Source organism: Mercenaria mercenaria, unplaced genomic scaffold (assembly GCF_021730395.1).
Source record: "Mercenaria mercenaria strain notata unplaced genomic scaffold, MADL_Memer_1 contig_1022, whole genome shotgun sequence".
In the NCBI taxonomy this organism is placed as follows: domain Eukaryota; kingdom Metazoa; phylum Mollusca; class Bivalvia; order Venerida; family Veneridae; genus Mercenaria; species Mercenaria mercenaria.
In genome coordinates this window covers 4,514-66,663 of record NW_026458992.1, presented here as the reverse complement: position 1 = coordinate 66,663, position 62,150 = coordinate 4,514, and the positions used below count along the sequence as shown (strand labels likewise).

The 62,150-nt window shown below is 35.6% G+C and overlaps 1 protein-coding gene across 1 annotated transcript; it reads right to left on the bottom strand.

Moving 5' to 3' along the window:
- Window positions 1-5,633: 5,633 nt before the first annotated feature.
- On the bottom strand, window positions 5,634-14,461 carry LOC128551366 (uncharacterized). Its single transcript, XM_053532215.1, has 4 exons — window positions 14,291-14,461; window positions 7,194-8,309; window positions 6,291-6,338; window positions 5,634-5,689 (listed from the first exon to the last, which is right to left on the bottom strand). Exons 1-4 carry the CDS (start codon window positions 14,373-14,375, stop codon window positions 5,634-5,636), a joined length of 1,305 nt encoding a protein of 434 aa, XP_053388190.1. The 5' UTR covers window positions 14,376-14,461.
- Between the last annotated feature and the right edge of the window lie 47,689 nt (window positions 14,462-62,150).

Here is a 62,150-nt window from a genome sequence, read left to right as displayed (position 1 = left end):
AATCAGGCATTACTAAGTAACCGAAACCAAACTTTGCATCTTGATTTTTACCTTATGAATAGATGAATTACAAGAAAGAGACAATGTTAAACACCAGCTTCTTTGATATTAAATGTCTACTTAAACTTTTCAGATACAAAAGTGGAAACATCATCAGTTCGTTACATTGAAGCTTTGTGCAATAACGCCTTCCCTATGTCTTTTAAAATATTTTATATCAACGCTTTCAAGGATGCATACAGCCTTGCAACTCTTTTTTCCGTTCCCAAACTTGTCCACCGAACTGCGCAGCCATTGCTAGTTGACATTGTATCAATTTTTATTACCTCCAAATATAAAACGGGAAGGAGATATAGAAGTCCAGTCCGTCAGGTAATGCTATCCATAAGAACCATAATTACGCCTTAAATACTTTTAGAAACTTAAAACCAAAGGGGGCACCTCAGTGCATTATTACTTGCTTAGGCGGGCTTCTAGACACCAAATTAAGTCAAACGCACGAATATAAAGTTGTATAATCCTAACCTTGTTTACACCATATTAACAACAAGTTATTCCCTTAGGTCATCTAATATAAATTCAATCTTGGACAGAGAATTCTGCTGATGGTATGTGTAAGTAGTATAGCCATCGGTTCGATTGCAGATGCGCGGCGGCTATAGTGGATTCTATAAATAGTAACTCATTTAAATATTAGAAAAGAAGACAAAACATGCGTGGCGGACATTTGAATTTTTTTTTTAGAATAACATCATATTTTTAGTTTTAAAATGACAAAAGATTAGACTGGCATAAGATATTTATTATGTTTATTTCTAGAATGTTCTATTCATAGAAAAAGTACCCTGAAATCCCGAAAATAAGCCGGTTTTGAAAATAAGCCGTTCTCGAAAATAAGCCACCATTTGACTACAGGCAAAAAGGGCTCATGATTAAGCCAATCTAAAAAATGAGCCGTCCAGTTTTTTTTCATCAGTAAAACTATCTATGACTTGGTAAGGACAACATATGAGATAACAAAGGTTACCAACGTATAAATAGCATATTTAATTCCACACGAAATAGCAATAAAACACTTTGGAATAAAAACACTTTAAAAATGCAAGTTGTGCTGATATTTATACCCCTGGACAAAGTAAAAGTTTAAAAGCAAAAAAAAAAAAAAAAAAAAAAAAAAAAAGTCAATTATACTAATTAACATTACCGGTCTTTAAATATATGTACTCAAAAAGTTCGCCGGACTAAAAAATAAGCCAGTCTCGATAATAAGCTACCAAATCCTTACCAAAATTTAAAATAAGCCGCGGCTTCTTTTCGGGATTTCAGGATACCCGGGAAGTAAACGGAGCTGACTTGTTTACCGATCTAGGGCATGGTCGCGAACATTAAGGGTCAGGTGATCAGCCATGGAGGGGGAAATTACATGAATTATAAGAAAAAACATATCACATACTTTTTAAATACCAAATGTATGTACGAAATCTTATTTTGGATACTATATAAAATAAGTATTATGTACGTGTTTCCTTCTTAGCCTCCAGTGACAAAACGACTCCAGTAGTAAATGTACTAGCCCTGAATGCGTATACTCAACTCTATTGTTAGAAAACATCACGCGTGCGTCATTCGTGATCGTCTATTTTTTAATTCCAACATTCACCTGTACCCTGTACCACCATATATTAAAATTGAATGGTTCTTTGTATTGAACAATAGATGTAAAGATTCTTTGTCTATTCAAAACTATTGACAAAGTACGGGCGCCAGTTTGTCTAGGCACACAATACATTGCGGAACTATTTCTGACAGAAGATGAAACGAATCCTTTGTCCCATCAAAATTGAATGATTCTTTGTACTGAAAAATTATAGATGTAAAGGTTCTTTGGTTTTTCAAAACTTTTGACCGTAGAGTACGGGTGCCGCTCTGTCTAGACACACAATGCCTAGCGGAACTATTTTGGAAAACAGATGAAAAGAATATTTCGTTCTATTGAAATTCAAGCGTCATTTTTTATATCGTGACCGAGAGCTGAACAACTTCGGACAATAGATGAAAAGAATTCCTTGTCCCATTGAAATTCAATGGCCCTTTTGTATCGTGACCGAGAGCTATTATTTTCTTTTCGTACAAAAGATAATATAATCCTTTGTCCCATTGAAATTGAAAAGACTTTTGTAGGGCGTTATAAAGTGACTTGATAACACAGTTACTGTTTCTTTATCTTTTTTGCAATCGTTTTTCACTGTTGCGTGTAATATACCTCAAAATGATCAGAACATTTCTATTTTTGATGCAGCTATATGTTTCATTCTAACGTACTGACAAAATAGAACTTAATTCCTCTAAACATTTTATAGCTCTGTGGCAACTTTTTACAATATCGAATTGAAAATGGTAACCCTCAATCGATAGAATAAGTCATAACACATAAAATAAATATAGGGTTCTCTATTCGACTTGCAATCGTTTTCGAGTTAAGGCCCTTGGTTTTTAAATCAAAATTTCAGAACTATTCTGTTTTGGGACCAGCACCATTTGAAAGGTCTCCTCGCCTCGCGTAGATAACACACACACACACACATACGCACCCCCACACACCCCCCCACACACACACACGCACACATATATGTAGTAGTAGTATAGTAGAGAAAATTTATACGAACTAAATCACTACCACAATATACCAGACCAATTACGGCAAAGCGCCTAGCAGTAACCCAATAAGATTAGTTTCGATGCTGCTTTATATACAAGCCCGAATTGTACTACACAATCGTACTGGTTCAATATTTGCATATAATTATATCTCTGTTTTCATGTATCACAAATCAGTAGTTTTAACTGATTGGGACCAGAGAAGCTATATTTTCTCTCTGTGAAAGTTAACTGGATCTCGAGGATACATTGAATATATACAGATAGTATGCATTAAAGGATATGATTATATTCAGAACAGTTGACTTAATCGAGATCAGCTAGGATACAAGTTCACATAATTTGGGTCCAAATTCGGCGTTACGTCATTCGAGAAAATCTCGACTAAAGTTACGTCACAGAAATTGATGGAATTCAACACGTGTTTTTCATTTAATTAAAGACTATTTATCTAGCAACCATTCTTTCTTATACAGTTTCACGAATAAGGGAAGATCATACTCATTTCGTCAATTCCGTGTATTACCATTTCGTTTACTTTCAATAAATAGAAGGTTTATCGCCCTTTTAATCTCTCTACAATTTGTGGACAGTGTGACGGTCGTATTACGTCGAGCAAGAAATTGTGTCATCAAAACATTATTTTTACGATTTATTTCGGTGGATAAGTGATTTGCAGTCCGTGATTTTGCAGGTGAGTACAAGATTTATTGACATGTGTGTTACGTATATATTTTTACAACAATAACGACTGTAATTGAGAGAAATTTAATCAAACAAACCCGGAAGTTTGAAGGTCGTAATTTTCTGTAAATGTCAAAATCTTGACAATGTAGCAGAAAAAAATTTACCGTACGATGATTTGAACACGATAATGGCTTCCCTTAGCCAAAGTAGTTTCAGCTCTAATATAACTAGAACCACTTTGCCAGAAAAGTTCTTGATCAAGATGATGACTTCCTAGATGAAATTGACCGAGTTAGTGATTTATACTTTGGGAACATTTAACCCCATACAATTCAAAATGAACATAATTCAAGTGCCGAGTCAAGTGATTGTAATGATTCTGATACAGATATACTTTCTCAAGGTCATGTAAATGATACTGAATTTGAAATAGATCAGAGAGATGTAGACTTGTTAGAACAGTCCGCTCAGTCAAAGTTAAGTACAGAAGGCTGTGGTTGCATCAGATTATATGGAAAGCCTTGTAGCACAATTCTAAATTGGGAAACACTTGTTGAATATCGAAACCAACGTTATGAAACTGAGAAAAAGGAACTAGACTTAATGATTAAGATACAAATTTTTCATCACAGAAAATCGAGTGATGAGACTTGCTCAAATAATCGTGTAAATAAAGAAAGAGTTAAGGCGACGCAAACTTACGTTTTTAATGGGAAAAATGTATGTAGAACCATGTTTGAATTTGCACATGGTGCTCAAAGGAAAACCATAGACCGAATAGCAAACTCTTTAGATAATGAAGGGTTGGTTGCTAGAAGATATGGTAATGTTGGCAAAACCCCTAAGCATGCCCTTACCGTTAGTGATGTGAACAAGTTCACCACTGTTCTCAATACTTACGCAAATAAATATGGCTTACCTCTACCTGGTCGACTTCCAAAATAAAGGGAAGGAAAAACTACATCATTGCCCTCAGACAAATCTAAAGCTGACATTCATAATCTCTATCTTAAAGCTGCAGAGGACATGCAATTTCGCAAAATATGTTTGTTTGAATTTCGCAAAGTTTGGTTGGAACAGTGTCTTAAAACTCTAGTAATAAAACCTGCAACAAATTTATGCCACAAGTGTCAAGGCTATGTCACAGATATTTCTAAGGGCGATAATCTCTCTGAGGAACAAAAAAAAACAGAGAAATTACAAACGTATCAGGATCATCTAGACAAAGTTAAAAAAACAGAGAGATCATTATAGAGAGCAATGTGAAAATGCTATCAGATGAAAGGTCAGAGGTAATGACATTGTTGGAGTTCTGTATCATTTCATTTGTTTCAAAACTGTCTAAAAACTGTACTCAGAAAATCCAAAGCACTGATCTATTGATTAATGTCATTGTTATAACCCTTGTAGTTATTGTTACAGTAGTATAAACCATTCAATAGAGATATAGTCGTACTCATTTCAGTCTGACATAAAATTTATTTTAAGGTATGTTCTTAACATACAACACTCAATATAAATTTATATTTTTTTTCAGGACAACCAGTATGTTCGAGTGATATTTGTCAACATTACAGTTTTGACTACGCTCAGCAAATCCATTATCTACATTATGCCCAACAAGTTGGACCGCTTTTCTTTAAAACACCAAGAAAATGTCAGTGCTTTGGTGTCTGTGCGGAAGGTTCAGGTAAGTTTTTACATACCTACGAAAGGTATGTTATTTTAAATAATTAAACAATATTAATATGTTTGCTTTTTATACAGCACTATAAACAGCACCAATCAGAACATTGTTTCGACTCTGTTTATTATAATTCTTCATGAAAATTCATTCACATCTATTTTGGATAGCAAAGCGTAAGGATCTGGTAAGCTTACTTTTGTGCATTTTACGCATGAAGGACCACACATTAATTTTATGTAAACAAGTCAATAGTAGTCGTCAAAAACTTTCATCTGATACCAAGCACGACTGTAAGCATGCCAAGAACAAGGGAGAAAAGTTAATTTTATGCATTTCACTTCCGGTTTACGAGGTGAGCAGCTGAAACACGTTGTCAAACCATTTAATAAGATAACAAACACAGGTATATTCAGATAAGCAGTAAAGAAAAAAATCACCGTTTCATGCATGAGTGATTCCATTTTCGGTTGGATGCTACCCATTGTTAGTTCTTGTCAAGCGCGCTTTTGTTTGACACCAAAGGTTTATTAATAAGGAAATTTAAGTCGTCGATTTTAAATTTAGCGTCAAATGATGACGTCACAAAAAGTTACCTACATTCTTAAAGTGTCTGTTTCGAAGTTTTGCTTAGTATACTTTTATCCGCAGTGGATAAATCTATAAAATAAGTTAATACTAATGCATTATTCAATCTGCTGTTTTCTTGTAATATATTTCGGCTTATACTTCATGTAATTTCCCCGTCTAGGGCTGAGCACCTGATCCTCAGTGTGCGCGGACACACCCTAGATCGGTATAAAAGTCAGCTCCGTATACTTCCGATCGACATTTTCTATAAATATAACAATCTAGAAATAAACTTCTGATATCGTTTTAAAATTAAACATTTGATGCCATTCTAATATCAGATTTAAAATGTCCGCCACGCATGCATACTGTCTATTGTTTCTTAAATGCAAATGAGTTACTATTTATAGAATACAATATGGCCACCGCTATCTGCTATGACGTCATTATCAGGCATGTCCTGGCACCAAACCGATCTTTATGCTACTAGTGTAAATGCATAAAAATAGAAAGGAACCCCCTCCTATGTATACTTAACATGCTGTACTAATTAACAGTCAACAATATAAGATAAATCTCTGTCGCGTTCATTAGTTAAGCTGTTGAATTATACAACACAGCGAGCAAGGGTATTGTTGCCTATGGTAACTTTTTTCAACGTATACGAAAGAAATAATCAAATATAAAATACCTGGCGAATCTATATTGGTACCTTCAGGTGGGATGTCTTCACCAGCAACTAAAAAAAACATAAAAAAAACATACATAATATTAGGATACATTTATATCAGGACTGTGTTATTGATTTTTATTTCTCACTGTTGATCGTTATTATTAATTTTCGTTTCGTAATTATTTACTTGTTTTCTGTTCCGGTCGATAGTGGAGAACTATTGAAAACATTTGCAGATACATTCTGTAACTATGTATATCTTCAGAAACAAAGTAAATTCTATTGTTAAAGGTACCTTTTATTAATACTCTCTTGTATGTTTGAACAATTGATCAAATAAGTTGAAAATAATTTAAAATAAATCCAAAGTCTGTCAAAACGTTTAAAGAAGGTGTTCACTTATTTCTTGTCCTATAAAACTTATTTTCAACTTTTTAAACTAACAAAGGAAAGGACGTGTTATCGTAGTCATCATAATGCTATATTTGCAGAATAAAATTCTTTTTCGTTTAATTTCGACAGTTTGCAAACGTTTTAAAAAGATTGGCACCAATGAATGTATTCAACTCTGCTAGCTAGCCTTTCAAAGTTTTGTAATTGAGCCAGCTAGATCATCTTAAAAGTTATGTACAGCTGTGCTGAAGGAAAATTAGCATGCTGGTTTCAACGTCCAATGACGAGGAGCATTATATTAAATGGTTTACAGAAATAATGAAAAAAAATGATATAAAAATATATACAACTTTTCCTAGGGTATGCTTTAACTTAACATTTTACTGACTTAGGCATCTTTTACTTGTCAAGTGCATGTATAATAGATTAACATGTTATTTTCTTTTTTGCTTGAGTTCTTTTATTTTAATATGCAAATTTATTACTTCAGAGAAAAACATGTATATTGAGTCATTATTATTTTCTTACCTCTCACAGCTGGAAAATCACTCGAATTCGGTAATCTGTTGCTTAACTGAAAAAGTGCGGCATCTATACCACATTGATCCATTTCGTTGGAACCACGTCGATAAATTACTTTTACCAAACGTCCAATCTTGTTATCGTCAGCGGCATCACCTTCGTTGGTTTCTACCTTAGATGGTTGATAAACATTACCCTGCCACGTATCACCATTTCGCCTAGCTGGAAAAGTAGATCTACTCCAATTTATTTCTTGACTGTCGTCTGCTAGCTGTACTAGTTCGTTCGGCCATAATAGAGCGTGGGAACAGGATATTCCACATAGACCATAGTCGGGATGGTTAACGAAACCACCGAGAGTTCCTTTCGGGCACTTTTCGCGTTCGTCAGTTTCGCCACTAATTAGACAGCCGGCCTTCACATTGTCGTGTCTTTCTTTTGCTGTGTAATTAAACAGAACAAAGATGTCTTCTCTGACATCGACCTGTACTCCGTCGTACTTGCGTTCAAACGGCTCTTCGTCAATAGGAATGTAGCCCTTGTATTGAACATTTAGAACAATGCATGGCGTTGGGACGGTTTCGGGATTATTTGTGTCAAATCCAACTGATCTAAAGGGGCAGCCAGATATAACACTTAGATATGTATGTTTCTGTAGTAAACGTTCAGCGTGTAGACTTATACAAGCTTTTATGCTATTTTGGTCGTCTTCTCTAAGTTTGTAACCCCCTTTCATCGTCAATTGTGTTTCTTCTAAGCTAAGGTGATCGCAGTCCCGTAATGGAAGCGTGTCGTAATGGGATTGTATGAAGTTTTCCAATTCCTTCCTGCTCTCTTCATTTAGGTTCTCTGTGATAACAACAAATCTAATTTCAAAAGTGTCTCCTGGTGTCAAAGTGACTGCGTTTCTTGCTGCCCAAACGTCGACGATGTTAGTACTTAAACTTTTAATGAAAAGACAAATTTTCTTGCATGTGTCTATCGCAACAGTGGACTTTCTTCCAAATCCGTCATCTTGACATAAGTCATTTAGTGATTTCATGTCAGGAAGCGTTTTCGACTCGAGTAGGTCATAAGCCATCTCTTCGTTTTTGGTTTTAATACAGGTACTCCAGCTCCAGCCTGTACAAAGAACAATTAGTATTAGGTAAGATGAGTGACTAAAAATCCTTTTATTGATGTTTATTCAGGTTAAAACGCGCATAATTATATATACAAGTTAAATATACGCACTATTACTATTAAAATAAAGATAATTGACATAAGGTAAGTTGATCATATTTTATCAGTTATACTGTTGCGGTATATATCTAGGAATTGTAAAGATATTCATGCACAAAATCTTCAATAATTACTTTGTTCTGAACACATTATATGAAGTTGAATTCACATCCTATCTGCATATCAGCAATGAAATACAAGTAAATTGCTTATATTAAAACTGGACGGTAATCATATGCACGAGTATTGAATTTTCTACTGTATACATTGACTTGTAGCCATTGAATATTGCCAATCTCGTGTGTTTATTTCAGAACGGTTGTTAGCAAAGTATATGATGTTTTACCTCAGAAATGGGCAAGACTAATTTCCTATATGGTAGGGGCTTTTTACTATTTTTAAGAACTGTGAAAATCGTACCCTGTTGTCAAACATATTTATCATTTAGTTCAATGTTGCTTTACACGGAATCCTGTTAGTGCCATGTGAAATTATCAGTGCATATTGGTATCTTAGAATATGTCTTATAACTATCAACTATCAACAGATTTTCATAATTAATAACGCTACAGAGACTAACGTATATACATATTTGCAGTTTGCGTTGAATAGCATAATAGCAAGCCCGTCATACAACATTCGTTTTCCAGATAAGAGAAACGTAATAAAGGAAAGTGTGAGAAGATTGCCGCACTGTTTACAATTTACTTGATGAACAAGGCTGACTCTTTTAAGTCAAAAAGATGTGTACTGATGCCTTAATTAAACATACTGATACCGGATAACATGACTGTTTGCTGTTAGAAATGGATGTGCAATATTCCTGGATGGTTTTCTGTATTCTGTGTTTACATTTTTGAAGTAATAGAGAATATGTATGTTTTATTACTCAAATGAGGGTTTCCAAAAGTTTGCTTTTTTTTGGTGGAGTGGGGAGGGGGGGGGGGGGGGGGGAGGTTTTTAAAGTTACGCCGATATAATTATAGGTCATATGGCGACTTTCCAGCTTTGACGGTTGTGGAAGACCCCATTTGCCCCTCAGTGCATTATTTCATCACGGGCGGGCACCTGGGTAGAACCACCGGCCTTCCGCAAGGTAGCATGATGGCTTCCATACATGAAGAATTCGACGTCCCGAGTGAGGTGGACGAACTTTAATCATTTATAGTGTCCTTTATATTACACCGTCTCTTAATTTTTACTTTACCTATTTAAAACATTTTCTTACACCTATAATATGAAATAATCCTATTCAAAGACATGAAATAAAATACAAGGGAACATTATGTCAAATTATAAACACATTCCTCCCACTTTAATTTTTAAATACCAAATAAAGATTCGTAGATTGCTCCAGTCTTTTTGTTTGTTTTGTGTTTAACGTCATTTTTTAATAGAATATCAGTTATGTAACTGCGGGCGGTTGACCCGATTCTGTACCATTACAAACTGTTTTCCGCAAGAGTATCTGCCAACTTTTTCACATGAATCAGAGGTGAAGGACGAATGATTTCAGACACAATGTCATCCCGCAAGAGTAAATGGCAACTTCTCCATATGAATCATGGGGTGATGTTTTGGTTGCCATTTAGCCAAGCGCGATACTGATTGTGTAAGTAATAATTTTATAACCAGTATATTAAAATACAGGATTGGAAGCATAATGCGCCAAAGAAATGCTGTCTAATTAAGCATCAATTCTTTCAAATTATCACATTTGCCTATAGAATTCTTTTCTATTTTTGAATTACGGTTAAAACAGTATTTTACAAAGGATGATACTAACAGAAAATGTATACTTTTCCCTTCTTAAAATGTACCAAAAAGTGGTAAATCATAATTTTCTATATGCTGACACAGTCGTGTTTACTATTTGGACACGATTGCGTAAAGCATTGACACGGTCATGTCCAGGTGTAAACTGCAATAAATAGCGGTAGAACTTGGTGAAAGAAGTTATGAATCATAAGAATGTTAATAAATACAGTAACTGCAAACATTTACACACCTCGGAAATTTCTGTCGTGGAAGACTACGCGTATTTTATCAGAACTGACAAATATTGTCTTTTTTTCTAGTTATGACGCAAGAAAGGTCACATCATCATTTTTTGTATCGGTCATCCAATCAGAAAGCAGGTTTCATCAACACTTAGTCGGCTGTCAACATGGAGAGAAATGCATGAACGTAGAGCGAGAAAGACAAAATACGACACCCATGTGCCCGCCCGTGCTGGAAAGTCGCCATATGACCTATCATTGCGTCGGTCAACCACATCCCCTCCCCCACATACACAAAATCTTCAAGAGATAATCACATGTGAAGCGTAAATGACCTACCGGGCAGCAGGAGAGAAAACTTCTTCTCTGAGAACAGATCTGTTACATTGATGCCATTCACCTAAAGAGGGTTTAACATTATTAATCCCCTATTTTCGGGGACTAAAAGATTGCGCTTTCCGTCCATTCGTTCGTCATTCCGTTATTTCTTCCGTCCTACCGCTATTTCGTGTCCGCAGCAGAACTCTGTCATTCATCAAGGGATTTTGTAATAGCTTGGTGCAAATGTTTTTGATGATAATTCGACGTGTCACGAGCAAAACCCCATCCCTTAGCTCAAAGTGCAAGGTCACACTTAGAGGTCAAATGTAAACATGGATTTTCTCTGAACGGTTTGTAACTTAATAATCCATTAAAATAGTTCAATTTTACTAGATAAAAAATGTAACCCATAACAGACTATGTGTCATGCATAACTTACAGACTCCTAGCTTAAAGGTCAAGGACACACTTTGCAGTCAAATGTTAACATGGCATGAACAGGATCTGCTTCCTGACCGGTCCAGAACTCTGTCATCCATTAAGGGATAAAATATTACTTGACGTAAATGTGTCCTATAATCAGACGACGTGTGTTGCGCATCACCAAGAACACTAGCTCAAAGTTTAAGTTAACACTTTGCGATCAAAGGTCATTAAGTTTATTTCTGTCTTGTCCATAACACTGTCATGCAAAACAGGATTAAACTAGAAATGTGTCCATGGGACACAGATGTCCCCACTATATGACAAAAGACACAATTTTTTCCTAGGTCAGGGCCCGTAACTCCTACAATACTGAATGAATCCGGATGCAAAACTCCAGGTGCACAACTGCACATGCTGACCAACATTCCTGTAAACTTTGGTGACTCTACGCGCAACACAACATTAAAATGACCATTTTTAACTTAATCAGGGGCAATAACTCCTACACGACTGAATGAATCCGGACGCGAAACCCCAGGTGCACAACTGCACAAGCTGACCAACATTTCTGTAAACTTTGGTGACTCTAGGTCAAATACATTTGGAGCTACCTGCGACATAATATTAAAATGACAAATATTTTACTAGGTCAAGGGCCATAACACCTACATGACGGAATGAATCCGGACGCAAAACCCCAGATGCACAACAACACATGCTGACCAACATTCCTGTAAAGTTTTGTGACTCTACCTCGAATACTTCTGGAGCTAGGCGCGACACAACACTAAAATGACCAATTTTTACAAAGTCAGGGCCCATAACTCATACATGACTGAATGAAACCGGACGTGAAACCCCAGGTGCACAACTACACATGCTGACCAACATTCCTGTAAAGTTTTGTGACTCTACGTCAAATACTTTTGAAGCTAGGCGCGACACAACATTCTCGGAAGGACGGACGGACGGAAGGAAGGACGGACGGACGGACGAACAAGGGCAAATCTATATGCCCACCCCCAAAGTGGGGGCATAAAAATTTGCAAAAAAAGATCCACTTGATCAGAGGACATATCTTGCGCAATCCCCAGATCCTTAGCACAAAGTTGAAGAACACACTTTGAGGTCAAAGGGTTACTTGGCACAAATGTAACCCATTATAAGACGACATGCCATGCGCAGCACCGGGACCCTAGCTAAATGGTCAAGGTCACCATTAGAGGTAAAAAACGTCAATTGGTTTTATCCTGCATAGGCAACAACTCATCCATAAACGGATTTCAATTTTACTTCGCATAAATGTTTCCCATAATGGGACGACGTGTCTTACGAAGCACATGTATCTCTATCTCAAAAGGTCGAAGCCACGGTCGTAGGTAAAAGGTTAATAAGCCTTCTTTGCTTTCTGGTCCATAATTCTGTCGTCCATCAATGGATTTCAATATACAAATTGACAAAACGTTTCCCGAAAAACTTGCGCACAACACAGACCCCTAGCACAGAGGTCAAGGTCGCACTTGAAGGTCAATATTCCCTTTTTCCTGCCAAGTCTCTAAAGTATTTCAATATAGCTCATGTGCGATATGGGCGCAACTAAAAAGAATTTTGGTATATTTTCTTCAGAATTTTTTCCCTTTTGATATGATGATTCCTTACATTTTTGTTTCATATTTTCACAACTTCAAGATCGAATAATTTTTTTTTTAATTTATAAATGTTATAATCAAATTGAATCATTAACTGGAAATGTTCGTATATGCAAATTCAATCCGAATGGTGTACTATGACTTACTGCATATATAGTACAATATTGTTTAGTTTACATTATTGACAGCTATCAGATCATTATATAATACAGCAGTAGAGAAAGAAAAATGCTTTCCAATAGGGGACTTTGCATTGCACGGCAACACTTCCTTTACTTGTTTAACGAAGCATTCTTCCATGACGATTGCTTTTTAGGAAATACGCATGTATTGTAATTCTGTTTTAACTCAGTGTATGATTATTTGAAAATTCATTGTGACAAAGACAGGGATTTCGTTTTTCCTATACTGTAGCCATTCTAAAAAATAATGACAATGGCGTGATTCCGTAAGAAAGAAATTCTTGTTTTATACGGATAATACAGGAATGACTCATATATAAATAACTCTGCAAAGTTATTGAAATCTATCGTACCGTTTTGGAGATATATTTAGATTCATTTATCATTTAAAGTCATATACACTAAGCAAAATACACGTAGCTTTGAAAAGCGAATAGATATCTTAGAGCGTACATTAAAATACTTTGTTCTTCATAAAAAAATACAATGCAGTTCCGCAAATGGTTAAAGGTGGGTACGTAAATTCTAAAATGGCCAGACAGTCCTTAAATACAGGCCCAAAACGGTAGTGACGTCAAAGAGCATTGCTGCTGTAAGACATCTGATTGATGAGGTAGTCCGAGATAGCGTATTTTTTAGCATTTTAACGGGGAGAAATTGGGTTTTAAGAAAGTGTTGTGCCTGATTGGTGCCACAGATGCTAACCGGGCAGCTAAAAGGCCAATGGGGTCAAATGTGCTAAATAAGCTGCAAAATTTCTGAAAGTTAGTTGATCGCACAATACCACAGCTTCTAACAGGAGATGAGACCTGGACATGCTTTTATGAGTAACATAGTCGCGTTGACAACAGGAAGTGGCGGCAAAAAAAGTAACCGTACACCAGTAATTGAAAAAAAAACCAACGAAAAACCCTAAACGTGTCAAAGCATTTTGTATTCAATTTTCTTTTACTCAAAGGGTACTGTTTCTGAGAAATTATAATGTGACACAAATCAATCATCCTGCTTACGAGCACCAGATCTTAGTGTTTGTAACGTTTTCCACTTTCCAAAGCTAAATATGATGCTGGCTATGTGCAAATATATCGAATAAAGCACTCGAGAGTGGTATTTTCCATTCACCATACCAATCATAGACTACTCAATGGCGTTCAATTCTTGGATTTCTCGAGAATAGAAGAGACTGGAAGTCAGTGGCGAATACCTTGAAGGGACTGGCTTTCACAAGCAATTTTTTATCATCCACAATATTGAAAAATTACAAGAAGGATTTAAGTTATTGTTATTTTATCCTGAGAACCTACCTTCGAATATATATGCCACATCTATGTTCGCTCTGCACACGGGACACCTACTTTCTCCAGCATTTGACCAAACCTCGAAACACATTCCACACAAAACAAAATGTAAACAAGGAATGGTTACGACATGTTTCTCTTTCTCGTTGCAAATAATGCAGTTATATGTTTCCGTTAAGTCCGTCCCTGAAATGATATTTTAATTATATATACGTTAAGCAAAATGCCCAACTTGAAAGGTTAAGTGCAAAATATATCATCTTATAAAACCGTTCGTGTTAATACCTTTATATTATTTCACACTGTGATCTAGATTTAATGCCTAGGTGACCAAGTGTCGCAATAGCTTTTTAAGAATAAGGTGGAAAATGTAACTTCTAGTGTAACAACACGTTTTCTAGACTGCTTCCATGTTTATTCTGTGATCTAACCTTTTGACCTAGTTCTTGACCACAGATAACTTACCTATGAATGTGCCATAGATTAAACCATTGTGGCCAGTTTCAAATACATTATCCTCATGCTCTAAGTAAACACCTTATAACACGTTCAAGAAATGGACTTTGGTTTACTCCCAGGACATGACCTTTGCAGTTTACAAATTCAACATCATGTAAGCATCTTTTTTAATAAAATAGTTGTAAACTATTGTCAGAAATACAGTTTACATTTCTACGGTTGATTTTACGTAATATGGTGTGAAATCAGATGTTAAAAACGTTATAATAAAAATTACCTTCTCTAGCAAATTCAATCAAAACAGAATTTCTACATATTTACTTACTAATAACCGACCAATATCAACAAAATGTGCGTGCCGTATTAGCAAGTCTGTAGTGTATTAACCGGAACGTTATAGCAGTAACAGCAGTATTACTGCTACTACTGCTGGAAGTTATAGCAGCAGCAGCAGTATTACTGCTATTACTGTTGTAAAGTTATAGCAGTAACAACAGTATTACTGCTGTTACTGTTGGCAGATTTAGCAACAACAACAATATTACTGATGCTACTATTGGAAGTTATAGCAGTAACAACAGTAGTTGGAAGTTGCGCAAAGTACAATATGAAATAAATTTTATCAATTTATGCATTATTGGCCATCGAAAAATTTTCAAAGCTGTTCTTTTTATAATGTTTCTTTCTTTTTATTTTTCAGGAAAGTGGCTTCAAGCCCTCTTGCTGCTGTTATTCACAACTTTTATGCAGGCTTTAGGATGCATTTTACGACATCGATATATTGTTGGTATGTTTGTTAAAAAAGTCCTACATATTAAATTGCCGGCGGATGTTCAGGATACCAATGGCATCATATCTTTTAAAAGTTTTTTTAATGCCCAAAATGGGCTCAGATCTTTATTACTGCTGTAATTCACAGCATCCAGTGGGATTTTGGGATGAAATAAAACATATTGATATACTGCTAGTATGTATGTAAAAGTAACAGTATATTTAACATAGTCGACGGATATTCAGCATGCCGACGTTTTTTCATACTCAGTTAATGCTTTATTCTGCACCGAAACGATGCCCTTAAGCCAATGTTTGGTCATCTTAGGTCATTGTTGGGGTCTTTATAAGATACAAAATGAAATCAGTTTCAGCACTTTATGCATAATGTTTCGACAAAAAATAGTGAAATGTCCGGAAAATCTGAATTTAAAGCATTTTATATAGGTGTACGGAAATGGGCTCGAATCATTGTTACTGCTGTTATTCTCAGCGTCCAAGAGGACTTGAGGATGAATCAAACCAGGTGGATATATTGCTGGTATGTATGTCCAAATAAAAGTATATATTTCATTGCCGACGGATATTAAAGCTCTGTTATTATACAAAATAAAATCAGTTTCAGCAGTTTTTGCTTTATATTACTGCGAAGAACGGTAAAATCTGTTGAAAATCGTAATTTTAAGCATTTTTCAGACGTCCAGAAATGGGCTCGAATCCTTATTACTGCTTTAATTCACAGCGTCCTGAAAGACTTGAGGATATATAAAACCATGTGGATATTTTGCTTGTGCATATGTTCAAAAGATAGTATATACAACATTGCCGGCGGATTTGAAGAATGCCGACGGCATACGTCTAAAGAAGACCTCCTCTGTAATCTGGAATATGTTTTGGTAGTCAGTTACTGCTGTATTTTGCGCCGAAACGATCCCCTCAATCAATTATTTAGTCATCTAATGTCATTGTTGAGGCCTTTCTGAGATACAAAATGAATTTAGTTTTAGCAATTTTATGCAATATGTGCCGACGAAGAACAATGAAATGTGTTGAAAATCGTAATTTCAAGCATTTTTCAGGTGTCCAAAAATGGATTCGAATTCTTGTTACTGCTGTAATCCACAGCGTCCGTGGATATATTGCTGGTATATATGTCCAAATAAAAGTACATATTGGATTGCCGACCGATTTTCAGGATGCCGACGGCATAAGTCGAAAACACGCCTCATCACAAAATTGAAATATATTTTGGTGCTTAGATGCTGCTGTATTCTACGCCGAAACGATGCCCATGACTCACGATTTGGTCTCCTAAGGTCATTGAAGAAATCTCTGTTATATACAAAATAAAATTAGTTTTAGCATTTAGCAGTTTATGCTTTATATTACTGCGAAGAACGGGAAAATCAGTTGAAAATCGTAATTCTGAGCATTTTTCAGATGTTCAAAAATGGGCTTGAATCCTTGTTACTGCTGTAATACACAGCGTCCTGAAAGACTTGAGGATAAATAAAACCATGTGGATATATTGCTTGTGCATATGTTCTAATGATAGTATATACAACATTTTCGGCGGATTTGAAGAATGCCGACGGCATACGTCTAAAGAAGAGCTCATCTGTAATCTGGAACATGTTTTGGTGGTCAGTTACTGCTCTATTTTGCGCCGAAACGATCCCCTCAAACCATTATTTAGTCATCTAATGTCATCGTTGAGACTTTCATAATATATGAAGTTAATTTAGTTACAGCAATTTATACAAAATGTGCCGACGAAGAACAGTGAAATGTATTGAAAATCTTGATTTTAAGCAATTTTTATGTGTCCGAAAATGGGCTCGAATCCATGTTACTGCTGTAATTCACAGCGTCCATGAGGACTTGAGGATAAATCAAACTATGTGGATATATTGCTGGTATGTATGTCCAAATTAAAGTACATATTGCATTGCCGGTGGATTTTAAGGATGCCGACGGCAGACGTCGAAACAATGCCTCGATCATCACAAAATTGAAACATATTTTGGTGCTTAGATGCTGCGCTATTCTGCGCCGAAACGATACACATAAGACACGATTTGGTCTCCTAAGGTCATTGATGAAGTCTGTTATATACAAAATAAAATTTGTTTTAGCAGTTTATGCTTTATGTTACTGCGAAGAACTGCAAAATCTGTTGAAAACCGTAATTTTAAACATTTTTCAGACGTCCAAAAATGGGCTCGAATCCTTGTTACTGCTGTAATTCACAGCGTCCTGAAGGACTTGATAAATAAAACCATGTGTATATATTGCTTGTGCATATGTTCAAATGATAGTATATACAACATTGTCGGCGGATTTGAAGAATACCGATGGCATACGTCTAAAGAAGACCTCATCTGTAATCTGGAACATGTTTTGGTGGTCAATTAGTGCTGTTTTTGGCGCCGAAACGATCCCCTCAAACCATTATTTAGTCATCTAATGTCATTGTTGAGGCCTTTATGAGATATAAAATGAATTTAGTTTTAGCAATTTGTGCAATATGTGCCGAAGAAGAACAATGAAATGTATTGAAAATGTTGATTTTAAGCAATTTTTAGGTGTCCGAAAATGGGCTCGAATCCTTGTTACTGCTGTAATCCACAGCGTCCATGAGGACTTGAGGATAAATCAAACTATGTGGATATATTGCTGGTATGTATGTTTAAATAAAAGTACATATTACATTGCCGGTGGATTTTTCAGGATGCCGACGGCATACGTCGAAAGAAACGCCTTATCACAAAATTGAAACATGTTTTTGTGCTTAGATTTGGTGTATTAGAACTGCACCGAAACGATGCACATGAGCCACGATTTGGTCTTCTTAGGTAATCGTTGAAGTCTTTATTATACACAAAATAAAATTAATTTTAGCAGTTTATGCTTTGTATTCCGGCGAAGAAGTGTTAAATGTGTTGAAAATCGTAATTTAAAGCATTTTTACAGATTTTCAAAAATAGGCTCGAATCCTCGTTATTGCTGTAATTCACAGCATCCTGAAGGAGGATAAATCATAGTAATGTATATAATGATAGTTCGTATCACATTATGAACTGCTAACATATAAATTTGACAACGTCTAGCTAGAGCTCCAGTAATAGTTAGGATGAATAATGAATACTTCTGAAAATGTTATTTGCAAAGTTCGTTTATTCATCAAAAACAGATTTCGCTTTCTTTCTTGTTCTAAATACAACTGTACATTGCAACTGACTAGAAACAAAATAGTATGATAAACCGTTCATGACTACAAAAACACTATCGCTAATTTAATTGATTATTAATACCAATTAGCTACTGTGCGTAGTAATGTAGGCCTAATCTTTCATCAATTTTCTGGGGGTTTCGTTTTGGGGAGGCTGCGTTTTTGGTGCGTGGCATTCCCTGTTTTTTTTTCTTTGTTTTTTTTGGCATGATCAAAGGATTAAAATAATAAACTTGTGCTTTTACTTTAATACTTAGACTGTTTTTGTGCTCATAAATTGCTGAATTCGTTGTACTGCTAAAGTAAGTAACAGTAACTTATGAAAATCGCCAAAATTATTTTATAATTTAATATTCAGAATATGTCCGAGCGAGAGCTGTTTACAAAAATATTTACAAAAAGTACTTAAAGGCAACTTCATGACAACAAATTATATCTTTCTTTGATCTTATACATTAATAACACAGTACATAACACTATAAGTATATCGGTTACCGGACCTCTAGACTCCGGGTCTGGTTACCGGACGCTAGTCACTACCTTTATATAACTGCGGTCTACTACGATATTTTTTAAAAAGGCATTCTCGTTCAATGCATCTTTTTGAGAAAGTGTGTTTGCGTATAAGATTATAATATTTGTATTAGTCAATCATATTGAGTACAATACATAGATGAAATTCAAGCATTTAACCTGAAAATCAGTCATATTTCAATTTATAATTCATCGCGTAAAAAGGACAGAACAGCGGAAAACAGTAAAATCCATTCCATGCCGTAATTTTCGGGTTCCATTTCGTTTTAACACGGGTGTGGTTAAAACATCCAAATTTATCAATTAATTAAATTCTACTACCTTAAAATGACATAAAAGGAGACAAATGTGCGTGTCGTATTATTGACATGTTTTAAGGGATGAATATACTAAAAAGTATTCATTCTACATGACATTAATACAATTGGAAGTACAAAACAGGACACGGTTTAAATGGCTGTACTTTACAGATTCTTGAAGAACATTTCAGAGCTAAATAAATATAAAGGAAAGTAAGATCTTGTTTCTTGATTATTCTTAATTCCTCCTTGAAGTTGTGAATTAAAGCAGTAACAAGGATTCGAGCTCATTTCGGACACCTGAAAAATGTATAAAATTACGATTTTTAACACGTTTCGTTGTTCTTCGTCGGCACATGAAGCATAAATTGTTTAAACTAAATTCATTTTATATCTCATAAAGGCCTCAAAAATAAGATGACCAAATATTGGTTTGAGGGCATCGTTTTTGGGTAGAAAACAGAAGTAACTAAGCACCAAAACATGTTCCAGCTTAGACATAAAGTCTTCTTTGGACGTATGCTGTCGGCTTTCTTCAGATCCGTCGGCAATATGAAATGTATTATTATTTGAACATAAGTACAAGCAATATATCCACAAGGTTTTATTTATCCTCAAGTGCTTCAGGACGCTGAGAATAACAGCAGTAACAAGGATTCGAGCCCATTTGCAGACAGTTGAAGAATGTTTTTAATTACGAATTTTACCTATTTATCCGTTCTTCACCGGAATATTAAGCATAAACTGCTATAACTAATTTTATTTTGTATATAATAAAGACTTCATCAATAACCTTAGGAGACCAAATCGTGGCTCATGTGCATCGTTTCGGCGCAGAATACAGCACTATCTAAGCACCATAATTGTTGTAATTTTTTGATGAGGCGTTTTTTTTCGACGTATGCCGTCGGCATCCTGAAAATCCGCCGGCAATGCAATACTGTACTTTTATTTGGACATACATACCAGCAATATATCTGGATGCTGTGGATTACAGCAGTAACAAGGATTCGAGCCCATTTTCGGACACCGAAAATTGCTTAAAATCAAGATTTTCAATACATTTCATTGTTCTTTGTCGGCATATGATTCATTTTAAAAATGCTAAAACTAAATTCATTTTACATCTCATAAAGGCCTCGTCAGTGACCTAAGATGACCAAATATTGGTTTCAGGGTATCAATTCGGCGCAAAATACAGCAGTAACTCACCATCAAAACATGTTCCGATTTCGATATGAAGTCTTTTTTGGACGTATGTCGTCGGCATTCTTAAAATACTTCGGCAATGTGGTCAGTATTTTTATTTGGACATATGCACATGCAATATATCCACATGGTTTTATTTATCCTCAAATCATTAAGAACGCTGTGAATATCAGCAGTAACAAGGATTCGAGCCCATCTTTTTGACACCTGACAAATGCTTAAAATTACGATTATCAAGCGATTTCACAGGAATATAAAGGATAAACCGATAAAAATAATTTCATATTGTATATAATTGATACTTCATCAATGACCTAAGGACACCAAATCGTGTCTCATGTACATTATTTCGGCGCAGACTACAGCAGTATCTAAGCAACAAAATATGTTACAATTTTACGATGAGGCGTGTTTTCGACGTATGGCGTCGGCATCCTGAAAATCAGCCGGTAATGCAATATGTACTTTTATTTAGACATACATACCAGCAATATATCCACATAGTTTGATTCATCCTCAAGTCCTCATGGACGTTGTGAATTACAGCAGTAACAAGGATTCGAGCCCATTTTCGGATACCTAAAAAATGCTTAAAATCAAGATTTTCAACACATTTCATTATTCTTCGTCGGCACATATTGCATAAATTGCTAAAACTAAATTCATTTTAGTAATAGAAAGAGCATTGAAACTCGAGAGTAAACGATTTGTACAAGGGGGCGTAGCCCCCGTGTATAAATCGTTTACCCGAGAGTTTTGATGTTCTTTCTGTTTTGTATCATAGCCAATAGTAGTTCAATAAGTGTTTATAATCCTTGCTTTACAAATGTGTAAACCCCAGGTAAATTAAACCAATACACGAGCAGAAAATTAATACGATACAGTTTGCTGTCTGATGGGTCAGACACACCGGCATTTAGAGTTATGCACTTGATCAGTAAAGGTGAATATTTACTTATGACAAAATGGAGCTATCTGACGACGGGCTCGATGCAATTTTGAGTCAGGTGGCAGAAACCGCGGAAAAAAAAACTACTATGAGTTACTAAATGAAAGTAGTGACAATTTATTTTTATCTCAAATACCTCTGGATTGTTACGATATTAAACAGGATAATAACATTGCTGAAGCTTCCTTTGATCTTGGATTAGACTTTCTGTTCGAGACTGAACAAAATGCAGTATCTGATGACAGCGCGTTGCTAAAATCACAGAGTTTGGAAATGAAATGCGGAAGTGATGACCGTTTCGGCAAACCGGTCACGGACAAGGAAATTGAAGAGCTTAAATCCTCGAAACGAAACAAAAACACCGCCAAAAACACTCGGTGGGCGTATAAAGTTTTCGAAACATGGCGACAACACCGTGATTCGAATAACATACCAGAATTTCATTCTATGGACAAATCAGTGTTGTCATATTGGTTAATACGTTTCGTAATGAAAATAAAAAACCAAAAAGGAGAGAATTACCCCCCGAAATCTTTGTATCTTGTCATGTGTGGACTTTTAAGGCATTTACGTGAACATGGAGTACCCGACATGAACTTTCTTGATAAAACCAATCCCGCATTTGCTGAATTTTATTCTGTACTGGATAGTAAAATGAAAAGTCTGTTAGATCAAGGCCTTGGCACTGACACAAAACAAGCCGATCCAATTTCTGGTGATGACGAAAACAAATTATGGGAGTCCGGTGTTTTTGACATGAAAGACTCTAAAACTTTGCTGCTGACTGTGTTTTTTATGCATGCAAGTTGTTTGGCTTAAGAGGTCGTGATGAACACCGTGGTCTTCAATGTGACCAGTTTGAAATTGGTGAAGATAGTGAAGGACGATTCATACGATTCATTGGCCGATGATCTAAAACCTACCATGGTGGACTAGGCCAGATGTCTATAAATAACAAAAATAAAAAACACTACTGTACACCAGGTATGCAAATTTTTATTGAGCTTTCTACAGTATTTAAACAATTTTACGCATTGCTTAAACACTCGGCTGAATTAATTTATGTTAATTTATTAAGTCAACCTACTTCTTGCATTACCGTTCAATTCCTTGTCATTTATGCACACTTAAAAGCATATTTGAGCCGCGCCATGAGAAAAACAACATAGTGGTTTTGCGACCATGATGGATCCAGACCAGCCTGCGCATACGCGGATCCATGCTGTTCGCTAACGTTTTCATTAATTGCAATAGGCTTTGAAAGTGAACAGTGTGGATCCTGGCCAGACTGCGCGGATGCGCAGGCTGGTCTGGATCCACGCTGGTCGAAAAACCACTATGTTGGTTTTCACATGGCGCGCTCATTTTACCATTTTAAGACCAAGGGATGTACATAACACTTCGACTTGGTGGGCAGGGGCGGATCCAGGAAAGTTCTCCTTGGGAAGGGCATTCCTACCAAATTCTACCTGCGTGGATCCCTCTGAACCCCGCTGGAACCGCCAGAGTCTGGAAGTTGGTTGTACTAGACTAGTAATAGGAATTTAATTATTGCAACCCCAGTAATTCATTGACCATAAAATGTCACTCTCTAGGCTAATTTTGTTTTTAATTCACAGGTCCACGCTGCATGGCCACACATTTAGAAACGTATATAAATGCCGTAGGTAACGACGGAGATTTTTACAAGAGGCCTCTTCCTGCTATGCCTGGAAACTCGATCCGGTATGGACATTAGCCAGTCGGTGCGAACACTCTCACTAAATTCATGAAAGAAATAAGTCAGAGGGGATCTTTGAAAGGTGTATATTCCAATCATAGTGGAAAACGAACATGTGCAACCAGCATGTACGAAGCTGGTATAGACGAGCAGGATATTATGAACAGGACAGGTCATAGATCTGTTACTGTTGTCAGAAAGTATAAACGCTTGAACGATAAAATCCGTAAAAAAGGTGTCCAATGTACTGGACCCAAATTCTGACGTCAGCTTATCCATGTCGGAAAGGAACGAGCAAAGTGACGATGACAAAGAAATTAATCTTAAAAACTCGCCGTGTCATAAGAAACTAAAAGTTCGAAATGCTCTGTCGGAAATTACAACGAAATCTGGAGTAGTTAATTTTAGTGGATGCACTTTCAATTTTTAACATGCTTGATGTGTTGAAATAAATTTTTAATCTTAAAAACTCGCCGTGTAATAAGAGACGGAATGTTCGAAATGCACTGTTTGAAATTACAACGAAATCTGGAGCAGTTAATTTTAGTGGATGCACTTTCAATTTTTAACATGCTTGATATGTTGAAATAAATTTTTAATCTTAAAAACCCGCCGTGCCATAAGAGACGGAATGTTCGAAATGCACTGTTTGAAATAACAACGAAATCTGGAGTAGTTAATTTCAGTGGATGCACTTTCAATTTTTAACATGCTTGATCTGTTGAAATAAATTTTTAATCTTAAAAACTCACCGTGGCATAAGATAAGAAAAGTTCGAAATGCACTGTTTGAAATTACAACGAAATCTGGAGTAGTTAATTTCAGTGGATGCACTTTCAATTTTTAACATGCTTGATCTGTTGAAATAAATTTTTAATCTTAAAAACTCACCGTGGCATAAGAGACGAAAAGTTCGAAATGTACTGTCTGAAATTACAACCAAATGTAGAGTAGTTAATTTTAGTGGATGCACTTTTTTAACATGTTAAAATCTGATACCCGCACTGTTAGTTACCGCACTCTATTCCATTGAAAACTGAAACCACGCCTCTTAGATAACCGTGCTTGAAATCGTATGATATTTTGGTATACGATTTAACCTCTGAAAGTTTTATAATGAAAAGTCCCTAATTTATGATACAATATCTTATAAAGGCCTCAACAATGACATTAGAAGACTAAATAATTGATTGAGGGGATCGTTTTGGAGCAAAATATAGCAGTAGCCCGGCTTATAAGTCATTCGATCTTGCACTTTTTAGTAGAGACAAGCCATAAACATAAAATGATTGAAGGTTATGTCAAGTAGAAATCTGGATATGGAACACCGACTTTTCGCACCTTCTTTTGTCAGGGGCAGACAACTCATATAAAGGATATTTTCAGCAAATTTCTTTTTAAATCGTCATACTTCGCTCAATTTTCAATAAAACTTTAATATTTTTGGGATTTCGGTGTTTTATGTTAATATCTTTCTATTTATAGTTTTAAAAGCAGGTTTACTCTCAAGTTTATTCATGCGCAACGACTTCCGTTATTTTGATAAAAATGCTCTTAGTAGTTATATCTTTTAATGAATCCTGATAAAATTGTTATATAAATTATCTTTATAGGAATGCAAAATTGAAATAATAAAAAAATATATATATTTCAGAAAAAGACAAAAATATTCACTGTGGTTTATAAACAGCTATCGGTCCTTCTTTTTTTATCAAAATTACCGTAAAATGTTTGCAATATGATATTTATTTTTCAATACAAAACACTTAAGAAAACTCTTTTTACACTTTTGTGACATTATCCGCAACCAAATGTATTATTTTCCTGAAAAAAAGTCAGTTAACGCAATTAAAAGGGAGGTAATAGGTTAATGGAAATACCTGTACGAAAAATGGACCCGTTTTACAGCTGTAAAAGACCTGTATTTTGAAATTACAACTGTAAAAGACCTGTAAGTGGAAAACTGATCAGAAATACAGTAAAAATTTTCAGGTGTAAAATATGAAGGTCTCAATTTACAGCTGTAAAATTCTACTGTTGAAAGTTACAGCTGTAAAATGGTCATGTCTTAAAATTACAGCTGTAACATTTTTGGAGGGAAACATGAGTATTGTCAGCCATCTTTAATGCATTTTGGCGGGATATAACTGAAATTCACACAGGCATCACATGTTGTAAAATTTTGGAATTTAAAGCGGTATAGAGTAAGTACAGATGTTTAATTATCTATTATAGTTGTAAAAGGACATGTATAAGTACATACATTACTATTTACTCTATACTGGAAGCCGATAAATTTAAAAGAAATAATTAAAAGATTGTCATATGTTTTCATGACTGACAAAGAAAGTTTTATAAACAAGATTTGCATATGTTCTACTTTGTATCCTACTCTTGAATTTTGCTGTTGCTATACTGTAATCATACCACATATACTTTACGTACTAGATCATTTATTTTGCCATTTTATTAGTAATTGCTACCTTATCTAGATATTTGCAATTCATCCTAAAACTTTTTGCACCTCTACTTTCGTCCCTTAAAATAATGCCCTCTTTTTCAATACCTATATTTCTACAGCTGTAACTTTTGGGCATTTTTACAGCTGTAACTTTTTTCATTTTTACAGCTGTAACTTTTTTACAGGTGTAGCTCATTTGCATATTTCGAACTGTTTTACAGTCGTTTGACAGCTGTAAATTGAAATCTACAGCTGTAAAATCAATATTGTTATATAAAATCTACAGGTGTAAATTTGGAATAAGCATGACTGTTATTTTGAACAAAAATACAGGTATTTTACAGCTGTAAAATTTCGTACAGGTAGATTGTGCATGTTTGTCGCATTACCGTGATTAATGTGTTATAATATTGGTTAGTTACAAGTATCCAGGCACTTATATATGTATTTAGATTAATAAAAGGTTTGTGGTCTCAAAAAGAATAATTGAGTTGAATCATTCATGGTGATTTACCCGATGATTAAATAAATTGCACATTCCTGTATGAAATTTTACAGCTGTAAACATGGTAAAAGACCTGTATTTCTGTTCAAAATAACAGTCATGATTATTTCAAATTTACACCTGTAGATTTCATCATCAACATTAATTTTACACCTGTAGATATTAAATTACAGCTGTCAAACGACTGTAAAACAGTTCGAATTATGCAAATGAGATACAGCTGTAAAAATGAAAAAGTTACAGCTGTAAAAATGAAATAGTTACAGCCATAAAAATGCCTCAAAGTTACAGCTGTAGAAATATTACAGGTGTTGAAAAAGAAGACATTGTTTTAAGGGACGAAAGCAGAGGTACAAAAAGTTTTAGGATGGATTGTAATTTTCTCGAAAAGGTAGCAATTACTACAAAAATGGCAAAATAAATGATCTTGTAAGTAAGAAAAACAGTAATAAAATATGTTTACAGTATAGCATTTGCAAAATTCAAGAGTAGGATAGTCAAAGTAGATACTGTGCATCACATCTTGTTTTCTTTCTTTGTCATGAAAACATATGACAGTTTTGTAATTATTTCACTTAAATTTATCAGCTTCAAATATAGTGTCAGTAGTTAATGCATGTACATATATATGTCCTTTTATAACTATAGTAAGTAATAATACAGTTGCACTTACTCTATTATAGTTAAAATTCCAATATTTTAGAAAATGTGGTTTCTTTGTGAACTTCAGTTATATCCCGCCAAATTTAATTAAAGATGGCTGACAGTACTCATGTTTCCCTCCAAAAAGTTACAGCTGTAATTTTGAGACATGAACATTTTACAACTGTAACTTTCAACTGTATTTTTTACAGCTGTATTTTTTGAGAACTGCATGTTTTACACATGTAAATTCCAATTGTATTTCTGGTCATTTTCCACTTACAGGTCTTTTACAGCTGTAATTTCAAAATACAGTTCATTTACAGACGTTTTACAGTTGTAAAACAGTTCATTTTTTCGTACAGGTTCTGACATTACTGGATTTAGTTGCAAGTTAAACAAAGATAAAAGTAGCAAGTCTCTGTATATTTAAGAAATAAGGATTAATATCACGGGGCGTAGTTCGAGTGATATAAAAATACGCATCAGAACGACAAAAAATGAAGAGCAAATCACTAAATCAGATTAATAATATCTGTCAATCGGATAGAAATATCCGTCCCGAGGGCACCTGCGCATTGGGCGGTAATGAGGATTGCCGAATTACCGCCCATGCGCAGATGGCCGAGGGACGGATATTTCTATTCGATTTGTAAATACATGACTGATATTTTTTCTTGCATACCGTATACATGTTAGCATTTTATTCTGGCAGATTATTTTTCTTGCATACCGTATTTTACAAAATAACAGGTAGAAATACTTTCTTTGTAACACTGTTTCTTTTAGTAGAGCGCGAGAAATTAAAGTTCGTAAGCAGAAGTGACGTCATGATATTTTGCGTTACGCACAATAACAAAGATCTACTTTAGTTTTATCGTTTGTAGCGTAACGTTATCTTCTTATGGTAAACTAGCGTATTTTGGATCGAGAAATATACTACAAGGAACGGAGAGAAACTATCAAGGTAACTGTTTTTTTTTTTTCGTATTTTTACATAAACAATATATTATCAGTGCACGAACCACTAGTTTTCATTAACAGCACGAGAGTCATCTGGCATGGGGGTGCCAGATGGGTTATGCCGGCATGGGTAAAATCACCGGAAACGCCAGTCCGGTGTGCAAGAAATATCATTTCGATTCTAACACGTTACGAAGGACTTTAAAGTACATCCTTGACGACATCCATCAAATGATAGTAGATCTATTTGCCTATTTTCTGTTGATTTCTTTTCCTGCGCGACTGTATGCCGTCTAACGCTTTGACGTAATAATTGTGATGTCAGGAAAATGTATTGATATAAAATAATACACCATAATCAGCTAGGAAAATTAATTCGGTTGTATTAGAAACTGCGATAATCAACGGTTGACGCGCGGACCGGTAAGACAGCATTATGAAGTCCATTATGACGTCAAAAATGGTGGCATGACGTCCGGTTTATAACTAGTTGGATAAATGAAGCCCAGAAAAATTTTATCATAACATTTCAATGACCATGTAAGAATAAAAATAAAGAAGGCCGTCGAGTGTTTGTTCAACTGATTTATCATGGTTCAGGGAATTGAACCAAAATGTTTTAATATATCTAATCAAAATGCGATACTTTTAACAACGTGATTTTTGAAGTGAAATGTTTCTATAAATCTAACAAAGCTGTTTTACTCTTTGTAACGGCATGATGTGTGTATCATTCTGTATATTTTTGCATACTAACGTAATAAAAGATATACTCAAATAAACAGTACGAAGTCGCGATTTATTTCTTACGTTAATCAAACTGTATTTATATCTGACATATGAATTTTTTTAGATTAAACGAAAATTGACATCAGAACACAATTTAATCACACAAAGCATGAAAAAGTCTTTCAGAGATATTATTGACCTATCATACAAAAGGTTTATGGCCATAGTGTAAAATAAAAATCAGCTCTGAAAAAAACAACATATTCGTGTTTTAAATGTAAAGTACATACCAAAATGGAAACCGCAAATTTGCTATTTATATCATATAAGTACATTTTTATTTGTCTTTCTTTAACAATTTGTTTACACTGATTCAGATTTGCAGTACTTAAACTGTTTTTACATATAAACTTTTCAACTTACGGCATATTTTTATACTAGCATGCATCATCATGAAAGTGTCTTATGACTTATGTCCAGTGTAAGCACAAAAGAATGACGACGCGACGTCTGAAAGCATCATCCAAAAGTTCTGATATTTGTAGCCCCGTTTTGGAAAGACAATTAACTTCGGTAGAACTATTTATTTCATTTCATTTCATCAAATGCAATTGTTTTAGAGTACTAAGTTGTGTAAAAAATGCTTATGTTCATCTTACATTTCCTTTCATTAAGAAATAGACTGTGGTTTAGTGGTTCACATCTGGGTATGAACCATATGGACGTGTTTAGTTTATAGAGGCCGGTAGTCTTCACACGCGCTTTAAATAAAACTCATACTTCATACCAAAATATAAATTTCTAAACCACGATAGTGATGTGTATCTTATAACTACTACTTGACATATTTAGTCAAATTTTATATATTTTGGGAGTTATATTTCTCGGGAACCCTACAGCAAATGTATTAATGTGGTGTCACAATGTAGTTTTCCCATTGGTCACATCCGATAACATACACATTTTCAATACCGCAATTGTTCCACCTTTACGTAAAGTCGTAGTAATGGTACATAGGTTCATCATTTATAATGCAGAAGCAATTTCAACATATACACTAATAAGGTAGCCTGTCCAAATTGTAATGTATTTCTTGACTTAGAAACATATGTAAAAGTACATTTATAAAAATGTTTGTCTACAGTCATACGACAGACTAGCACAGTGTATCATCTCACTGGAGAAATACAGTTTGATATAAATATGTTAGGTCAAAGTCGCCACACTATAAGAAAAACATTTAAGCAATTATACATTTGTTTTTCATTAATTTATATAATAGAATAATGTATCTCTGACATGTAAAAACACCTCAAAAATGAAATTTAGTAAGGAAATTGTTTCAAACATGCGGATGTGTTCAGTTTTATTCATCAATTAAAAAGTATATTCGGATGAGTACCCCCCTATCCCCCCCCCCCACCCACACACACATAACACACCTTCTTTCCGGATATTTTACCTTATCGGGATCAAGTTGCATTAGTTCATGTCAAAACATTATCACACATGCTACTTTTAAAAATGGAGTTCTAAAAACTGTTTTAAATGACTACAATAAACAATGAAATATGAGCTAGATACTTAAATAAATATATTATGTTTTTTATTGAGCCGCTTCTAAATGGGTTGAAGCATTGATCAAAATAAAAGTATATGATATTGCTTGTGTCAATTAGCTGTAATTGTTATATTTTGCTAACAATATACTTTTCTAAATGAGTAAACATATGTGCATGTAGTAGTTTGAAAGGTGTTTGAAAAAGTCTAAGTATAACGCTAGAAGATTTGGTATGTGCATGTTTTCATACAGTTTACAGCTATATGCAACATCGCGGTACAAATAAAATTTCTCTGAAATATCCCTACAGGTATTATTTAAAGGAATATTTCTTCTTTCAGTTTTATATACCTTCCTTGATTTTTTAACAGTTAGAAAGGGTCTGCTTTTCTTAGAATTTTTATGTCATTCCTTAGCCTAGCTCTGTTGCGAAATAGTCATGAAATTAACCACTCTACATTGTTCTTCATTATTCTATATCAAGTAATATATCGCTGCAAAAGTATTTAATATGAATTAAGATCTACGTATGAATGGATTATTACATAGATACGAGGTTAAGTTCGTATCCACAAGAAAGAAAATACAACATTTAGAATGAGCAAAATATGAGGCTTCTCTCCCGTATGTGTGGACAAGTTTGAAATGACCCGAAAAGGCATTTATAGTCTGAAGAATTCTAAAGCGATACAATCTAATTATGAACACATGCTTCCTCTTTTTTATGACACTATTTCATAAAAAGTTTGTCTTTGTTTGAAAATAGGAGGTAAAGTTTACGATTTGTGATACGTCGTTTTAGATAATTTATCTCTGTTCATACAAATTATTCCAAAGTGACCTTTCTTTGATATTTGTTAAAATAATGTAACTTTGAGAAGCTCTAAACAGCCCAATTGTTTTGTCACCACATTATTAGAAACTTCGGAAAGGGCGATAAAATTTTATATGTTGCTGAACATGATCAAATTATTTTTACGAATTTAATTGTCCTAATGATGACGTCATAAAACAGTTTACCCTGGCTTTCATGGCTGACTGATTCGAGTGTTCCATATCCAGAATTTATCTTCTGATATTGTTCTTTAAGAAATGTATTATCTTAAGTCTCTACTAAAATGTGCAAGGTTCGGCCATATTTTAGAATTTATAAGCCGGACTACAGTAATTGACCACCAAAACATGTTCCAGATTACAGATGAGGTTTTCTTTAGACGTATGCCGTCGGCATTCTTCAAATCCGCCGACAATGTTGTATATACTATCATTTGAACATATACACAAGCAATATATCCACATGGTTATATTCATCCTCAAGTCCTTCAGGACGCTGTGAATTACAGCACTAAAAAGGATTCAAGCCTTCTTTTTGGACGTCTGAAAAATGCTTAAAATTACGATTTTCAACCGATTGAACCGTTATTCGCAATAATATAAATCATATACTGCTAATACAAATTTTATTTTGTATATAATAGAGTATCATAGTAATATAAAGCATTAACTGCTGAAACTAGTTTTATTTTGTATATAACAGAGACTTCATCAATGACCTTAGGAGTCCAAATCGTCTCTCATGGGCATCGTTTCGGCGCAGAATGCAGCAGCATCTAAGCACCAAAATATGTTTCAATTTTGTAATGAGGCGTGTTTTCGACGTATGCCGTTGGCATCCTGAAAATCGGTCGGCAATCCAATATGTACTTTATTTGGACATACATACCAGCAATATATCCACATAGTTTGGTTCATCCTTATGTCCTCCTGGACGCTGTGGATTACAGCAGTAACAAGGATTCGAACCCATTTTCGGACACATGAAAAATGCAGGAAATTACGATTTTCAACACATTTCATTGTTTTTCGTCGGCACATATTGCATAAATTGCTAAAACTAAATTCATTTTATAGCTCATAAAGGCCTCAACAATGACATTAGATGACTAAATAATTGTTTGAGGGGACCGTTTCGGCGCAAAATACAGCAGTAACTGACTACCTAAACATGTTCCAGATTACAGATGAGGTCTTCTTTGGACGTATGCCGTCGGCATTCTTCAAATTCGGCGGCAATGTTGTATATACTATCATTTGAACATATGCACAAGCAATATAACCACATGGTTTTATTTATCCTCAAGTCCTTCAGGACGCTGTGAATTACAGCATTAACAAGGATTCGAGCCCATTTTTGGACGTCAGAAAAATGCTTAAAATTACGATTTTCAACATGTTTTACCATTCTTCACAGTAATATAAAGCATAAACTGCTAAAACAAATTTTATTTTGTATATAACAGACTTCATCAATGACCTTTAGGGACCAAATCGTGTCTCATGTGCATCGTTTCGGCGCAGAATACAGCAGCATCTAAGCACCAAAATATGTTTCAATTTTGTAATGAGGCGTATTTTCGACGTATGCCGTCGGCATACTGAAAATCGGTTGGCAATGCAATACTGTACTTTTATTTGGACATACATACCAGCAATATATCCACATAGTTTGATTTATCCTCAAGTCCTCATGGACGCTGTGAATTACAGCAGTAACAAGGATTCGAGCCCATTTTCGGACACCTAAAAATTGCTTAAAATCAAGATTTTTAATACATTTCACTGTTCTTCGTCAGCACATTTTGCATAAATTGCTGTAACTAAGTTCACTTCATATATTATGAAAGTCTCAACGATGACCTAAGTTGCTCAAATATTGGCTTAAGGGCATCGTTCCGACGCAGAATACTGCAGTAACTGAGCACCAAAACGTGTTTCGATTTCGTGATGAGGTCTTCTTTGGACGTATGTCGTCGGCATCCTAAAACAACGTCGGCAATGAAATATATACTATCGTTTGGACATACATAGCAGTAATATATCCACATGTATTTATTTATCCTCTAGTCGACCTTGGCGCTGTGATTTACAGCAGTAATAAGGATTCGAGCCCTTTTTTGGACACCTGATAAATGCTTTAAATTACGATTTTCAATACATTACACTGTTCGACGTGGGCACATTATGCATAAATTGCTAAAACAAAAATCATTTTATATCTCATAAATGCCCTAATGATGACATAAGATGACCAAATATTGTTTTAAGGGCATCGTTTCGGCGCAGAAAACAGCATTAACCGACCACCAAAGCATGTTCCAATTTCGTGATGTGGTATTCTTTGGACGTATGCCGTCGGTATAATCAATATCCGTCGGCAATGAAATATATACTTTTATTTGGACATACATACCAGCAATATATTCACCTGGTTTGATTCATCCTCAAGTCCTCTTGGACGCTGAGAATAACAGCAGTAACAAGGATTCGAGCCCATATCCGTACACCTATAAAATGCTTTAAATTCAAATTTTCCGGATATTTCACTATTCTTTGTCGAAACATTATGCATAAAGTGCTGAAACTGATTTCATTTCGTATCTTATAAAGACCCCAACAATGACCTAATATGACCAAACATTGGCTTAAGGGCATCGTTTCGGTGCAGAATAAAGCATTAACTGAGTACGAAAACATGTTCTAATTTCGCGATGAGGCCTTCTTTGGACGTATGCCGTCGGAATCCTGAATATCCGTCGGCTATGTTAAATGTACTGTTACTTTTACATACATACCAGCAGTATATGATCATGCTTTATTTCATCCCAAAATCCCACTGGACGCTGTGAATTACAATAAAGATTTGAGCCCATTTCGGACATTAAAAAAACTTAAAAAAATATGATGCCATTGGTATCCTGAACATCCGCCGGCAATGTAACATGTAGGACTTTTTGAACAAACATACCAACAGTAATCGATATCGTGAAATGCATCATAAAGCCTGCATAAAAGGTGTGAATAACAGCAGCAAGAGGGCTTGAAGCCCTTTTCTTGAGACATAAAATGACAAAAACGTAATAAAAAGAACAGCTTTGGCCAATAATGCATAAATTGATAACATTTATTTCATATTGTACTTTGCGCAACTTCCAACAACTGTTGTTACTGCTTTAACTTCCAATAGTAGCATCAGTAATATTGTTGTTGTTGCTTAAACTGCCAACAGTGTCAGCAGATATACTGTTGTTACTGCTATAACTTTACAACAGTAATAGCAGTAATAATGCTGCTACTCCTATAACTTCCAGCAGTAGTAGCAGTAATACTGCTGTTACTGCTATAACGTTCCGGCAGAAACAGCAGTATTACTGCTATTTCTGCTAAAACGTTATAGCAGTAATAGCAGTAATACTGCTGTTACTGCTGTTACTGTTCTACTGCTAACTTCCCACTGGTCATAAACCACAGTAGTACTTGATATAACTGATTATATCCTATCTATGGCATGATGTAATTGTATAATAAGTCTTTCATCGTTATTCATACTCATAATTAGAAATAATTTTGAAATGGTTACACTGCTATTTGATAAGGAAAGGTATCTAACACTAGGCCGCCTTGAACATATAATCTCTAAAGATACTGTGTTAAGAAATTACTTCTGAAACAAATCACATTAACGCCCATACCACTCAATGCAACTGACAAGTTGAATGGATTCGCAATATATGTCTATAGCCAACGATACTGGAGAAAGACAGAAGAACAATTGTTGCGCTGTATAATGCTGGTGAAACAATTTAGATTTTGGAAAACACAGAAAGAGAAATCATTCAAAGTATAAATTGTACCTGATTCAGCAATGAGACTGAAATACCGAACCAACAACTACTAGTCTACAAATACCTCGAGCACAACTGCTCTTAGTTCAAGGGCCAAATTAAACACATAACATTCAAACATCTAGATAGGACTTCAGATACTTATTTTTTTAAATGTATACGCATATGGATTATCAAGAACTACGAGGGTGGTTTAATAAAATTTGTCATTAATAATCTTCCATTGAAACCATTTTTCGTAACAACACGTGACATTCATGCACTTGAGTGCGTATATTTTATCAACAAATCTGTGAAATATCCATTAAACCAAGTTACAACTTACCAAGTCTCCATTGTTGAATTATGCTGTAATGAAACGTAAGAACAGAATAGAAATCAGGGACTTCATTTAATGTTGTGTAGATATCTCCAAAAACGATGAATTTTGAATTGTGTCGTATCCGTGTTAACTCTATTATGTCGTAAAGAAGTTTTTCTTGTTGGTTAATTGTTTTCTAGATGGAGGTTTGGGCAGGGGCAAAATAGTCTCTAAGTCTGTAATTAATTGTCCAGGAAGGCCTGTTGTTGCACCAAAAAAAAGAAAACAAATAATGCTGCCGTAAGTGGTATTGTAGAAGATAATGGTTAATATATTTTTTCCCAAATATCTCACAAAATAAGCATATCAAAAGGGACCGTCCATCATATCCTGACTGTTTGTTTGATATTAAAAAGGTTTTTACTACAAGGGTCATCCATTTATTGACACAAGAACAAAAGTTTAAATGAAATCAAAACACTACTAAAATTGTAAAATATTATTAGTATCTCTCACCTTGGATGAAAAGGACAAAAAGTGCCTGGAGCATTTTATATGCCTATTTCTACGAATCTAGAGGCCCCATTTTACTAAGTCCTTACTAAGAGATAAAATCACCACAGGCAAGCTTTTTAAAAGTAAAGAACTAACAGCTGTCAAAAAGTCTATCAAAATATACGGAAAAGTAAATGTTTAAAAGGAAAAACAATATATTCATGACAATACGTCAACCCTCAAAACTCAAATCTTATAGCCTTTCTTAGAACAAGAGGAGGTTATTCAGGTCTCGCGAACCAAACTGTTTTCCCTACCAAAGTCCCTATTCCATTGCTAAATAAACGAATGCAAATAAACGCTTTGCAAATGGAAGTGCCCTACATTCTGCAATTAATACTGAGTGGCTCAAAAGTTTACCAAGATCAGACAACTCTGCGGCATTGAGGTCGGGATTACAAGACTCAAAAAGTGAGATTATTTGCAGGCAGAAAATTTTTGAATGGATGACGCGTACATTTAAGATATCTCTACATATTGATGGACATAATTGATACAGAGGATTGCAGTCTAAGAGACAGCCAAACCCACACTCTAGCTTTTATGACGAAAGGTGAGATCTAAACCACTTTTGTATCGGGGGAACCTACAAACTTTTGTCAACGTTGACAAAATGATTTACATATCCATATGTAAAGGGATCATGTGGTCCTAAGTAGTTCATCTTAATGACTGAAGTGGAAAAATATAACAAAGTTGTGAGAGATACATGCATTGATACAAAATTTGCTACATAACAGGAAAATGTTGAAATCAAGTCACTAAATCCGCCTGTCAAGGCCACACAGGCACATAAAGATACAGAAGGGCCATTATGACCCTATATCGCGTACATGACTAGCATTAAACAGACTCAAATAAAAAGGTCATTATGCCATATTATGTGGCTAAGGTGCCTTGTTGAACAGTAAAGCATATTGTGTCTTTTGGTAAAAGAAGAAATTTGTTTGAAAAAGACAGTTGAAAATTATATTTGAATGGTTGCAATGAACATAAAATATACACTTTAGAATGTATACAATGTTTTCCTCCGAGTTTCCCTTAAGACCTTCAGCAGCTTTTTGACCCAAAAAGATTCAATTGACTGCATGGTTTAGATTTTATTATAACAAACATTCTGACAAGACTGTATAAAGATCAATTTATAAGTACGTTCTAAGGAATGTTAACTATGAATGTTTCTATTTTTGACCCAAGACTTCCAAGTTTCGAAATTGACTTGAAGTATATAATTCTATTTCTGATAGATAGAAGTTCAAATCATCACCTTATTGCATTATAATATTTTATGTGTAAAACTACGTTGTCAACATTGCATTGTACATGAACAAATACAGACGTGTGAAATACGATTTTCACTCAAGGTAATTTTATAATAAAATTCTGTAAACTTTGTCAGCTTTTTAACATTCCTTCAATAATGCATTCGAATTTGTTAAACATGGCAATTGTAAATTTATGCTATTTCAAATGTCACAACTCTAAAGAGTGTTTATGCTTGTCAAATGTACAATTCCTTTAATTTTTTTCATATAATTAAACTATATTTGTTTATGGATATTTGAATAAACATGCCCTAATACAAATTTCCGCCCTTAAAGTTTATTTTTGACGTTGACCTACTTTGTGTTTCTGGCTGTGTTTGCTTTGCACATTGATTCCAGAAAGTATGCTCGTTTGCTGTTTTTAGTAAAAGGAAAAAATATAAAATACTTCCTGGGGAACGTTTCTAAACAAGTTTAAATGTAGAGTTCGAAGTTGCAATTATTGTTTACATTAAGGTCAAAATGTTTTGTTCTTTGACATTGTGAATTACAGTTTATATCAACAAGTTGCTGCTTCAGAGCACATGGGAAGTGCGGAACGGAATTTTACTTTTTTAACAAATAGAATACAAAATAAGATGCAAGTTAAGTTCAAATTTCAGTAAAAGACTATATGCACATAATTTACTTCTTTGGTGCCCTCTACTAAAATTAATGATCGTATTCATTGCAGCAAAGTATGAATACAAACAATATTGCCATGTTTTCCTACTTCAAGCATTCTTACAAAGTAACAGACGATGCTTGGATCTAAGGATTTACAGCTTGTTTTTTTAAATACATTTCGTCAATTAATTGTTGTCTAATTTCAATTTGAATCATTGAACAACTTTTCAGTAGTAGACAAATTTGAAATGGGGTATCTCGAATTTCAAGAGATCTAGTGGTTTACTTTGAGCTAACTGAAATTCGATGGATATTTTGTTCTCTTGTTTTCGGTACGAGACTTGCAAATGCCTTCGAGACAGCCAGAACTTTTAGATTAAGCGAGTTCGAGATATCGATTTTCAACTGTATTTTTACATGACTTTGATTGTGTTTAATACTATAAATATTTCTTTTGCTTTCTATAATAACTCAATCTGCTCGAGGAACAGGGGTAAAACACATCGAATTATTCGACTCTACCTGCGTTAGTTAAATTTACAGTTCTGACTACGGAACGTAAGTTCCTTCGAATATAAAAATACTGCGAAATCCGTAGCAACTTCTATCTATTAAGTTCCATTGCTATGGACTATTTAGTTTAGGCAGCTGGCTATACTTTACAACAATTTTCCGATTTAAATTGTTTTCAATCGTTTTTTTTTATAAATATATGCACACTTTTATTAACATATATGTATACAGTAAAAGAAAAATGCAGACATATTGTTTTATATTCCATTTGTCTGTAAATACGTTGCAAAATCGTCTGTTTTAAGCATTTTGCTAGTCTATGAATGAATCATTTATGCTAATTTTTGACGTTTCTTTAAATCACGAGTTGTTAAATGTCTACTTCCATTTCTATCGGTAATATTGATCAACAGCTGGTACATTAAGTGACTGTTCATTTAAGAAATAATAAATTTCCAAACACGGGTTATCGTAAAATAACCCGAGTTTTGAGTTCTTATGCGTAGGAATATATCACGAAGGCCGTAGGCTACGCACCTGGATCGGATGACGTCATTGCACGCGAGTGGTTTATTGCAGAATAACCCGAGATAGATTTTGCTGTACATGTATGTAGGTTATTTGCTGGTCGTGTTAGAATTGACAATAATATCTATATAACAATTTGTTTTAACACTTTAATATCGACATAAAATGAAAATGACAAAATGATAAAAAAAACTATTCTGTTGCATGATGATCTTCTGTTAAGGATGTTTGCGGTCAAAGTTTCTTATACCTCTATTAAAAGCAAATTCAAAATTATGTTTAACATGAATTCCAAATATTTTATACACACAAAAACATTTGCAGTTACTGCTATCTGACGGCAACATGTGCAACTGCTTGATAGCATGCTTATCATTATCTATGCGTCAAAAATGCAAATGATCTGTTGCAAATACTATGGGTCAGAAATAAGGCTATTGTTTAGTATTACTTATTTATCAGTGTAATGATATAATGGCATTATAGATCCATTAAAGGCATTTAACGTAACACTAGCATTTGAGTTTGATTTCGTTGATAAAGCTAAGAAACTGTTTACATAAATGCATTTCAATAAGAATAAATACTACAATAATAAACGCATTATGACTAGATAAATACTTACGTTTATCTGAAAAAGGAAAACTAACTGTAGAGAAAAACATTTACCTTTTAAGAAAAATATTTATAACAAACATGATTTTCTTGTTACACACTGGATAATCGGCTATCCTGACGCCCACTGGACAAAACTCCGCTGGAAATGAAACCCAGCTGTATATCGGTAGGTAAAGTTTTTCATTTATTTCTATTAAAACGAAGCCAATTCTTGCACATCAACTTGACAGTTTTATCAAGGCATAAACCTGGCTTACATTTCCAATTTCTGGGCAAAAACGATCGTTATGCTTTTAGATATTCGCTAACAATTTCTTCAGTTTGAATAATTGCGCAAAAATCCAGTTTTGCGCAAACTGTTTTGTTTGTGAACAACCTGTGAAAACTTTTACCATCTGATTTAACAGATGTGTCCTTTCGGAACACCTGTGTGAAGTTTCCGGGTTCTACGTTATTTCAGAAAAAAATATATTAGCCGTTAAATAGGCATGGTCGAAAAAAATGACTGTCGAAAACGGCCGCTAGTGCTGTCGCTGAACTCGGATGTTAACATTTATAGACTATTCATTAACTAAGATGATTTTGAATACTTTTGTTTATAAAAATTATTACTTGCAGTGATTTGAAGGAAATGTAATTATTTTTAAAAATGGCACTTTCATTTCAAGAGGCTTTATGACTACATTCCTTCACACCCGGGCTGAATTTTAACCTAGTACACGAGTTCTTGCCATTTTTTCGCCATGCGAAAGCCAGATAAATAATCTTTTTTGCAGTTACACTGGAAAAATACATTTGTCAGTTTTTGATGGTGGTGGAAACCCACTACAGGTGCCTCCGGGCTGCTACAGAAAGTAATTTCACCTCGGGTTATGCAAGTGCAAATGATTGCTTCTGGACGTCAGTCCTTTGAATTTCGTTTGAATAATTCAGTATCTTTAATTAATCTCAAATGCCCGTTCTTGTTTTGAAAAGTACTCTTAGTGCGGTGCTAGATAGTGTATAATCTTATTTGCTCATACATAATTATTTAATTGCTCCTAATGTAAATCTGCTATTTTGCTTTATTCATAATTACCTTTTCAACAAATACCAGTTTATTCATGCAACTTGCTGATGTATGGTTGTAAACGATTGTTTCAAATCTAAATAAGCAGAACTTTGCAAAATCTCACAAGACTGTTTTAAAGACTAGTGTTCATTTATAAAATCAGGTTTTCTTAACATGCCTGCCACATGTAGCTTTAATCAACATATAACAAGGTAGATCGGAACTCTTCTTTGCTTTTCTACGATCTTACGATCCCGGATCCCAGAATTTATGTCACTCCCCTTTTGTGCAGTTTACGCATTTGTTCTTTCTGTCAACAAGATTTTACACTGTTATTATGTACAACGTTAGATATTGTACATTGTTTCACATACATAATATCTTTTTGTATAAAAAAATAAATGCTTTACGCGTACACAGTATTATTGTATGTTGCCATAAAACACAGACTTTTAGTGTATTCATGTACACTAAGATTCGTGTATTAATGTGGCTCAGAGGTAAAGTGATGCCGATTTGTACTGCGAATCCCGTAGTTCAAAACATGATAGAGGTCACTTGGATATTCTTAGATCTAAAAATCAATTAGAGGACGAGTTCAGGTTCTGCACACAATGAGAGTGTTCACGTGTACTGGGTATTGTACCCAAATCCAAATGTTGCTTTATAAACCTATGGAAAAACATGAATTATATTTGAAATTTGTCTATGCATGTAGAAATTGCCAGTCCGACACAAAATACTTATATATAGCTCTGTGTTAAAGATTTTTTTGTTATGCTGACATTGGAGGTGGTCTTTTATGATTGGGCCTCACTTATACTTGTATCACTTGTAACACATGTTTGAAGTTTAAAAATCAATACTTAAAAATCAGTTTACGAGGGTTGTCCCAGGAAATTTTTTTATTATCTCAAAAATAAGCGACGCATCAAATAATTATTTTAACTGATGTTATTTCGTTGTATACTGTACTGGACTATAGTGTTTAAAATTAAATATCTGTCATATTGTTTGAGTATTTCTTAAAAAAATGGACGGCAGTCAGTGCTAGTCGGCGCACGTTCAACTTTCCCACTACAAAAAGATATGGCTTTCCTTTTGAATTCATGTAACTTACCAGTATACATCTAACAGGATTAAAATTTATATTTTCGTTGATGGCAATGTCTGGCGCGTGATTATGTTGCGTTTCAAGTCTTTGACATCACTAATGTTAAAATAGTGAAGTGGAGCCTCCGTTGCCGAGTGGTTAAGGTAGCTGACTTCAAATCACTTGCCCCTCATCGGTGTGGGTTCGAGCATCACTCGGGGCGTTGAATTCTTCATGTGAGGAAGCCATCCAGCTGGCTTACGGAAGGTCGGTGGTTCTACCCAGGTGCCCGCTCGTGATGAAATAATGCACGGAGGGGCACCTGGGGTCTTCCTCCACCATTAAAGCTGGAAAGTCGCCATATGACTTATCATGTGTCGGTGCGACATTAAATAAAAAAAAAAAAATAGTGACGTAATTTTGAAAGTGATGATCGCACACAATTTTAGAAATGGCGACGTCAAATAATTTCGCGCCGCAGAAAGTATTAATGAAATATTGTGTAGTCGCGGTGTGACTCCTTCACAAACAAAACGAGAAATGGAAAATTCTAGTTTGGCAAATGTTAGCAGGATACTTGTCTTTATCTGACACAAACGTTTTAAGGAAGGTTAGGCGAGTGATTCAAAGAGAGGTCAACATAAAACTGTAATACTTTCTGCGAAACGAAATTATCTGACGTCGCCATTCCTGAAATGGCATGTGATCTTTACTTCCATAATTTCCTCACTTTTTTAGCATAAGTGATGTCAAAGACTTGAAAGGCAAAATAATTACACATCACACGTTGCTGTTAACGATGATATAAATTTTAATCTTGTGTAATGTATATTGGATAAGTTACATGAATTTGAAATGAAGCTGTTTCTTTTTTTTGTAGTGGGGAAATTGAGTGTGCGCCGACTAGCACTGACTGCCGTCCATTATTAAAAAAAAACTCAAGTAATTTGACAGATATTTAATTTTTAACTCTATAGACCTGTAGAGTGTACAATGAAATAACATCCGATAAAATAATTATTTGATGCGTCGTTTACTTTTGAAATGATCAAAAAAGTTCGCGATTTTCTAGGACAACCCTCGTATGCATATAGAATCTCAGCCCGGACAAGACACTATGGGCGGACGGACAGACGAAAGGAACTAAGCAACTTTTATACCCTAAACCAAAAGGACACTGATAATGAAATCAACCAGAATTACTCGACATGGCAATAAGGGCCATACATAAGTATATGTAAACTGTTTATTTACTGCAAGTATACACATTTTACGCAAATAAAAGACGAAAGAAATCCCAAAAACACAGATTAAACAGATACAAAATATACATGAAGAAGAGACACTACGGGGCATATAGCATGTCTACAAGACAGTTTATTATTACTTTTATACAGCTGTACTCTCGATAGCCGACAGCTGACTTCAACGACTGCCTATTGCAAATACAGCGGCCGTTTTCGACAGTCTTTTTTTCGACCATGCTTTTTTAACAGCTAATATATTTTTTTCAGGAATAACGTAGAACCTGGAAACTTCACACAGGTATTTCGAAAGGACACATCATACCAGATAATAAAAGTTTTCACAGGTTGTTCATAAACAAAAATATTTGCGCACAACTTTGGATTTTTCCTCGATTTTTCAAACTGAAGAAATTGTTAGCGAATATCTAAAAACATAATGATCGGTTTTGGCCCAGACATTGTAATTGTAAGCTAGGTGTATTCCTTGACAAAATGCAAGAATTGGCTTCGTTTTAATAGAAATAAATGAAAAACTTTACCTACCGATTTACAGCTGGGTTACATTTCCAGTGTTTTTTTGTCCAGCGGGCGTCAGGATAGCCTGTTATCCAGTGTGTATTAAGTCTTACTTGCTATCTAAGCAACCAAAAGTAACTTTCGCCTTATCTTTAATGCATGTTTCACCATACCCATACAGTTGACAAGACAGAGGCGATGATATACCGATTAAAGCAAATAATATGCGAAATTATTAAAGTGTTTTTACGACAGTTAATAACTGTCGCCGTGTAAAGACAAAATTTTTCCGCATAACGATTTTCAATTGATCATCTTAAAGAAAAATTTGGAAAGATCTCACTAGTAATATATATATGTAACAGACAGGTTTCGATTTTTTTAAATCGTAAGTATCGTTTGTTTTTATTGTTTTCTTTTTACTGTTCAAACTATTTGTCGGAAATTAGTCTATCCTTTGTATTGTAGTAGTGTGAAATTCCTATCATTGTTACTTCTGTAGCTGTTCTTTCTCTTGTATTGGTAATTCATACTTGACTGAGCAACTGTCCTTTAAAAACTGTTGTCATTTCAAGCTGGCCCATCAAACCCCGTGACCTCAGAAATAACCTCTGACGTTAAACATTTCCGTTCCTAACTGAGGCCACTCTCTGGCTGAACGCGTACCGTGGATTACATATTACCAAACCTGAGGATGGAAGTGGCGCTGTTGAAACATGCCAAACATCTTATTTGTCACAAAGTTTAACATACATCTTTACCTTCAAATGCATGGTCACTATGTGAAAACAAATCCCACTGCGACCTTCTCAATGTATGCAACACATTAACGTATCGAATGCCCGGATGTCACAAGATTTAGTATAGATACTACCACATTATAGCCATGAATTGCTTGATTAATGGCCACTTAGTTTGTTGTGTGCGAGGTCGTAGACTGTTAGCATATCAAATCACTATATAAGAATCTTAAACAGAAAAAAGCGAATATATGTCAATAAGATAGAATGGTCTGGTCCTTGCGTCCAATCCTGGGGTTCCACACATTGATGACCAAAATAAAAACAGACTTGGTAACCCAAATCATTACATATTTATAAAGAAGGAACTTTTGCTATGCTTTAACTTGTTGAAGCAATAAGTCTATTATTTCGCAGCCACATCTAATAACTTCATTTTGAGTTATTGGTCTGCCTATATTTATATCGGGTCAGTTTTTTGTTGTTATAATTGTACCTCCCGAACAATGAAGTTGTAAGTGGAGGGGGGGGGTATACTGGTTTCAGGTTGTCTGTCTGTCTGTCTGTCTGTCCGTCTGTCCGTAGACACAATCTTGTGCGCACCATCTCTCCTAATCCCCTTGACACAATTTAATGAAACTTCACTCAAGTGATCAGTCACAACAGTAGTTGTGCATGGGCATGTTAGGTTCTTTCAGAAAAAAATTGCAGAGTTACGGGACTTTGCTTTTTGTTACTATACTATATACATAGACACTATCTTGTGCGCACCATCTCTCCTCATACCCTCGATATAATTTAATGAAACTTCACACAAGTGATCAGTCACAACAGTAGTCGTGCATGGGGCATGTTAGGTTCTTTGAGAAAAAAATTGCAGAGTTACGGGACTTTGTTTTGTGTTACTATACTATATACACAGACACAATCTTGTGCGCACCATCTCTCCTCATCCCCTTGTCACAATTTAATGAAACTTCACAGAAATGATCAGTAACAACAGTAGTTGTGCATGGGGTATGTTAGGGTCTTTAAAAACAATTGCAGAGTTACGGGACTTTGTTTTTTGTTAACATACTATGTACATACAGTCTGCATATGCAATCTTGTGCGCGCCTAATCTTCCGAACCCTTGCACACAATTTAATGAAACTTCACACCAGTGATCAGTACCAACCCTAGTTGTGCATGGTGCATGTTACGTGCTTTTAGATAAAATTTCTGCAGAGTTATGGGACTTTGTTTCTTGTTAACATACTGTGTACATACAGTCTGCATATTCAATCTTGTGCGCGCCTAATCTTCCGAACCCTTGCACACAATTTAATGAAACTTCACACAAGTGATCAGTACCAACTCTAGTGAAGGATGCATCTTTTAGATAAATATTCTGCATAGTTATAGGACTTCAAATGTGTGCGTGTTATAAGGAACAGTTAAAAAAGTAACGATATTATAAATGCTCCTGATCTAAAAATCATGCTAGAGCAAGATAAATAAGACTAGCCGACTAATCAGAGTTTTAAAAAAATAAAAATTATTTTGACTTAAAAATAATTTACTTTATTTTTTCAAGAAAAACCGAGTATTACAGCGCTGCCAACCTCGTTATTACGCCGTTGACACGCGGTTCGGAACTCCTCTAAACAGTTTCAATGCATTTGTATTCATTTTTTCTTTCATTTTGCCCGAGGTTGGTTCCAATCAAGCAAGCCGTATATGTTCATTAAGTTCGATCAACCCAGGGAACAATTCTTTTACGGGTAACGGTATTTCAGCCTGAAAACCCCGTGCAATTCCCTCATTCTACTTTCAACCGATACACAACTACATTAATTGTTACACACAGTGTTCAGCAACGATGTAAACTTTAAAGAATATGCCCAATGGTCGAGGAGTCAATCGAAGTGGTATAGTAGACAAACGCCAACAGGGAACTGCTAAGAGGGCTGCTGCATCCCATCAGCCCAACCATGACGTCGCCGTAGATGTTGCACCTCCAGCAAACGAAGAAGTCGCCGCTGCCACAGACAGTCGCAAGGGTGTCAGACGGATGCACTGCCCATGGGACCCACCGAAAACCATCAAGTACAGACGCACACCCGAAACGAACAAGGCAAACAGTGAAAATAGCAGACTTTGTTTGATTGAATCTGTCCATGGGTAGTGACGAAAAATACAGCACTGCCCACGTGCCCTAGCACCGGCTTAAGCAGTATTCAATCTTCAAATCTAAATGAGTTGAAATCAATGATACCGAAGGACCAGAAAATATAAAAAGCCCACTAGACATGCGTTTATTTGGAGATGACCTTGCAGCGTATGCTCCCTCTTCGATTAAGCAGCATATTTTTAAAGTGGGGTATGTTACATAGCTCTTCTTTTAAAAGGGGCAGTAAAGTTAGCTGAGTTTTGTAGCGGCAGTGATCTTAGGTTAGTAGGTCTAGACGGCCTTATTGAGTCTGCTTAAAAGGAGTGTAAGGAGAAAATAAACTCTTTAGAAAGATGGACAGATGCGTTTATAATTTACGCATCAATTTACCTGTCTACTGATTCTGAAAAAGTTTATGAACTCTTTGAATTATATGTACACTATATGGGAGTATGCAACTCGTCAGGAGGACCTATGACGAATAGTTTCGACTTCGTCAAGCAAAATTGCATTTCCCTTAGTCTGTCATTAATGACCAATGGTGGCGTTGCATGCAGGTGCGGAACAATTACAGGCCTTCAACATCGTTCAGTTATAAGTGTAATGATATTAATCAAGCTAGCTGTAGATTGCCAAACTGCAAATTCGTTCATAGCTGTAAAATATGTGGTGATTCACATCCCGCTGTGACCTGTCCCAGAATTTAGTCACAAAACTTTCAAGTTAGTATGCCGCTTTAGAAACTATTTCGAGCCCGCTTTTACTGCGAACTATTCAGTAGTCAAGGCCTGGGTCAGCCCAATAAATAAATCTCTTACGGAGTCATGTAACCTCGATGTATCTAATTTAACCTTTTCACCACTTGACGTTTTAGTGTTTGAAAATTATCTGTGGTCCTACGATCAACACAGCATTTTTGTTGAACGGTTTAAAAATGATTTTCGTTTTCAATTACAGTATAATGGGCCTCGAAAAGCTAGAGGTTTGTCAAATCTGAAGTCCACAAAACTGAACCCTGATATCATTCAAAAACAAATAAACACTGAAATTGTAGCGGGTAGAGTTGCGGGATATTTTAAGGAGCACCTTTTCCTAATTTGGTTATTTCACCGATATGCCTCGTTCCTAAGAAAAGCCCAGAGAGTTCAGAATGATCCATCATCTTTTCCACATTCCTGGGGGTCGGTTAATGAATATGTCGATCCGAATATATGTTCCGTTCAGTATACAAGTTTCGATGGGGCTGTCCGGCTTGTGCAAAACTTGGGAAACATGATTGTAAATTGTTTAAGGTGGATATTAAGGGTGCATTTCGTTTAATCCTGGTGTCTCCATCTGCCTTTAAATTGTCAGGGGTTCGTTTTGGTGAAAATATATTTTTTGACAAAGTCCTTCCTTTTGGGGCGCCGATTAGTTGCATCACTGTCGAAAGGTTTGCTAGGTTTGTAGAGTTTTTGGCTGAATTAAAGATGAAATCGGGAAGTTTGATACATTATCCTGAACATGTTTAGGCGGTGCGAAAACCACCGAATCTTCTGTCTTGGCCTTAAACATTTTTAAAGCGGCAATGCTTGAGTTAGGGGTGCCTTTAGCACAAGACAAAGCAGTAGGCCCTGTTGAGATTTTGGTATTTTAGGCATAGAATTTGATTTGGACGTGATGGTTGTTAGAATTCCCCTTGTAAAGTTACAAAAAGTTGAAAAAAAAATTAAGGATTTGCTATGTAAGCCTAAAACAACTTTGGAGGCTATGCAGTCCCTAACTGGCTCTCTGATCTTTTGTTGTCGGGCTATTGTCCACGATAAATACCACGTGTGGCCTTTCTAAACCGCATCATCACATCCGATTAAAAAAGGAGTTCGCCTTGACCTTGAAATGTGATTAACTTCAAAATCACAACGGTATATTCGTATTTCATGATCGCAAATGATTACGTTGAACTGATTACTGACAGAGCGGGTGGCGGAGGCATAAGGGTTTGGTTTAGTTTTTAAGGGACAATGGTGTAACGGTTTATGGCCTGATTCCCGGCATAATTCAAGCATAACTTTTGATATTTCGGCACTAGAGCTATTTCCTTTTGTTGAAGCTCTATTCATCTGGGGTCCAGAATTTAAAAACACACACAAAAATCAAGTTTTTCAGTGGGTCACATTTTAAACAAGCTTACTGCAAAATCTGAACGTGTAATGTGCCTTGTGAGAATTCTTACTTTAAGGTGTTTACAGCAAATACCCTTATTAAGGCTAGCCATGTAGAGGGCTGTTATAACACTGTTTGTGACGCATTATCTCGTTTTCAGTAGGACAGGTTCATGCAATCGGCACCCCTGGCAGAACTAATCCCGCGCCAGAAAACAGCGTTCCTTAGGAATATCTTCAGCTTAGTGCCGCACGTTATAACGAGCTGGTGTAGCACACAATTCTTTGCCGACGTATCAAGTAGCACTTAACGTATTTAAACAGTTTAGACGAATTTACAAGTTAAATTGGCCAGCCTCGACAACCCATATAATTCTGTTTGTTTCGTACTGTTTCGAGAAGGAGTTGCCACTTAGGAGCATTTCAACGTTTATCTCAGGGTTGAACTATCACCACAAAATAGTTGGATTTTACAACATCTCTGATGTTTCTTTTATCAAGAAAATAATCGAGGGCTGCACTAGGGGGGATATTTCCCGGAACAAACGGGAAACTTTGACATGGAATGTATAAGTGGCAGTTTGCGCTCTTGTTCCTCGAGTAACTACAAATCATTACGAGGCCATTGTATTTTGTCATTGTTTTTATTTGCTTTCTATGGCCTTTTCAAAGAGAGCAAATTAGTCGCTCCCAAACCCGGTTTGGGTGGGTAAATGCAGTTTTATTACGTGTTAATTTCTGGAATAGATTATCATAACTTAGTAACGGTAACTCATTACAAAACTAGTGGGGAAATCCGGTACGCATAAAGCTATCTAGAGTGGATTATCAGCTTTGTCCTGTTACAGCTTTTAATGAAAACATATCTATAAGACCAAAGATCCGAGGTGCCCTATTTTGTTGTGAAAACGTTTTTCCAGCTACGAGATCTCAGTTTGCAGGGTTTCTGAACAAATGCATTTCAAATACGAAGTTTCATTACGGATACTACAGATCACGTAGTTTTAGGATAGGTAGGGCCACGGACTTCTTTCGGGCAGCTTCCGGTCTCTCCACAGATAAGATTAGGAAGATGGGACGCTGATCCTCCGATTTATATAAGGTTTATATCCGACATTAATACGTTTCGGACATTTCATTACAATGAAAACTAAGGGAGGTAACTGCAACGACTTTTGGTTAAGTCGATTTTCGAGTTACTGCCCCTTAAAAGCGCTAATATGATAATCTGGTAGTAAAGCATCATTTAATATTTTTCTTTCTTTCGTTCTTTAGACATCTGGGTCCTCGGGGACCCTATTTTGTATCGAGCTGATGTGAGGTTGGGAAACACAATCTTCGTTTGCCAGGTAAGCACAATGCCTGGTGGGGTGTCAGAGGTCTTTGTTGGACCTCGTTAAGACACAGCATTGAAACGTCAGTTCTTCTTTTGCCGCCGCCCAAAGTGATAGTTATCCATCTTTGAGGAAATGACCTAGTTTTTAATCGATATACCAGATGAAGAATATCATAAAGCGTGAGATAAAATATTTGAGTGCGGAATTCCCTTCTACCTATATCATTTGGGTTGACATGCTCCCGAGACGGGTTTGAAACGGCGCCGTCAATTGTTGGGCTGTAATGGACAGAAAACGAAAACGTGTGAACCGCTGGTGGGGGGGTGGGGATGGGAAGACACTTAGTCCGTTCTACGGGCAAGCACGACATCTTAACACCCGACATTGATGTTAAAACAAATGTCTGGAGGCAGGACGCCATTAGAATGAAGTTGGCCTAGAGTTTTATCCAAATTATTTCAGAGACGTTCTCCTAAAAAAACTTATAATTCATATTATCCGGGGATAAACAGAATCCTTGGGGGATAAATATATTCAAATCTATTGTGGCGGAAACATTCTGTCAGCTGGGAGGAGATCGTCAAACGTATTAAACTGTCAGTCGATTATATTATTTCCCCGAGACCGATTTTGAAGTTACAGCTTCATTCTCGTCGGTTAAGGGGCATATATGTCCGTTTCTCTTTACAAATAATTCCAGTTTTAGAAGTATACCTTGTATTATTTTTGCGTTACAGTTGTGACTGCCAAGTTTGCCTTGGTGCGTTTCTAGGTTTTGCCCATGATATTCTGGCAATCCTAGCTTGCCTATTACTGTTACGCTTGCGAAATTGCTCGATTTTTTAAGATTCAAAAGATAATAGGTAAGCCTTTAGGGTAGATTTCACGGAAGCACAGAGCACCAAAAACACAGCCCCAGAGCCACGCATTTACATAGTAGGCCCACAACAAAAAGAAGCTGTAACGGAAAAATATTTCAGATGGGTTGCTTCAAACATCCAAGTACATATTAATATAAGTTAAATATTGATAAAGGGGAAGGAAATGGTAAGGGGAGAAATGGGGTCGTGGGTTGGGGAGGAATCCGAAGGGGAAAGTTGAACAAGGACAAATATACAAGGGAATGCCAAATGTTCTTTAAAAACAGTCGCACTGCAACGTTAACCACAATAGCGCAGACACGCATGTACCAAAGAAAAACACACAACGACGATCAACTGAATAACATAGAAAAACGAACAAGCAACACATAAGGAAACAGTAGGGCACCGTTATAGACCCACAAGCTTACAAACGCACCCACACGAGTAGGAAAAAACAATCAAGTACCGTCCCGGGATTCGGCTGCCAAAATAAAGAGGAGCCACGAAAACTTACTAAAAGTAAAGGGGATGGGATGCAAAAAGTAGCGTAAATGCAAGGGAAAGGAGAGGGCAAAAGCGGGAGTGGAGGAAAACCGCTTACAACAAACAAGAAAACATACGCAACACACAATACAAGACAGACAAAACAACCTGTTGAAAATAGGGACACCGCCTTGGAACGGTCAGTAACCTAAATAAAGGAAACTGGGGGTTTAAACGCGTTTAGGCCATGCCAAACTCGCACTTACCCTATCTTCAACAAGTTGAACAACACAATGTAAATAAAATCCCCGCTGAGAAAGGCTTTATTAGTTATCGCACCATCAAATAGGAAAGCGTAGCAATAACTGTAGAGGGGTCAATCACTTAACATGCACTGTGCTTCACGATTTTCGCATCGTATCCTTTTTTGATAAACTTTTTAACCAATTTTACAAAAATTTGATTAAAATAAGGTTTATGTTTAATTTTCCGAATTTTATAAACTACATATCCATAGGTTTCCGGGTGTGTAAGTCCAAGTTTTAAAAGTATTTTAAGGGGCGTATTGTTTTTTTTCTAATAGTTCAGACGATCTGTAGTAAAATTTACTTAAAGCTTTCCGTAGCTTATGATAACGGTAACCCTGTGTAACAATTTCTTGGTGATATGAAGATTTCTGTCATTAAAATCATCTATCTTTGAGCAAGCTCTTGCAAAACGAATAAGCTGTGAAATATAAACACAGTATGATGTTGCTGGAGGGACATCTCCATCAAGATGGGGAAAATGACAATTTCAAAATTAAAATCGCCCCTTTTATCATATATTTTCGTTTCTAGATTATTATTCACAATTCTTAAATTTAGATACAGAAATGACGCTTCTTAAACTGAAGTATTAGCCTTGTTAAGCTGTAACTCTTTAGGGTAAATATATTTCAAAGTCAAATTAGCCTTTCTCGTAACAGTGTTGCCGTTTGGTTTTATGATTCGCAACAGTGTCTCCTTTTCGCTTAATTTACAGCTTTGGACTGTTTGGTAGTTTTGTGTTTGTGTTTTTCAAATGATGAATTAATATAACAATTGTAGAGACAAACACCTTTACAAAATATAAAGATATGTGCGCTAAAGTTAAATGGATGCATTCGCAAAGTTGCGCAGATGGTATAACATGTTTGTTTCAATGGTGTGGGACTGCTATATAATACAACATGTGGGCTTCATGCGCACTGTTTTCACTTGTAGCTTATCCATGAGTGACAATTTTAAAGCTGGTGTTCACCGATGTTACACGATAAACAAGGCTATGGCCCAGCATAAGAAGACCTCTACCAGGGAAGGAATTGGTTATATTTGCAGCCACAGGATTAATATTTCTATACTGAAACTTCACCTTTCCAGACAACACAACACCACTAAAAATAAAAGTCCGTGTTATTTTACATTTCATGCAGGCTCTATCTTTTGTGACTGACCAAAGGAAGACAGACGGACAGAGGGACAAAATAAAACAAGCTGCAATTTCTAGATATTGCCTTCTTCTTGGTCCAGTATTTCATAAAATTATCTTTTATGGCAGAATTTACCATTTGTGACTGTGACTGACAGAAGGAGTGACAGATTGACAAACAGACGGAAAAAACGGAGAGTGAAAATAATGTGAATGTTCTCGATGTACCAAGTTTCATGAAAAATCAATTTGTACATTTTAGTTACCGCATAATTAACCGTCTTGTTATATTTTGGATTATTTGTTATTATAGCAACACATACAACTGTTGCCATAACAACACATTAAAAAATGTGCTTATTCTTAATATTGCTTTTGATCCGTGCACTAGGTTAAACGAATGCTTTTCTTTTAATGTTATCGCAGGTTAGAGTTTTGTCATTTTTGTCATATCTTCAGATTTTTGTTGCCATAACAACCAAATTAATTGTCACAGCAACAAAATAACAAGAGGACCATGATGGTCCTGAATCGCTCACCTCTTCCCACATGACCCAGTTTAGAGTATGACGTCGTTTTTTCTATTATTTGACATAGTGACCTAGTTTTTGAGCTCATGTGACCCAGTTTTGAACTTGACCTAGATATTATCAAGATAAAAATTCTGACCAATTTTCATGAAGATCCATTGAAAAATGTGGTCTCTAGAGAGGTCACAAGATTTTTCTATTATTTGACCTATTGACCTAGTTTTCAAAGGTACGTGACCACGTTTTGAACTTTACCTAGATATCATCAAGATGAACATTCTCACTAATTTTCATGAAGATCTCTTGAAAAATATGGCCTCTAGAGAGGTCACAAGGTTTTTCTATTTTTATACCTACTGGCCTAGTTTTGGACCGCACGTAACCCAGTTTCGAAACTGACCTAGATATCATCAAGTTGAACATTCAGATATGGCCTCTAGAGAGGTCAAAAGATTTTAATAATTTTAGACCTACTGACCTAGTTTTTGACCGCAGTTGACCCAGTTTCAAACTTGACCTAGATATCATCAAGATGAACAGTCAGACCAACTTTCATACAGATCCCATGAAAAGTATAGCCTCTAGAGAGGTCACAAGGTTTTTCTATTATTTGACCTACTGACCTAGTTTTTGACGGCACGTGACCCATTTTCAAACTTGTCCTAGATATCATCAAGATGAACGTTCTGACCAATTTTCATGTAGATCCATTCAAGGGTATGGCCTCTAGAGAGGTCACAAGGTTTTTCTATTTCAAGACCTACTGACCTAGTTTTTGATCGCAGTTGACCTAGTTTCAAACTTGACCTATATATCGTCAAGATAAACATTCAGACCAACTTTCCGATAAACCCCTTCAATGGGTGGCATCATATCTAACAGACCGCTACCAAACAGTATGCATCGATGGCAAACTCTCTGAACCAGTCCTTATGAAATTCAGTGTTCCTCAAGGATCTGTTCTAGGCCCAAAATTCTACACGATGTACACAAAGCCAGTCGGGTCCATCTGTAGAAACCACAGTCTAAATCACCACTTTTATGCAGATGACTCCCAACTCTATCTATTGTTTAAACCAGTTGACCAAGCATCAAAGGCAGCCACGATCACACGAGTTGAACAATGCCTAAAAGAAATCATCTCATGGATGAATTCAAACATGTTAAAACTGAATGCAGACAAAACTGAAATAATTCTTTTTTCGAGTCAAAAACACTCCAAACATGTTGAAAATCTAGAACTGAAAGTTGGCGAATCGAGCATAAGACCATCAAAAACTGTTCGAAACCTTGGTGCTACGCTTGATTCGAACATGCACACGGACCATCATGTTAATTCTGTGACTCGAACATGCTACGGCCAAATACGACACGTTGGTCATATTCGACCATATTTGACAACTGAAGCCACAAAAAACCTGATAAACTCGCTTGTGACCTCACGATTAGATTACTGCAATGCTCTTTTGTACGGCGTGCCAAAATCAACAACGAGCAAACTGCAAAATGTCCAAAACACAGCTGCACGTCTTATTACGAAAACAACCCGTTTTGAACATATAACACTAATCCTTAAAGATCTTCATTGGCTTCAAATACAAGATAGAATCAAATACAAAATTCTCATTCAAACATTCAAGGCCTTGCATGGACAGTCGCCGGTGTATATGAGAGACTTACTGAGGTGTACGTGCCAACTAGAAATCTGAGGTCAGCAAATGCGGCAACAACCCTTGTGCCACAAAAAAGAGGACTGGTTACCTACGGGGATAGAATTTTCAGGGTTGCCGCCGCAAAACTATGGAACTCTCTCCCTGACAATCTCAGAAAAGATTCATCACTTAATTCATTCAAAAGAGCTCTCAAAACACACCTTTTCAAAATTTTCTACAACACATAGATACCAACTGTGACTGTTTCTACTCATAATAAATATGCCATTGTTATTTTTGTAATACAGAACTACAGCAAGTCATTCGTCGCTGACGAAGGTCTCTTAACTGTACAATTCATCATGTAATTAACTAAATTGACAATCCATCTTTTATTTCATTATGTCACATTTTAAGGGTTATGACGTTCTATGTGTGTGTTTTTCGCAAGACTTGAGTTTCACTTGAAATGTGTGGTATTTCTATCTAAAACAGTACATGATGGCACCATTTACCGGGAGGTTGAACCACTATATGCAGCCCGTCTGGGCGTACCAGATGTTTAAAGCACTGGTATTGGCAATAGGGGTAAAACGACCTCAGGGGTGGGGGGTGCGGTCATGGCTGTTTGTTACAATAAGGCTGTAAATATTATCATTGTTCATTTATGATACTGTTGTAATAACTATTGTTTTTTATGTACAATGCCATTGAAAATATCATTTATAAAAAAGGCGTTTAATCAAATTGTTCAGTTTCAGTTTTGTGATTGCATATGTCATGTTTTGTTATTTTCCTACATATCTGCGATGTGTCACATGTTTAATTGTAAAGCGTCTTTGAACGTATATTACATATGAAAAGGGCGCTCAACAAATCTGGTATAATAATAATAATAATAATTCATACAGATCCCATGAAAAATATGGCCTCTAGAGAGGTCACAACGTTTTTATATTATTTGACCTACTGACCTACTTTTTAAAGGCACGTGACCCACTTTCGAACTTGACCTAGATATCATCAAGATGAACATTCTGACCAATTTTTATGGAGATCCATTCACAAGTATGGCCTCTAGAGAGGTCACAAGGTTTTTCCATTTTTAGACCTACTGACCTAGTTTTTGACCGCACATGACCCTGTTTCGAACTTAACCTAGATATCATCAAGATAAACATTCAGACCAATTTTCATACAGATCCCATAAAAAATATGGCCTTTAGAGAGTTCACAAGGTTTCTCTATTATTTGACCTACTGACCTAGTTTTTGATGGCACGTGACCCACTTTCGAACTTCACCTAGATATCATCAAGATGAACACTCAGACCAACTTTCATGAAGATCTCATGAAATATATGGCCTCTAGAGAGGTCACAAGGGTTTTCTATTTTTAGACCTACTGACCTAGTTTTTGATCGCACGTGACCCAGTTTCGAACTTGACCTAGATATCATCAAGATGAACATTCAGACCAACTTTTATACAGATCCCATGAAAAATAATTTAAAATATGGCCTTTAGAGAGGTCACAAGGTTTTTCTATTATTTGACCTTCTGACCTACTTTTTGACGGCACGTGACCCAGTTTCGAATTTGACCTAGATATCATCAAGATGAACGTTCTGACCAATTTTCATGAAGATCTTGTGAAATATATGGCCTCTAGAGAGGTCACAAGGGTTTTCTATTTTTAGACCTACTGACCTAGTTTTTGACGGCACCTGACCCAATTTCAAACTTGACTTAGATATCATCAAGGTAAACATTCTGACTAATTTTCATGAAGATCTTGTGAAATATATGGCCTCTAGAGAGGTCACAAGGTTTTTCTATTTTTAGACCTACTGATCTAGTTTTTGAGGCACGTGACCCAGTTTCGAACTTGACCTAGATATCATCAAGATGAACATTCTGACCAACTCTTATAAAGATCCCACAAAAAATGTGACCTCTAGAGTGGTCACAAGCAAAAGTTTACGGACGGACGCACGCACGGACGACGGACGCCGCGCGATCACAAAAGCTCACCTTGTCACTTTATGACAGGTGAGCTAAAAAGTCGTGCATATCCTCCGTTTTACCGTTTATATATACTGAACAAAATAAGTAACTTCTGCGTATTTAAGTCAGGTATACGTAATTATGAAAACAAAGGTTAAATTATTTTTATATGTAATGTTAGGGTATTTCAATGTGAGTTTGTGTGGAAACATTTATTGCTCTAAGTTTACCTTTCGAATTGCACGGCTGGGACCGCCAACGACCCTAGCCACCTAAATCGTCGCCATACCATCAATTTGATGGAGTTCTAGGCATATCAAAAAGAAAGAAAACTGAATAATACTGTTATGACAATAAAGCAGCTTCAAAGACAATCCACCGTTCTATTTCAATAACTCACTGAAGCTATGAAATAAATACTGGATATTTGCTTGTTGCTGTGTAAAAATAAACATATCTTGAAATCTCTGAGTAAACATGAGATGCAGTATTTAAAAAATTAAAAAAAAATCTGATATTCACTAGTGAAATATATGCCGATCATACATGTAAAACAAACAAATTGCCTTTTCATACCAGGTCTTTGCAATGGTGTTTACCACATTATACGAGTTTTAGCCACGCACGTCATTTGAATTTAATAACGCCACACGCAAAATCATGACGTCCCCATGAGACACACACGTCACGACGACGGACGCCTGACAATGACCCGTCACAATAGCTCACCTTGAGCACTATGTGCTCTGGTGAACTAAAACCTGAAAGAAAATACGATAATAATCATGCGTGATGCAATGTTTACTTACAAAATCAATATCGAGTTAGTGCAAAGCATAAGGTTTGATCATAGTTTTCAAAATGTGCACACACCTTCTGAATGATCGTCTTGTATATATCTGAAAAGTTTCGCATCATTTTCCAAAAGCTTCATTACGTCATCAAACGATAAACATTCCGTCTTTAATATACACTCGTCAGCAATTCGTTTAGAATGCCAAATCTCCACTTCTTTTCTTTTCTCAGTTCTTCCATATGGCGGAGGCGTTTGTGGAATGTCCTAAAATAAAGGAGAAAGAGCGAAGATAAATGATAAAGAAAATCTTAGTATCGCTTTCCTTAATTTATTATAATGAATGCTACAAAATTAATGTATATTTTCAGGATAATCTTTTTTTTCTAAATTAGTAAAAGTTCTACATGCATACATTTAATGCATTTACTATGTATAAATTTAAATTAGAAAATCCATAGGTAGCCCAACACAACAAACTATCTTGCAGTCACGGTTTCACTGAACCTGTTCATGGTCGGTAGTGGTAATGCATGGTACCGTCTGTCAGGATACTGGTTATATGACCCAGGGAAGTGCCTACGCCTTTAGTATCTTGAACAATGCTTTTGGTCCAATCGCTAAGGTGACTATGTCTTAGACTAGCTGACAAACGATGTAGAATGTGATTTGTTAAAACGTAGAGCTGGTGAGGCCAAATATCTCATATATAGAATTTTCCTCTGGCTACCTTGCCTTAATGATCCGTGTACCAATGATTCGTAAATGATTTCTTATTATGAGCTAGACAATTTCAGGGATCAGGCAAATCACTAAATGTTTCAAACTAACAATATCCAATTAAAAATGATTAGCTCAAACTCCTATAGGCTGGAGACTCTATACTTGACTGATCTTTTTGTTGAAGTTCCCGTCAGACAATGTCTTTGAATCAACAACATACGAGTCCTATCGCATAGATGCTCGGTCTCTGTCCTTTCAAACTCTATATGATTGCCCTGACTCCTGGATGCTCAGCGCCTATATGCTATCACATGTAGCATTCAACTACCAGATAGGTATATACCCGATGCCTTGGCTGTACTTCGCCAATAATGCTGAACCGTCTATAAGCTGAAACTCTCCTACTATCTCAGTAGATTACCAAACTCTGGGTCTCTGTCTCAGCTTCCCGATGCTCAGCCTATATATGCTATCATATATTGCATTCAACTACCCTTAAGGTAAACCCCTATAGCTCGAAACCTTATTGAAGTTCTGCAACTCTTCCTAGTCTATAAACTTCCAAAGTCTTCTTTTTAATAATTTATCAGCCCTGACAGGGTAACTGCAATAGTCTCCTTATCAAGGTACTGGGATAAATTATTAGCTGAATCCACGATGTGTCTTCTTCGACCGCTGGATACCGAATGAGCTCTCTGTCATCCATTTACCTATTTATACTCCAGCAGACATGCTATTTTTAGAACTTGTTTCTGATTGGTCCAAATTTAAACATAACGTTTTACAACGAGTACTTGCTCTATCAAATATCTGGTTCACTTTAACTTTTGTATATGACATAATGTATAATGCTGGGATCCAGCTATTCACATGATGAACCCAAATAAGCCACACATGACCCTAATTCTATTATTAACATCAATTCAACAATAATTATAACAAAGATAGCATGAAAAGGGAGTCAAGCACTATCTATGCTTATGTGGTACGTTATCAATATGTAAAATATACAAACTATTCTGACACCGTCCACGCCCTGTAGCTCTTGGTTGAGCAGAAATAAACATTAACCTATGTAAAAGTACCACAATATAATATAGAGACATCCGAGGTGAGTTCATGGAGCCTTCAATGATACACTACAGTAAAATTCCACGAAGTTCGATTTATAGTCCCTAGTCAAACAACGGACTAGTCTTTAACGAGAAAAACAATTGACAGAACTAAACAAACCAGAGTTTTGAGAGGGGCTCTGACGTCAAAGAGTCTATATACAACAGAAACTGTCAAACGTCATATTTAAAAAGCAGGCGCAATTCCAAAAATAAACAATACCCTAAACAATGACTGGAATACTTTTAACAGCTGCCACGTGGCAATATTAGCGCTGCTAACTTAAGGTTTACAGCACAGAATATCAGGAAAAACGATTAAGAAGTCCTTTCAACTTGGAAAAATCAAGTTTTTCACGCACGCCTAAGAGTTTATTTTCAGCTTACAGGGTTGTGAACAAGAAAACTTAAAATCATATGAAAGTTTCGGCCGAGGGTCCAGGGAGGTGCTTCAGGCCCTCATGTTCGTCCAGGCGCTAATATTTGGTCTAAAAAGGGGTTAGAAAGAAGTTGTCGCTTTCCCCTTTAAGAGGTATTTCAACATCAACCTTACATAAGTAAAGCTTAGATACTGACTTAACAGTAATTGCATTTCATAACCAATATCGCGCGTAGAAGACAAAACTACATCAGATGATTTCAGGCGCTAAGTGCTTAAAATAAAGATGGTTATCTGGTTTGCCTGAGAAGTCATTTAACACATTCAGACAGTTTAAGGAGGTAGGTTACCTTGATATTTGTAAGTGCGCATGTCCAACCGGAAGATAACGTGACGATTTACGACGACTTTTACGACAAACTAAATGTGTTTGTATATCCATTCTTCTGGAAATAAATCTTGAACCTGCCTCCGATCTTATGTTTAATAGTTTAATAATGCAGAAATAATGAATGAATTGCCGCAGAAACGCTTCAAAACATTGTTGCCTTAAAATGACGTCATTGACGCCATGACGTTACGTGTCAGTTACCGCGCAAAATTAATAGCTTTTATTTTGAAAGTACATTATTCTGTGCTTTTTCTTTATTTGAACTATTTTTAAACAGCCATTATTTGCTGAAATACTTTTTATTAGTCTTTTGCTCTGAGAAATGATCAATATTTTGCTTCTTTTATGTAATTATATTGAAATGTTATGCGGAATGTAAGAAAATGGATGATGGTAACTGATGTGATTGGGAATATAGTTGGCTGGAAGGTAACTTATTACGGTCATTTACAAATAAAAATTGGGCAGTTTGATTTGTTATACATATTTCCCAGTTTCCGTTGATAATGTTTTACTTAAATACTAAAACTAAGCTCTAAAATTGTTCAAATTTCAGTATAAAATTGTGGTGTCTTGAATTAAATTGATGTTACCATGGAAACGAAGCCCGTGACCTATATGTCTAATTGTAAAATTCAAAAGCGTTGACACTGGTCTATTTAAGGAACACAGCTTCGGCTTTTTATTTTCATTTCAACAATATCCATGAGAATAATAGCAGCAGGCAGAACGATTTTTCAATAAAAAATGTCAGACAACGGGCACTGCTGTAAGTATTTTAAGCTGTGAAATTTGTTAAATTAACTGCAGTTCATACGAAAATATTACTAACGTTAGAAATAAGATGTTTTAAAGCTACATTAACAAGAAAGATAATTTTATATAATATTTTTTATAAGAAATTACGAGAAAAAACAACATATAAGCTATTTTAAACATCTCTGTTGCCATGGTTACTCTAAACTTTAAGAAAAACATAGTACCATGTAAAGTTCTTGGTATTTTGCTAATCATATTACCCAAATATTCCATGTTGGTCAATAACAGAATGGCACTGAAGCCGTCGAAAACCCCGTTTTCATACATAACTGTTGAAAAATGAGAGAAAATGCGTTACCACGGAAACACGAGCCCCGCGACATATACATTTTAAGCTTTTATTAGAAAGCTAATGCGCATACTAGTAAAAGTATTAATTATGCAGACTTCTACGGATAACAATGAAACCAAAATACACTGAAAAGTGTTAAATATCCGTATTTTCCTTCTTCTTTCTACAGAGAAAATACCTTAAGAGGGTCATGTACTTCAAACCTGGATAAAAATTGTACTTGAAGGGACAGAGATAAACGGAACTGAGATTGTAGCAGTTAAAACATTAAATTACACGAAATACAAAAAATCACTGCGGTTCAACTAATTTTAATTTACCCTGGTGACAAGGTAACCTACCTCCTTAAGTGATATATGGCGTCTTGCAACCTAAACATTGGTAACAAAATTAACCTAGACAGTTTTGGTAAAGAGTCACAAAAGGATAATATCTTTGAAATTATTTTGATAAGGCAAACAGTATTCAAAAGTTATCACTAAATTACAATAAGGACAATATCAAGAAATAATAATGCAGCCATGTGGAGTGGCGGGAGGGCAGGAACTTTGAGATAGCTAATGATACGTTTTTCGCTTTTGTCGTAATAAAGGAGGCATGTCCACTTGATGTTGATTATTCATGATTCATATCAAGTTTTATATGAATTCAATGAGAACTGTAAAATGAGCTAAAACGAAAGTTATTTTCGGACGACGGATAGCTTATGCTTTACGGGATTTCGACACCTGCAGAATAAAAACTATGCCGGTGGTAGTTCTGTTTAGATTCAACAATTAAGGGTCGACCATTAGATTAAAAGAGCTTTGACTGGCAGATTTACACAAACCCGTTTTTCATTGAACTTGGTCCGAATCTCCCATTTACATATGATTAATTTAACTTCGTGTGCATTTGCAAAATTGCACCATATCTTTACTCCTTCTGTAAACGGT

Coding starts and splice junctions, on each gene's coding strand:
- LOC128551366 (XM_053532215.1), bottom strand. CDS start 14,375: ATGTGTTTCGAGGTTTGGTCAAATGCTGGAGAAAGTAGGTGTCCCGTG. Junction 8,310..14,290: donor TGTGGCATATATATTCGAAG/GTAGGTTCTCAG, acceptor TTCTTTGTACAG/GCTGGAGCTGGAGTACCTGT. Junction 6,339..7,193: donor TGATTTTCCAGCTGTGAGAG/GTAAGAAAATAA, acceptor TGTTTTTTTTAG/TTGCTGGTGAAGACATCCCA.